Source organism: Mastomys coucha, unplaced genomic scaffold (assembly GCF_008632895.1).
Source record: "Mastomys coucha isolate ucsf_1 unplaced genomic scaffold, UCSF_Mcou_1 pScaffold5, whole genome shotgun sequence".
Lineage (NCBI taxonomy): Eukaryota > Metazoa > Chordata > Mammalia > Rodentia > Muridae > Mastomys > Mastomys coucha.
Genome location: NW_022196911.1, coordinates 23381078 through 23447902, shown reverse-complemented (window position 1 = coordinate 23447902; position 66825 = coordinate 23381078). Strand labels below are relative to the sequence as shown.

Sequence of the window (66825 nt, the reverse complement as noted above, 5' to 3'; positions counted from 1 at the left end):
AAGGTAACTGTGGCCCCTGCTGCTAGCTGACGAGAGGCATCTGACTTTTAGGGTTTTAGTTAGTCATTAGGGATTGGACCTAGTTATGTCTGAAAGGCACTGGGTAACTTCAAATATTGCAGGGCTTCTTGCCAAGCCCTGAACAACTGTGACCACCAGGGCCACGTGTCAGAGCAAGCAAGGGGCGTGCCATAGTCACCCCTGCTCTGAGAACTGAGGGAGGAGAGGTGGAAAGAATAACCACAAACTTTACATGTATTTATATGATGAGTACACTGTAGCTGTGTTCAGAAACACCAGTAGAGGGCATCGGATCCCATTACAGATGGTTGTGAGCCACCATGTGGTTGCTGGGAGTTGAACTCAGGATCTTTGAAAGAGCAGTCAGTGCTTTTAACCACTGAGCCATCTCTCCAGCCCCCAACCACAAACTTTAGATTCTTGATGTCCTCCTGTTCACATCGATCTAACCTGGAAACAGTTTTCTTCACAGACTTGTATTGAGTGAGAGGTTGGCATTACAAAATGAGTGCATTAAAGCCTATGTCATCAGGCAAAGAAAATGATACAAGACTGGGCATGGTGGCACAGCCATAGCCTTAGCACTTGGAGGTAGAGAGAGGAGGATCAGGCACTCAGGACTAGCCACAGCTAATTAATGCATTTGATGCCAGCCTGGGCAGATCTCCTTGTGTTCCAGGCCAGCCTGATCTATATAGTGAGACCTGGTCTCAAAACAAGTAAGGAAATAATAATCCTAAGCAAACAAGTGCTGGCGTCTCAGCAGGTAAAGTCTTGCTGCCCAGCTGAGGGCCTGCTTGGGTAACCAGACTCTGTCTGGTCATAAAGAGTTGGCTGAGGCATATCCTTTGACTCCGTCACACGGAACGCATACACACATAGACAATAAATACAAGGTCATTTATAGTTAGTGGTTTTTTGGTTTTTGTTTTTTGTTTTTTAACTGCAATGGGGTTGGAGACATGGCTCGGATGGTAATGCTCCTCCCATACAAACATGAGGACAAGGGTTTGCATCCTAGCATTCACAAAGACCAGATGTGGTATCAAGCATCTGTAACCCCAGCCCTGGTGGGACAGGAGGCAGGGAAAGCTCAGGACTCTTCATATACACAAGCTAGCCTGGCATGTCCTTCACAGTAGCAAGAGATGCTTCCTTCAAACGAGGTGAAGACAAGCACTGACTCCACATGCACACCATGATGTACTTGCCCACACTTACATTCAAGCAAACGTGTGTACATTCACATACATACAAAGACACAAAGGTAAATAAAACAAAACCCAAATATGGGACTATATAGAGAATACCCACATCCCCATCAACACGAATGTCAACATCTTATACTTTTTACCTGACTTTTATTTTTATTGTGTTTGTGTAATGGGAGAGAGGGTCTCATGCCATGACACTTGCGTGGAGCCCACTAGGAACTGTTTCAGTGTCTATGTGCTGGCCTGCTCTGTTTGTTTATATGAACAAATCCAGAGAGACTGATTTTTCTTTTCCTCTCCCATCCCCTGAGAGAGGATTTCTCTGTGTAGTACCCCTGGCTGTTTTTGAACTTGCTTTATAGATCAGGTTGGCTTCAAACTTTTAGAGATCTGCCTACCTCTGCCTGAGATCAAAGGTATGGGCCACCACTGCCCAGTGACTGAGTCTTTCTTACTGGCTTCAGTCACTGAGGGTATTAAAGAAGCCAAGTATGGTGTTGCATGCCTTTAATCCCAGCACTAGGGAGGCAGAAGCAGGAGGATCTCTGTGAATTTGAGGCTAGCTGGTTTATATAGGAGTTCCAAGGCAGGCTATTGAAAAACCCTGTCTCCAAAAAACAGGGGGGCATTGTGTTTTGGGGATGGAGCCAGGGTCTCACACCTGGAGAACAAGTACTCAAACACTAAGTTCAATCCCCCAGCTCCTTCAGAACTGTGAAATTCTCCCTCAGGGAGACATAACCAGTTGTTCAGAAATCTGCCGTAGATAAATCTGGCTTCCCCAAGATGTGAGGGAAATGGAACATGACAGGTGGATCTTGTACTTGTGGTGAAACATGGCATCAAATTTACCACTAAACCCGTTGTTAGTGGTCTTTCATTGGCATATGTGCATCATGCAACCCCTGTCCCAGTTAAACACTTACTTCCTGCTCGCCCTCCTTAGCGCCCCTTGGTGCCCTCAGACCCCACCTGTCCTATATGCCACACTCATGCCTATTTATACTGTTTTTTCTTTTTTGTTTTTTCCAGACAGGTGTTCTCTGTGTAGCCCTGGCTGTCCCAGAACTTGCTCTGTAGACCAGGCTGGCCTTGAATTCACAGAGATCCGCCTGCCTCTGCCTCCTCAGTGCTGGAGTGTATGCCACCACCTAGCCCTTTGCTTTCTCTTAACTTTTTTGTTTTTGATTTTTGTTGTTGATGTTGTTTGTCCTTTACACGTGAAGGTGGGATTTATTGTTTATGTATGATGGCACTCTAGAGTTTTAGTGTATGCTAGGGTTAGTCACCATATCTAGTTGCTTAAATACCTGAGTGGAGGAACTTGGGATCATAACACAGGCTGGAACCCCAAGCCCTTTAAAGGGTGAAAGTGGGCATAGTCCCTCAAATCTAGATCTAGTCGATTGCAGAGACTAGCCTTTTCATCGTGCTGGAATCTTTCTATTTTATGGGAACTTCTTTGAATCTTTTGGGATGGTAAGTCTTGGAAGCATGATAAGCAGAAGCTTTGTTGAGAGGTGCATACAGCCTGCTCTCAGATTCAGGGAACAGCCCTCAGAGAATGCGGGCTTCTCCTGTCCCACACCAGCCTTGACTGAGGAGGCAGAGGGACCCACAGGATCTGGCTTGCAGCGAGTCATGCCAGCACAGGTGTCTGCAAGGCTTCTGTGGAGGTGGCAGTCAGGGAGCCTGGCCCTGGTGGGTGGGCTTTCTTGAGTTTAGAGGCAAAGATACAAGGCAGAGTGCAAATGAGTCTTGGATACTCACCTCCCAAGGGAAGGGTGAAGTCAGTTGATTCCTGGGCCTAAGCAACATGGGAACTGAAGGGTGGTATGTACATCTGGTAGGCAAAGCCGCAAAAATACCTAAGGGGTCTTTGCATAGGTCCCAGGTCCTTAGCATCCCATGGGAAGGGCAAGCATTGGCGTCTCTGGGACTGGACTGGGCTCCTGATTGGCCACTGTTATGCTGGGTCTGACCAACAGGCAACACCACCTGGAAGAGGCTATTGGGGATCCAGTGCTCTTCCAGCCTTAGGCCACAGTTGTCTTGTTGGGTAGTAGAGATGCCTTTGGAAAGCTGATTCAGGCTCCTAGACCAGGGATCCATGAGGCAGAAATAGGGGACCAGGAGGCAATGGACCCAGATAACTTGTGGGTACCAGTCAAGAAGGTAACATGGGTCTGGAGGGATGGGGGGGGTGCTCAGAGGGGCTAAGAGAGCAGATCCAAAGGCGCACATACATACACATACAAGTAAAATGGGCCTGGAGGAATGCAGAGGGATGGTCAGCGGGACAGAGAGCTCACTGTTCTTGCAAAGGATCCAAAAGTGCACATACATACACATATATGTAAAATGAATGAATAATGGCTGGAGATGACTTGGTGGTTAAGAGCATTGAAATGCTCTTTCAGAATACAGAAGTCTGATTTCCTACACCCATATCAGTGGATCACAACCACCTGTAACTAGAGTTCCAGGGAATCTGACCACACACACACACACACACACACACACACACACACACACACACACACACAAATTATCTGCTGGGCATAGTGGCATAGCCTTTAATACTAATACTAGGGAGGTAGAGGCAAGGCTAATCTTGAGTTCAAGGCCAGCTTGATCTGCATAGTGCCATGACAGCCAGAAATACGTAGTGAGACCTGTCTCAAAAACAAAAACAAAAGTCCCCCAGTAACTAATAAAAATAAATCTTTAATTTTTCTTTTAAACAGGGTATCACTATGTAGTCTTGGCTAGCCTGGAACTCAGAAATTTGAATGCCTCTGCCTCCTGAATGCTGGAATTAAAGGTGTGTACCACTAAGTGTTTTTTTAAAAAAAAAAAAAAATTAGAGACTCTAAAATGTGTGGAGTGCTGCAGTCTTGTTTAGTGGTTCTTACTGAAAGGGGAGACGCCTTGCTAACTCTTTACTACTCATTTGTTTCCGAGATACAAGAAGGTCAGCCCACCCTGGGCTGCTACTCCAGATCTGACCGTCTTTGTCCAGACTGGAGGCCTGGAACCCTGCCCCTGGCCAGCCAGGGCAATACCAAGAACAGCAATTGCAAGGTCACTCGAGGCTGAGCTGAGGCCTCCAGAGTAGGTCAAAGATAAGCTGTGAGAGCCCAGAGGGTCACATTTCCCTGGGGCTAGCTAGACTTTGACCTTCTGACATGCAAAGAACTAGTACTCACTGTCTTTGAGACAGGTGCCCAGCATTGAGGTAAAGGGCATAAGGCCAAAGGCAGCCCAGGTAGGCACCCAGGCATCTGAGCAGGTACAGTGGGATTTTGGCCTCTTCATTCTCAGGCACATCAAGTTTCAGTTCCTCTCTCCTATTAGATGGTCACTTTCCAATACTGATGCTGGAAGGGGTCTGTGCTAGACATTGATGAGGCTTCTAAGGTAAAAACTCAGTAACTTAGCAGTTAGTCACTGTGCAGTAAGTTTACTAATAATGTACAGGGAGGTTTGGATGGGGCTGTCAGGAAAGGTACTGATAGTGCATTGGCTCAGGGCTCCTGCTTATATCAGGTCCCTTTCCACCCCAACCTCTCAATCCCATGGCACCAAGCAAGTTCCATATCCCCCAAGCTCTACCCCTGGTCCATTCATTAGAGCCCCAGGCCCAGGGCCTCCTCCACTGACTGCCTTGCTCTTGTCTTAGGACGGAGGCTCTGGACTCCCACATTCTGGCCTAGGAAGAGGAGTGGAAGAGAGACCCATCTTCCAGAGGACTGAAGGTGGCCTTGAGGGCCATGCTCTGGGTCCCAGGATGCCCCTGCCTGAGCCCAGTGAGCAGGACTGTGAGAGTGTGAGAGCTGGCCAGGGGCCATCTCTTGGAGCTAGGAAGCCTCAAGAGTCCTCCAATCTGGTCCCGCCTAGGGATAAAGAGAGACCCAAGCTGACAGATGTCACGTCTCAGGAGACATCTGGCACTGCCACCCTACCTAACAATATCCCCCAGGTCGCACCGGCCAAGAAGCAAGGACGGATAATTCACCGGAAACGTAGTAGAGTAGATGCAGGTGAGATTCCCTAGCCCTGCTATCCTGGCTCTGCCAAATCTGTCGACCTACATACCCGTTTGCATCCACATCCAAGGGTGCTTCTGGATACCCCACTCTTCCTCCCACATGAGCCTCTTAGACTGTAAGCACATTCAGTGTCCTGGGACCAGGCCTGTTCTCCCAGGCCGATGAGAACTGCAGCTATACGCAGAATTCTCTAAACTTACATCCCTTCCCTTACCACAAAAGCATCTTTTAGAACCTGGGCTTGCCTGGCAGTGAGGAGCCCAATAAAGCATTCTGCTCACGGGACCCTGACCTTGATCTTTGAGCCTCTAGAGAAGCTAATCCAGACTTTTCCTGTCCCCAGTGCCCCCCCAGCCCCTGGAGTTCCTGAAGACCCCATTTGGGGGCCGCCTTCTGGTGCACAAGTCATTCCTGTACAAGCAAGAGAAGGCTGTGGGGGACAAGGTGTACTGGAAATGCCGCCAGCACTCAGAGCTAAGCTGCCGGGGACGGGCCATCACCCGTGGCTTTCGAGTCACAGAGATGCGGGACCACTGTCACCCACCTGAGAAGGAGGGCCTGGAAAGGAAAAGGCGCCAGAAGACAAAGCTGCCCCCCTCAGCCCTGCCTGAGGGCGCTGAGGGCCACGAAGACGGGGTGAGCCTATGGCTGTACCCTGTGGAGCCAGAACCCACCCCTCAGCCCAGCACCGAAACCCCAGAGGAGGAGCAGGAGCAGGGGTACCGATCCCTGGCACTGCAGAGCCTGCCTCCGAAGAAGCGCCCCACACCAGGAGTGGGTGAGTACACGTCCTCCCCTCACTTGGGGTAGGAAAGAGCCCTCAGAAAAGAGCCTTCATGCCCAAAGAAAAATGTGGGGTTTCCAATGGGTTCTCAAAATGTGCTCAGAGTCAAAAAAGTATAAATGCATCCATGTCACTATTCGTCCATAGGCCAGACGGCTCTGTGGTCTGGGGATCCATTGCAGCAGAGCCTGTTGTGGGGCCCAGAACTCTGCATACCAATAGGCAGGCTTTTGTGATTCTGGAATAAAGTTTGGACAGGGTTCCTGGGAGCAAGGTTTGGCTTTGAGTCCCAGGTTCAAATTCAGCCCCACAGGTAAAGAGCTTCAGAATTCACATGAGGTCTGGGATCTCTGGAGCTTGTTGTGGATTCTGGAACCTGAAGCAGGTTGTGGGTTGCTAGTAATGGTGTTGTATGCTGCACTGCCTAGCTAGGTGAGAGGTGGCGTGCGTATGCTCGTAGAGTAAGTAGGTGTGGCTTCAGGAAACTCAGTGTCTCCTGACCCACAAGGATCTGAGGGTCTGACGGCTGCACTGGTGGGAGGGGAGCTTCTTTTCAGTGAGTGTCTGTTAAGATTATTTGAAGCTGTGCCTTCATTATTCAAAAGGAGAGGCTAGGGATGTTGCTTAGTGGTAGAGCACTTGCCCTGCATACTGGAAGCCATAGGCCTAATTCTATGCCCTGTAAAACATAAAACTAGACAAAAATTTTTAGACAAAGCCTAGAAAAATATGGACAAGAGTGACCCAGAATATAAGCTGAGCCAGAGCCCTGCTTGGCTCCTCCCATTGTGATGTGAACTGTGAACTGAGTCTCATTGACTTGGAGAGGGAACCCTTATTCCTCTTGGGTGGCTTGGTGGGAATGGCCTGGGCTTCACACATGCCCAGCTCAGGGAAATATGTCAACATCTGGGAGGGAAGTACATGGCGGTTCCTCCTGGGACCCCGGACTCTTGCCCTTCGTGTGGTGACTTTCCTGGGTCCTTCCTCCAGTGCGGTATCGGCCTCTTGAGTTCCTGAAGACATGCTATGGGGGTACCTTCCTGGTGCACCAGTCCTTTCTCTACAAGCGGGAGAAGACAGTAGGAAGCAAGGTGTACTGGACCTGTCGGGAACATGCAGTCCATGGCTGTCGTAGCCGAGCCATCACACAGGGCCAGCGTGTGACAGTGATGCGCAGCCATTGCCACTCACCTGACATGGAAGGCTTGCAGGCCCGGCGACAGCAGGAGAAGACCATAAAGAAAATACAGGCAAGGCGAATTGGGGCTGGGGACTTGGAGGATTGCGATGACATCGAGGACTCTCTGCTGCAAGGAGTGGACAGCTTGTTCTATCGCAGAGGGCAGGGCACACTGACTCTCAGTAGGTCCAGGTCCAAGTCCAAGTCCAAGTCCAAGTCCAAGTCCAAGTCCAAGTCCAAGTCCAAGTCCAGGTCCAGGTCCAGGTCCAGAAAACGAGCAAAGAAGCAGCAGGAATCCTTGCAGGAATCCCCCGAGGAGGACCAGGATGTGGACCCCAGTGAGTCTTCTGTCTAGGGGCTTGCTGGCCAGAGTTGGTTGCCTCAGTTTGGGAGGGGGATGGCCAGCCTTCTTCTTAATGTGAGTCCTCTGCTCCCAGCCCTTACTGCCTGTCCTGTTCCCTGCAGGAGGCCCAGAGTTCCTAAAGACCCCCCTAGGGGGCAACTTCCTGGTGTATGAGTCCTTCCTCTACAGACGGGAGAAAGTGGCCGGTGAGAAGGTGTACTGGACCTGCCGGGACCAGGCACGCATGGGCTGCCGAAGCCGAGCCATCACTCAGGGCAGGCAGGTGACTGTGATGCGAGGGCACTGTCATCCACCTGACCTGTTAGGACTGGAGACTCTGAGGCAGCGGGAGAAACGCCCAGGCCCTGCTCAGTGGGATGGCCCAGGTACCTGGGGGGACCCTTTAGCTTTTTCTTTTGTTACACATGTCCTGTCCTTCCTTCTGTAGATATTCTGGAAGTCACCATCCTCTCTTCTGTACTCCTCCCACTCCTTGGGCCCCAAACTCAGTCCATCTGGGTATGGCTCTCGTAGGTCCCTCCTCACCTGCCTACTTAGTCTTCCAGGCTGAAACCTGATAAACCTAGTCTGCCATCCTCTGACACTTTAGGAGTTATCAGTAGGGACTGCCAAGTGTGGAAAGCCAGGTCCGCATTCCTGCAGTGCAAACAGGGCCGTGGTCAGCGTCACGGTCTGGGAGCTGAGAGATCTGAGCCTCTCTCTGCCTTGGTCTGCATGCTGGAGTCCTAGCTCTGCTCACTCAGCTATCCATCAGAGCTTGGTGTCTGCCTACAGAAAATGACTGTAGCCTTCACAGTAGGCCAGCACGCAACTCCTCAGTCTGTGCTCGCCAGCCTTCCAAGCCTATAGTGTTTAGAGTCCTGAGTTACTTCCTAAACTTATTGTAAGTGTCAGAGGAGCCTCATCATCCTTACTACCTTTTTGTTCCATTTCTATGGTACTGGACACACTCCCAGCCTAAACCTTCTACTCCAAGCATCTCTACCACCACTAATCCATTTAAGCCATTTTTCAATTTCCTGGTTACCTGCTGACTTACAACCAGAGGAAGTGATTTAGCCTTGCTGTATTTTTTGAGTAGGTTTTAGACTTTTTGTTGATCTTTTGGTTGTTGTTTGCGGGTTTTTGTTGTTGTTGTTTTTAGATTTATTTGTTATGTATACATCGTTCCACCTGCATGTATGCCTGAATGCCAGAAGAGGGCACCAGATCTCATTATAGATGATTGTGAGCCACCATATGGTTGCTGGGAATTGACCTCAGGACCTCTGGATAAGCAGCCAGTGCTCTTAATCTCTGAGCCATCTCTCCAGCCCTTTGTTTTGTATTTTGAAACAGGGTCTCAACTCTGTAGCTCTGGATGGCCTCCAGCTCACAGCGATCTGCTTGCCAGTGTGTATGCGCGTGCGCACATGCATATGTACATGCACACTATGGCATGCGTGTATTGGTTTAAGGATAACATGTAGGAGTCAGTTCTCCCTTCTCTCTGGGGAGTGAACTGACAGGCTTAGAGCAGGTGCTGTTATTTTCTGAACTGTCTCAATATCATAACTACTGTTTGTTCTTCCCAAGCTCTGCCCCCTGCTGAGCTGGCTCCCTCCATGTCTCCCCTCCCTGTGTGCTGCCCTCGCTGTCCTGCAGCTGTTGTGTTTGCCTCTTCTTCTAGGAGCCCATCACTGTCTTCATCCCTCTCTGCTGTGTGTCATGCATCGTGTCAACAGGCAGCTCCAAAGCTTGTTGGGCCCTGCTGCAGCCTTGCCTGGGGATGACACCAGACCTGGCAATCCCCTGGACCCCCTTGGCCCGATGTCCTGTCTCTGGGATTTTATTTATTTATTTATTTATTTTGATCCCCTCCTCTCTTTTGGTTTGGGAGGTCTTTGAGCCTTTCATCTTGGAGAAACCATTTGAGACCCTGCTCATTTGAAGCTGTTGGTAATTTCCCTGCATACTTGCTAGGCAGTGCGGCTTTGTGAGAGCGCCAGGCTACACCTTGCTACATCCTTAACATTTTGCAGTTCTCTGCCTCTGCCTATTCTGCTGGTGTACCATACCATTTTTTTTTTCCTGAAAACCATTTTTTTTTTTACTTTTAATGTTTATGTGTATAGCTGTTTTGTCTGTCTGTCTGTCTATGTATCATCTGTGTGTCTGGTGTCTACAGAGTCTGTGCCTGGTATCTGTGGAAGCCAGAAGAGGGCACCGGATCCCCTTGAACTGAAATTACAGATGGTTGTGAGTGTGGGTGCTGGGATTCCCCAAGTCCTCCAGACCTGTGCTCTTAACTGTTTCATTTCCATCTCTCCAGCCCTTCCTTGAGAAACATTCTCAAATGGCTTTTCCACTGTGGGAGGAGGTCGACCATCCCCATAGCCACAGAGCTTAGTCTCCTTAGTGTGATGTCTGCTTTCCTCTTGGCATTTCTTTGGGATGCTTAGCTCTGCAGGTGGCCCTTCCTTCCTGGCCTCCTTTCCCACCTTTCTAGAAGCTCCAGAGTCAGATGCCTCTACTCAAGGCCTCAGTCTCTCAGGGTTGTCCCTCAGCTTCTGTCATCCAATGACTCCCTCGTCTGTCACTGTCTTCCATGTTTCCATGCTTAATGCATTCAACTGCTTTCCTAATGCAAAGCCCCAGAGTCCACCTCCCGACACCAAGCAGCACGGTCAGGATTGTCAGTGCAATGCCCAAGCCCGTGGTGCCAGCTCTGCAATGCCCGAGCCCGTGGTGCCAGCTCTGAAATACCTGAGCCCATGGTGCCAGCTCTGCAATACTCGAGCCCATGGTGCCAGCTCTGCCTTAGTCAGGGCTCTGTTGCCATGAACAGATGCTATGACCATGTCAACTCTTTTTTTTTTTTTTCCAAGACAGGGTTTCTCTGTGTAGCCCTGGTGGCTGTCCTGGAACTCACTCTGTAGACCAGGCCTCGAACTCAGAAATCCGCCTGCCTCTGCCTCCCAAGTGCTAGGATTAAAGGCGTGTGTCACCACCGCCCAGCCCCATGACAACTCTTATAAAAGAAATATGTATGAAAAAAAAATATGTATGCCTGCAGGCCAGAAGAGGGCACCAGATCTCATCATAGATGATTGTGAGCCACCATGTGGTTGCTGGGAATTGGTGCTTGCTTATATATATAAGTGCACATATATATGACTGAGCAGTTTTAGAGATTTAGTTCATTTTTGTCCTGGCTAGGAACATGGGGCTACACAGGCAGGCATGGTGCTGGATAAGTAGTTGAAAGTTGTACGTTTAGATCTACAGACAACAGGCAACAGTGTCTCTTTCTCTAAAGAGACACTGGGGCTAGCTCGGGCTTCTGAAACCTCAAAACCCACCCCAACAAGGCCATACCCCCCAATCCTTTCAAATAGTGACACTCTCTGGTGACCAAACATTCAAATCTATGAGCCTATGGGAGCCATTTTTATTAAAACCACCACAGCAACCCTTGTGCCTAATCAAAATAAGGACAAGAGAGGCAGGGGTAAGAGGGGTGTGTGGGCAAGGCCATGCTGTCCTTCAGGTTCCTGTACAGCTCAAGCCTAAGCCCAGCTTACACATACATACACAGTCCTTGAGTCATGAGTCAAAGCTCGCCTCTTCATCTCTGAGCTGCTTTTACCTTAACTCACTCTTGAGTCTATGGAGACCTGCCTGCTGGTCTGGAGGGCACCTGGTATAAAAGAGCAAACAAATACCCCCCTCCCTCCTTCCTCAGTTATCATAGAACACTTCACCTGCAGGGCCTGGCCTAGCCAGTCTTAGCCTCAGGACAAGCATACCTTGGCCCCTGAGGACATTGTGGGGTTGAAAATGGGGCTATTTCATTGTGAGCAGGAAGAAGGCATAAAGTGGGTGGTAGGGTCTCTCCAAGGTATATGGTGTTCTTGACTATGAAAATGGGGATGTTCCCACCAAGGCCAGGTTCCGCTCCTCTGTCCCTTCCCTGATTATCCTTTTGTTTCTTTACAGAAGGGCCTGAGTTCCTAAAGACCCCTCTAGGGGGCAGCTTCCTGGTGTATGAGTCCTTCCTCTACAGGCGGGAAAAAGCGACCGGTGATAAGGTGTACTGGACCTGCCGGGACCAGGCACGCATGGGCTGTCGCAGCCGAGCTATCACACAGGGCCAGCGGGTGATGGTCATGCGCAGGCACTGCCACCCACCGGATATGGGTGGCCTGGAAGCCCTTCGGCAGAGGGAGAACTTCCCTAACCTGACCCACTGGGAAGGCCCAGGTATGTGGAGGGAGTGTGGCTTCTCATTGCCCTGCAGCACCTCGGCCCCTTTCCAGAAACTGTGCTTAAGGTACCAATTTTACCATGTGATTGATTGCTGTTGCTGAGAGAGAGAGACACTGGCTCTAGAAACAGTGTGGATGTGGGCCAGGGGTGGTCTGGCTGTCAGTCACCAGAAGTGCACATATATATGACTGAGCAGTACGCTTGAGCCCTAGAGACCCCGTCCCCACCATCCCATCTGGACCTCTCTTCTTTTTCCTGTCTTCTCCCTGGGCCTGGCCTGCTCTAGCTGGTAGACAGGGGGATGACAGGCTCCCAGCACAAATACCAGATGAACCTCTGGTTGTCTAGCCAGGCTCCACCTCTATCTGGGAGACCCCCAGCGAGCATGGCTTGGTGAGGCTTCCAGCAGAGCAGAGCTCCAGGGATAGCCCAGGCAGGAAAGGAAGGCAAGTACATACTAGAGCCTGTCAGGACCATGTCTGAGCTTTAGTCCCCAGAACCCTGAGGAGTAGGCAAAGGGATGGAAGCAGGGACCAAAGTGGATCTCCTGGGATTACAGTGGGCAAAGAGAGGATCAGGCCCTGCTGCTGAGGGCTGGGGCTGCAGTGGTCCCCTCAGAGTATGACTCTGCCTTACAGAGCCCTTGCAGCCACTGGAGTTCCTGCGGACATCCCTTGGAGGCCGCTTCCTGGTGTATGAGTCCTTCTTGTACAGGAAGGAGAAGGCCGCTGGTGAGAAGGTGTACTGGATGTGTCGAGACCAGGCTCGGCTGGGCTGCCGCAGCCGTGCCATCACCCAGGGCCGGCGGGTCATGGTGATGCGGAGCCACTGCCACCCACCTGACTTGGCTGGCCTGGAGGCCCTGCGGCAGCGGGAGAAGGCCCCCAGTGCAGCCAAGAAGAAAAAGAAGAAGAAGAAGAAGAAAGGTACACACTGAGTGGCCAGGGCTTTTGCCTAACTTGTGCATTTTTAGAACCTTTGCCTCTCATTTCCTCTGGTTCCTTCCCACTGACATGAAACTGTACCTGCTTCTTCCTGGGCCTTTGCCCAGCAGTCTTTCCAAACCCATATTCCTCTCTTATTCTGAGATAGCTCAATACTTAGAGGTTGTCTCTTGAAAAATCTGATGAAAAATACAGACTACTACAGAAGAATGCAAATAATGTTGTGTGTTCGAATACAGGTACCACACACATAAAGTTTGTAAATAATTTTATTTCATCGAAAATGAGTTGGTACTAAGTGGTGGTGGCTCATGCCATTAATCCCAGCATGCGGGAGGCAGATTTCTGAGTTAAAGGCCAGCCTGGTCTACAGAGCAAGTTCCAGGAAAGTGAAGGCTCCCCTTCTCTTTCAAAAAACTAAAGAGGGACTGGAGAGATGGCTCAGCGGTTAAGAGCACCAGTTGCTCTTCCAGAGGTCCTGAGTTCAATTCCCAGCAACCACATGGTGGCTCATAACCATCTGTAATGGGATCTGATGCCCTCTTCTGGTGTGTCTGAAGAGAGCAATGGTGTACTCATATACATAAAATAAATAAATAAATCTTTCTTAAAAATTAAATTAAAATAATAAACTAGGTGTAGTGGCATATGCTTTTAATCCCATCACCACAGAGGGAGAAGCAGGCAGATTTCTGAGTTCAAGGCCAGACTGGTCTAAGTAGAAAGACCTTGTCTCAATAAATACATAAAATGATGAATAAAACAGCCATAGGCTATTACAGATAACATTTATTGGTATGAAAACAACTTCAGTGCTTTATTTAATGAATTACTAGTGAGAGGAACTGGAAGTACGGCTTAGTGCTAGAACACTTGTCTAAGATGTACGAGACCCTGCATTTAATACCCAGAACCACAAAACTATTCCAAGACTGATACAAGGTACAGAAACTGATTGAAGAAGGGATTAGAGCAGGAACTGTCTTGAGAGTGGCCCCTCCCTTAAATGACTGTGGTCCTGGTGATGTCGCTCTTCAGAATCACAGCGAGTCAGACTTACCCAACCCAGCTGCTTTTATCATTTTTGACCCCAAAGGCTGTTTAGTGATTTGTGACCATGTATTAGATAACTAAGACCACCTACAGGCCTTCTGGCCCTCAGGACAGCTTCCAGGCAATGAGCTGCCTTTGTCTTTGCTGAGGAAAAGAGCTAGCCGTGCCTGCAGACCCAGCACCTCAGAGGCTGAGACAGGAAGGCCTCCCTGGACCAGCAGCATGGTCAGTTCCAAGCCTGCCTCGGCTGTCTAGTGAGATGCAGTCAGCAAGCAAACACAAACGAAAAGCCCTGAATAACTCACACGCAGGCCATAAATACACCTTTAGTATTTGGGTTGTTTATTTTTTGAGACAGGGTTTCTCTGTATAGCCCTGGCTGTCCTAGAGTGTCCTCACTCTGTAGACCAGGCTAACACATAAACACACAGAGATCCGCCTGCCTGTGCCTCCTGAGTGCTGGGATTAAAGGCGTGCACCACCATGCCTGGCTCAAATAACCCTTTGTAATGATGCATATTCTTCTGCCATCAGGAAAATCAAAGAGCAAGAACTGAGCAGCAAGTCCTGCTGAAGTGCGTCTTCTCTGGAACCACAGAGGAGCGGCTGGCACCCCAAATGCTTCCCATTCACACAGGCATTGCCCATCATTCAGACGCGCTTGACGACAACTCTTGGAAAGCACCTAGGACCGTCACATTTCCTCAGAGGTCTCCCAGGAGGAGCACTTGGACTTTGGGTGGTAACCAAGCTGGATGGGTGGCCTGCAGGCCTGTCCCATGCTGCTCTCACTGTTATGACCTTAGCCAGCTGTGGAGAAGTGTGTCTGGATGATATACCTCTGCCCTGCTCTGCTGTCCAGGCCTCAGCACCGTCTGCTTTCTGAGCACGCTGCCTTGCAGGGAGCTTTCCAGTGGGGCGTGACCCTGTGTGCGCTCCATGAAGTCCAGCAAAATGCAGTCACCTGGGATATGTGTGGGGACTTTTTGCCACCCCCTGAAGACAGTGCAAGTCACAGCGGGCTTTTGTTTTGCTTTGTGGCACCTTTTAGGGACAGGTGTGAGGCCTGCCTGGTCTTTAGGCACTTGCTGCTTGCTAAGGCACATCCAGCCCTGACCGTGACGAGGCAGGTCAGGCTAAAGGCTTTTCTCTACCTTCCTGGCAGACTTTGCACCCTGGGTTCTTTCCCAACTTAAACCTGTGTCCACAGTTCTTGGGAACCAGCCCAAATGTCAGGAGGAGGTGACACCAGGTGCTCTAGTGGCAGCGGCACCACCGAGAGTTGCCCACCTGGTGTCGCATGATGCACAAGGTCAGTTAGATGGCATCAAAGCCCATCTCCTGGAGAAGAGTTTACAGAATTCAGGAGCCATGCCAGCAGTGGCACTCTAATGTCCCCAGGAACGGCAGAGTTTCCTGCGTGCTGCACCCTGGCCAGAGCTGTCCTTACCCTGTCATAGAGCTGCATGCTCCTCTCCCTTAGCAAGAAAGCCATGGAGCAGCCACCGCTGTGGGATAGTAATGGCCTGGTGCCTACCACTGGCTTTTGCTCATCTGCTTCCCTCAATAAACCCTATGTAGTCTCATGGTACATTGCTGCTGTGTGTCAGTAATCATCTGCGCTGCCATAAACCACATGGCATCCCTGCCAAGTGCTGGGGATGTTACAGGTATGGTTGGTAATTGTTGGGCAGTGGTGTTTACTTGGCCTGGATCAGAACTTGGAGGGGACCTGCTGAGGATCTATTTCCAGCCCTGGGGAAGGTTGAAGAGTGGGCCATGTGACTGAGTTAGAGTGAGCCCCAAATGGAAGTGGTACCCCAGGCAAAGGCCAGGTTTGCTTCTTGAGTCTCTGGACACCTCCTGGGCAGGTAACTCCCTACTTTTCATCTTAGCCATTAACTATCTCTGATTACCAGCCAATCCTGGACCTCCACCTGAGATTGTCTCCAGTCAAAAGAGACAGTCTGAGGGCTGGGGAAACGGCTCAGTTAGTAAAGTGCTTGCTGCCCAACTATAAGGACCCAAGTCAGAATCCCAGCGCCCTGGGAGAAGCTGGGCCTGTGCATGTGTCTGTAATCTCAGCACCAGGTAGGCAGAGAGAAGAGGATTTCAAGCTAAAACTCAACAGTGAGGTTTGGTTTGGTTTTATGAGATGTGTAGTCCTACCTCTAGGTAGCTGTCCTGAAACTTACTCTGTAGACCAGCCTGGCTTAAAACTGAGATCCACCTGCCTCTGCCTCATGAGAGCTGGTGTTAAAGACATGCCATCCCTGGCCAGCAACAGTGAGATTTAACATACATCCCCATCCCTCTGCTTCCAACTCACCTGGAGACCAGCTACTCATGCTGTGACAGGAGGACAGGAGCAGCTTCTACTCCCACTCGTGCTTCTGGGCATCTCCTCAACCTGCCAATGCAGACTCCACAGTACCTGCCATGGAGTCCTCTCCCTGCCTGTGTGTGTCAGGTATGATTACTTGATTTAAGGACCAGACACCACATAAGGATGAACTTAAGGATGTCTCCAGGGCCCACTTAGGATACCACAGGCTTTAGACCTTCCTCCATTTGCCTCAGCCTACAGCCTCTGGAAGACCAAAAGATAGCCAGTACTCTGGGGAGACCAATCTTCTGTTCTTATTCTGGAGGGTTATAATAGACTCAGTGTGACCTACCTGACCATAGCAGAGGCCCCTGCCGAAAAGGAGGGTATTAGTGGCTTGACAGGCTCCCCTGAAGCCCTAGACACTTGCCCTATCCACACTTGTCTCACTTCTCTCTGCCCTCAAGCCCACCAGCCTGTCCTGTCCAACACACACTACTGCTTTGGAACAGATTATCAAGATCAGCTGCCAAAACCTCCCTTTTATTAGGTCATGCTTTTGGTGAAGCAGGTCTCTAGGAGACCTTCGCCTGGGGTCACACACAACTTCGATCAAGGTGGCAGCCCCTAAGGCGAGGGGGGGGGAACTAAGGTCTCAAATTCTTTTTTTTTTTTTTTTTTTTTTTTTTTTTTTTTTTTTTTTTTTTTTGGTTTTTCGAGACTGGGTTTCTCTGTGTAGCTCTGGCTGTCCTGGAACTCACTGTGTAGACCAGGCTGGCCTCGAACTAAGAAATCCGCCTGCCTCAGCCTCCCAAGTGCTGGGATCAAAGGCGTGCGCCACCACTGCCCGGCCAAATTCTATAGTCCCTATAGTCCAAATACTCAGGGAATCAAGATATGAGGAACTCAAATGAGGCCAGCTGGGGCTACATAACAAATTCCAGACCAGTCTGAGCTACATAGCAAACCCCACTGAGTTAAGGCAGGGCTGTGTTTTGTTATCCAGGCTGACCTTGATGTCCTGGACTCAAGTCATCCTGCTGCCTCAACCTGCCACATTTAGTTTAGACCACAGACATGCATCAGTGTTCCTGGCCCCACCTTTTACTTAACTCAGAGATGATTTAATTAATTAGAGACTATAATTAATCTGCATCAATCTCTCCACTGTCTCCACACAGTGCAGCCTAGTCAGAGAAGAATGTTGGTGCATGCAGGGTTACATCTACAGTACTCCAGAGAACTGGCTGGTGAGCCTGTGCATCTCCAGGGGCAGGAATCACTTTCAGATTCTACTCGCCATAGCCTAACTAACCTGCCATTACTAATTCACCCTCCCTGACCCAGAAGAAGCCCAGGAAAAAAAAATAATCAAGTGGTTCTGGGTGATCTGAGGAGTTCAGGTCATAGTGGGCACAGGGGGCCTGTAGAAGTGTCCTGACACAGAAGGTGCTCAGCAGCCAGGGACCCCTGATATGCTTCAGTAGGCCCCAACTTCTCTGGTGCCTGAGCTGAGCCAAGAGAACTCAGGGGCTCCAAAGGGTGAAGGTGCAGTGGCCTTGCTGTGGTCCCAGGAAGGAACTATCCTGAGCAGAGAGCACTGAGCTAGCCAGGAGTGGAGAGCGCTGATTGGGCAATGACAGATTTTGGGAATGGAGGTCACACATAGCTTCCCTCTGCCTGCTGAGCCATTCTGAAGGGCCCTGGGCTTTTTTCCTTCTAGCCCATGGCTCCCCTTTGGATCATGGTATTACCCTCAGGGGAATAGACTACTGCTAAGACAGAGTAACTGAAACCCTGGCTTCTTGAGGGTGACTTTGGGCAGAGAAAGCTTTGATGCCAAAAAACAAGAGAAGATCAACACTTCTAGTATCTCCCTTCCCTCCTGCCTGACAGCTGTGGGACAAGGACCCAGCCCTCACCCCACATTACCCTCCTCCCATGAGTTCAATCCTTCATCCACATTAACAGTTATTACAAGTGCAGGGTGCTTAGCAGAGACCACAACCTCCTTTGAAACATGAGGGAAGTCTTGCAGAGCTGTCCTGGTGCCATTAGGGCCTTCAGAGGGACAGTGGGGAAGGCAGTAGGGAGCCATGGGGCTCTGAAGAGAGGGTCCCCAGCTGGCCCTGATCCGGGTTGTGGATGAAGACACGCTGTAGGCTCTTTCCAGTTTGGGGACACCTCCAGCCCTCATGGCAAAACCTCCATCTGGACTTCCAGGCCTGGGTACAGAGAGAGTGGTGAGAAAGAGGAGCAGGTTCTAAGGAGATGGCTGTGAGCAGAGGCATGGAGTCAGGAGAAGGAAGGTACCTCTTTGAGACAATGATAAGCCAACGCCAAGAGGGCCAGAAGGGCTAGGACTCCAGCAGCGACTGGGACCCCCAGGGGCATTTGTAGCTCCCAACTGGTGCCATAATTTTCCTGAGGAAAGAGGAGGCAGAGTCAAGGGTCTGGGGGAGCAGGGAAGGAGGTTGGGCAGGATGCAGTTCCTACCTTTCTGCTCCAGACCAGTGGACTCTGAAACCAAGTCATGGTTGGTTCCTCACCGACCACTGTTGGCTCTCCAGGCCCTCAAGCCTTCTCCCCAGAGGCCCCCACACCCCTGACACCCCTCAAGTCAGTCACTGTAGCCACCACCAGGCGAAGTCTGACTGCAAGTGACCAAACAGGGCCTTTTAAAGTTTAGCCATCTCATCCCTCGAAAGTGAAACCTTTCCTTCCCAGGCCTCCTGTGAGGGAGGGGCAACGAAGAACCAGCATAACCCATAGCTCCAGGTCCAGTAGCCGCCCTTCCCGAGAGGCCCCTCCAGAAGAATTTCATGGGCGGAGCAGACGAACTGACTCCACCTCTCAGAATCACCAGCCTAGTCCACAATGGCAAATTCCAATAAATCACAAGAAACAGTTCTCTAGCGCCCCCTAGAGGCTAAATGCAGATGTAACTAGCAAAGATTGCTACCCTCCGGGCCTCCCAGAGGACTAACCAGCTGCAAGACTGCTGGACACATTTCCCCAACTGTGGCATCTCAGTAGGGAAATTAAGGCAGAGGAAGGTCAAGAAATTTGTTGATCTCACAGCAGATGGACAAAGCTAACTGATTGTCCACGGCTGAGTGTCTCCCAGCCCTGTGAGTGCTTATGACAAGCCAGCAGAGGCTTATGTTACGATGAAAGTAAGTGTGGTCTGTGAAATGATCACACATGTTCCCAGTACACTGAGGCAAGTGCTAAGCCCTGCCCTCTCACAGTGGCCAGGTGGTGAGGCAGACAGAGGACTGAGGCTCAGGAAACTGTGACATGGGGCAGCAGTAGGCTTTTGAGATCCAAAGTATCAAATGCCATCTACACAAGGTCTTACTTATGACCTATGACCAAGGAAGGAAGATTCTGGGAAGGTGTGATTCAGAGAGCAAGGCGCAGTTACCCGGAAGGGAAAAAGACAGGCACTGACTCTGGGGTGGGGTGAGGGGAAGTGTGAAGGCAGGCATGCACACAGAACACCATGTGCCAACACTGAGAGCTTGGAGTGGGGCTTTTACAGGCAGTACCACTGCTGAGAGACCTGGATGTCTGATTGGGAACTGTGGAGTTCCTTTTGCACTGGGATCTACCCTCACTCTGATGGACTCCCAAGAAGATGAGATGGGCTCAAATGCACCCTGGGAAATGTCCTGGGAAAATGCCACCCAATGTCTCCACCCTTACACACATACACACACACACACACATACATTGGATTGGGCGGGGCAAACCTGATATCATGTGCTTCCAAGGAAAGATAAGCAAGGGCCTCCCACCCTCATGTCCAAGTTTTCTGTTCTTTTCTCTCTGTTGCCCCCACATGACAAGTCTGTGCATGCAGATCTATTCAGGAAATGACAGGCCAGGAAACTTCTATGTCTACCAGGGTCAGGGCTTAGGCACTGTGACCCTACACTACCTTTCAGTACTTTGGTTTCCCAAGCTGTGAAAAAGCTCCACCAGGGAGCCTGCAGTGGGGTCGCAGCTCTCATTGGAGGTGTGGGGAAAGTAATAGGACTTGTGGTCTAGGACAAAGAGAACTGGAAGGTGGGCAGGGTGGTATCTCTATGAGTTCCAGCCCAACTTGGTCCATTATGGCAAGCTCTAGTCCAGCCAGGGCTACAAGTGAGACCCTGTCTAAAAAATGTGTATTTTTTTTCCTAAAGAGAGAGCTACCTGGTATCCCTCCATAGCCACATGGTTCTGTAGAGTTAGAGAACCCCAAAGATGTGGTTAGGAGCAATGGTGTCAGTGCCCAGCACCTAGATCAGACTCTGCTTGAACCCAGGCTCCAGCACTGAATAGCTAGTGAGCCCATAGTTGCCAAGGGCCTCTGAGCCCCAGTTCGTGGATCTGCAAAATGGGGAGGTGCAAATGTTCCCCTAGGGCCTTGGGAATGCTGACAGGCTGCTGCCTGCACGGAGCTGAGTGTGGAATGCTGGGCAAGTGTGTGTGTTGAGGGGTGCAGGGTGTGAGGCCTGTCCCACTCTTCAAAGGTTCCACAAGCCACCTCGGACTGGAGCTGTGGCAGGGACACTCTTCCTCTTTCCACTCAGTGTCCCCAGCCTGGTAACTGAATACCATCTCTCTCCTTTGCAGGAGACAGGACTGGGCAGAGCCATCCTAATCTCTGGAGGGTTGTTTTAAAGGCCCACTGTTCCTAGGCCAACTCTGCCATGCATGAGATCCTGGACATTTACTTGTGTTCTTCACTTCACATAGGACTGACCCTGCAAGTGGACAACTACAAAACCTCGACCTTCTTTTTTGCTCTCAGGTGGAAAGCGAAGGACAAACGGGTCTTCTTGGGGTGTTCTGGTAGGGTCAGCACAAGGGAGGCACTTCTGGCCGAAAGCTCAGCTTAGTTGCTGAGCTAGTTGCCAGAGGCGCCACTCACTAGCCTACAACCTAAGTTGTAGTCCATCTCCTTGGAATACTCCACCCTTATCGCACTCCCTTCACCCCTTCGAGACTTGTGCTGGCCCCAAGAACCTTCGCATGGGGCGCCAGCTACACAACTGTAGGACTCCCACAGCCAGTCTCTGCCACGTACACTTTGACCTCTCAGGGTGCTCCCTGTGAATCTTGCTTCTCCATCTGCTTCAGGACACGTTGTTAGGTGGCAAAAGCTCTCAGGACTGTCAGAGATGGGACGGGTCAGCCTGGGTTCAAGGTATATAGAGGTTAGTAAAGGGTGGGCAGGCTGGTCTGATGGGCAAGGGGTCTGGACCGGGTAGGGCTGCCTAGAGTCTCCCCACCCCCTCATCTCCCTTCCCGGGTCCCCGCCCCCGCCCTCCCACGCACCTGCGCTGGCCTCCCCCCAAGCCCTGGGGCAGCACTGGGAGATCAGAGGACTCGGAGGAGTTGGGCTCAGGGGGAGGGGGCGGGGAATTTCCCCCCACGCTTGCCTGGGCCTGCTCCCCTCCCCCTCCCCTGCCAAGTGGGGGGCACCGCTTGGGGAATTCCGCCAAGGCAAGGCTCTGGAGAGCCTGGGCTGGGGTCCTAGGGAGTGGAAGAAATGGAAGCGGGAGAGGGGGCGGGCTGGAACCGGGGGCGCAGCTGCCTTCCTCCCCAGACACCAGCTGCCCCTGCCTGTCGTGGACTGAGCGTCCACGATTCCTGTCTGTCTCCAGCGATCAGGGTCAGGGAGTGGCGTTTTCTTATTCAAGCCAGCCGCGGCGGGACCTGAGGAGACAGAAGCGTGAGGATCCCGGGAAGATGTATGTGTGAGCATCTTACAATGAATGAATGGATTGAATGGGAGCGCGCGCGCACTTAAATCAGGGTGCTTGTGTCCTTTTCACTGGGTGCAGCCGCGGGAGGGAGCCCTGTAACTCTCTCCCTTTAGGGTCCTCTAGAGGTCTGCTAACCTGGTCGGTGTTCCTCCATACCCTCCCAATAGAACCCACACCGACCATGGAAAAGAAAGAAGAAAGGGTGGGGAGGCATGTGTTGGGACGGTGGGGGTCCCGGAGGGACAGGCGTGGGAGGCGTCTGGACCTGCTGCCTGCGCTCCAGTGGCGGGCGGAGTTTCCAGTCTTCCTTAGGGGTGTGGGACAAGAGGGGAGGGACCTGTAGGGACACAAGGGGGGCAGGAGGCAGTGCTTTAGAGACCTGGGTGAGGGAGTCTCAAGGTGCAAGGCACAGTTCGATGGGGTGAGTGTGGGGGGCCCAGGCACGAGCCAGAGCTGGAAAGCCGAGCCTGAAGTCGTCCTCCGGCCAGATACTTTCCCTAGAGACCCCTGAAGAACGACAGCCTGGTAGAGATCCCGGGAAGATATTTCCTAGTCCCAGACCAGCAGCGCCTACAAAAGTAAGATCAAGACAGACGATCAAAGGACAACGCCCCCCCCCGCCCCGCTCCTCAGGTCACCTGGGAGACCCTAGACCCTGTGGGCGTCCCAGGCCGTGTTCCGTCCAAGGCACTATCTCTTTGGTTAGGGAAGATGGGGACACCAGACCTGCAGGGTCTCTTCCTCCTCTTCCCGTTGCTGCTGCCGCAGCACGGGGCCTCAGCAGGGAGCCTGCACAGTCCAGGTGAGTTAAGCAAGGCGGCCAGGCCAAAGTCACTGCTTGCCCCCGGGCCCCAGGGAAGGGGTCCCAAAGCTGGAGAGGCGGGACAGCAGGCAGGTGGAGCAGTTGAGCAGCCCGAAGGCCCCCTGGGGGATGGGAACTGGCTGGGACCAGGCAGGAGTTGGGTGAGGCGCGAGGAGGCCCAGTGGGTGTCCAGACTTCTCCAGATCCCGCGTTTGCCGGGCAGGCCTGTCCGAATGTTTCCAGGTGAACGGCGCTGACTACCGCGGCCACCAGAACTACACAGGCCCGCGCGGAGCTGGACGCCCTTGTCTTTTCTGGGATCAGACGCAGCAGCACAGCTACAGCAGCGCCAGCGATCCCCAGGGCCGCTGGGGGCTGGGTGCGCACAACTTCTGTAGGTGAGGAGCTGGGGTGTATGGTTGGGATGGGGGCTGTGGGGTGGATGCGCTTCAGCAAGGCTGCACCAGTGGTGGTAGGAGGCGGGACAGAGAGGCGTCTGCTCTAGCCTGGTACAGTACCCTCAGGAAGGTTTAGAGGCCAGCCCTATCTCAAAGGAGGTTCGAAAGGTTTGCAAAAACCCGGCTTTAAAGATATGTGACCTTTTTTCCTGCAAAGCCATTAAGAGCCAGTACAAAAGGCTTACTTACACTGTCAAGAGGCCCTGGATGCTGGGTCTGGTTGGACCCGCACCGACCTCCCCCGCCCCCATGATTTGACTGGCTTAGCCCTACTTGCTTGAGCAGCATCTACAATTTGTCATATGAAGGGTTCAAAGCCACAGCTTTCTTTTGGAGCACCATCAGTCAGGGACTGAAAAGGGGGCCACTTTTCTGCCCAGCAGCAAAGCTTAGGGCTTACCATTTGCACCAGTTTTATGCAAGAGAGGAGTAGTGAGGACCCACTGAAGCCAGGGGAAGTTCTCACAAGAGGTCGAGTCTAACAACCAGAAAAAACAAACAAAAACCTTCAGGCTCCCCAGCACTTGGGAGGCAGAGGCAGGTGGATTTCTTAGGTCGAGGCCAGCCTGGTCTACAGAGTGAATTCCAGGACAGCCAGGGCTACACAGAGAAACCCTGTCTCGACAAAACAAAAAACAAAAAAACCAACCAACTAAACAAACAAACAAATAAAACAAAACAACAACAACAACAAAAAAAAACCCAAACCAACTCTTCAGGCTCTTATAGCGCCCAGGAGTCCAGGAGCCTGGGGAGAATGTACTGACCGAGAGGAGCATGGCCTCTAAAACACAGACTCTTGGCCACACTGCATAGATCATAGGCCAGATGGTGTGCTCTCACCATCTCCCTCCCAACCTCAGGAACCCAGATGGTGATGTGCAGCCCTGGTGCTATGTGGCAGAGACGGAAGAGGGCATCTACTGGCGCTACTGTGATATCCCCACATGCCACAGTGAGTAAACTCAAGAGCCCAGCCACCCAGAGGCTCACTTTCAGAGGTGAGATGCTGACTTTGCTCCCCCCACAGTGCCTGGGTACTTGGGCTGCTTCGTGGACTCTGGGGCACCCCCTGCTCTCAGCGGTCCCAGTGGCACCTCCACAAAGCTCACAGTCCAGGTGTGCCTTCGATTCTGCCGCATGAAGGGCTACCAGGTACTGTCCTAGAGCTCAGACCAGTGACCCCGACCTTGACCTCAGGACCCTACCCAGCTCCCAACACAGATGCCAAACTTGACACTAACTTCTGAACCTCACCAATTCCCTACTCCCTCCCCCACCCCCACTACTCACCCATATCCACCATCCCTGCCTTTGGGGTCACCCAGTCTGTGCTCCCAGCTGGCTGGCGTGGAGGCTGGTTATGCCTGCTTCTGTGGCTCTGAAAGTGACCTGGCCCGGGGACGTCCAGCCCCTGCCACCGACTGTGACCAGATCTGTTTTGGCCACCCAGGCCAGCTGTGTGGAGGCGATGGACGACTAGGTATCTATGAAGGTGAGACATAGACCAGAATGAAGGGTGGAGTCATCCCACCACTAGGAGTGGAATTGGGGAAGTCTTCTGTGGGGCATGATAGAGAGACAAAGATTGAAGGCAGGATCTGTAATGGGCATGAGGCTGAACCTGCTGGTGAAGTCAGCACTAGATTAGGAATTGGTCCGAAGGCGGGGCCTAATTAAAGAAACTGGGCAGTGCTAGCACCGGGGCGGGAATGAGGCCTAGCTAGAAAGGGGGAGTCTTTCCACCGGGATCTCTGCACTGGAAAGAAAGCCAGGCTGGCCTCTGTTTCTTGACCGCTTGCTCTGCCCGCAGTGTCCGTAGGCTCCTGCCAGGGAAACTGGACGGCTCCTCAGGGTGTCATCTACTCCCCGGATTTTCCGGATGAGTATGGGCCAGATCGGAACTGCAGCTGGGTACTGGGCCAACTGGGCGCTGTGCTAGAGCTCACTTTCCGCCTCTTCGAGTTGGCTGATTCTCGAGACCGGCTGGAACTACGAGACGCCTCGTCGGGCAACCTACTCCGTGCCTTCGACGGCGTCCATCCGCCGCCCCCGGGGCCTCTGCGCCTGCGCACTGCTGCACTGAGGCTCACCTTCCGCAGCGACGCACGAGGCCATGCTCAAGGCTTCGCGCTCACCTACCGCGGTGAGCCAGGGGCCGGTCCTCCTGCCGCCGCCCACACAACCGCACTCCTGGCCACCTCTTCTCACACCTCTCTCCGCAGGGTTGCAGGATACAGTGGAGGACAGAGCATCACCAGAGGATTCAGCTGAGACTCCCGCAGGGGACCCCGATGGGGCTAACGTGAGCTGCAGCCCCAAGCCCGGAGCGGCACAGGCTTCAATAGGTGGTGAGGCTGACTTACAAGGTGGGAGTTAAACAAGGAGTGGCCTCTCGGAGGCCTGTCCTCATCGCACCCCTGTGCCCGCAGCCCGAGTCTTCTCCACCGTGACGGCCGTCTCTGTGCTGCTGCTGTTGCTCCTGTCGCTACTGCGTTTGCTGCGTCGACGGTGCGGGTGCTGGGGCAGGGCCTGAGGGCAGAGCCCGCACTGGGCGCCTGATGCCTCGTGCCTCGGGTGTGGGGGTCTCTGGTGGGAAGCCTGGGCTAGGGAACAAAGCTAGGAAGGTCCTGGGTTCTTGAGCGGGCGAGGCCGTGGGAGAATTGGTTCGCAGGCAGGACTGGGTATGGGTCCAGCTGACGTCTGCTCCCTCTCTAGGAGCTGTCTGCTGGCTCCAGGAAAAGGGTCTCTGGCCATGGGACCTTCCCGGGGCCCCGGGAGAAGCTGGGCTGTGTGGTACCGCCGGCCCCGAGGGGTGGCTCTGCCCTGTCCCCCAGGGGACTCTCAGGCTGAGGGTCTTGCTGCGGGGTACCGGCCCCTGAGTGCCTCCAGCCAGAGCTCCTTGCGCTCGCTCGTCTCTGCTCTCTGACCCCAGACGTACGTGAGTCCATCGCCACTTCTGCCAGCGAGATGGACACCTGAGAAATTATGCAGCACCCTACCTCGACCTTGTGCCCCTTTAAAAGCAGCTCGGTCTCTGGTCATCTCGAGAAGACCAGAAAATCGGACGGGAAGCATCCGGGAACTTGGCCTGACCCTGGGGGTCCAAACGACTGAAGCCGAACGACAAAGGGAACCCAACACCCTAATTCATGGACCTTGATGTGATGGGTGGTGTTTGGTTTCAGGGTTCTTTGTGCCTTTTGTGGGGTCGGGGGGGTGGGAATGGCCCTAGACTGCTGCCCTCGATGAAAGGCTAAGGGCCAACAAAAGTGATCTAAAGACTCAGTATAGACTTACAATAAAAGGCCTATTTTGGTAGAGGCTTCAGCAAGTTCTCTGCGTGAGGGAGAACCTATGTTAATAAGGGTGTGGGCAGGGGCGGGGGCTGCAGATAAGATACTGGGTGAGCTTTCTTGTGAGAGGATGTGGAAGTTGGTCGTGGATAGTTTTATCAGGAAGAAGCGCCTTCCTTGTTTCTGCCGTAGTAGAAGGGAACCGACCTTGCTTCCCTGATCTCCTGCTTTTGCCTGTCCCTTGCCCATATTGGGCAGGGCTAAGGGTGTGCTTTGTGGGCGATAAAAGGGAGTGGATTGGGTGGAACCCAAGCTCGAAGCAGCCTGGCCGGAAGGGCTGGGCCTCGCCAAGGGCTCCAGGTGCACCACACATCTTAGACGCTTGGGTTCCCCGCCAATGCGAATATACCCCAAAATGGGTAAGCGCCGGCGCTACTCCGGACTCATCTGAAGGGGGCCTCAGCCAGCAGCACCTTGGACAGAGTCTGACTGTGGGCTTAGAGCTGGGTAGCCAGGTTGTGTACTTGAGGTAGGTGCCCGAAGGTGCGACAACCTGAAGGCCACTAAGAAAGCTGTTGGTAGACCCAAGGCACTAGGCCACTCTAGTGGAAGAGCCCGACACAGAACGTCGCGTCCCAAGCCAACAGCCACTCCATGCAAAGAAGGCTGGAACTGCATATGTTAAAAGGTGAAGGCCTGGGCGGTCTCGGGGCGGAGCATCCCTGTCCGCAGCGCCCATTGGTCCCTGCAACGTGAACGTCAGGAATCCAGCGCGCGAAACACAGGCAGGGTGGCGGGGGCGAGGAGCCGGGGTGGAGCTTGCTGTCCCCTCCGGCGTCCGGCCGCGCCCGTCCTCCGGGCTGCGGCGAGACTCCGGGCTGCTGTTGCGGCCAACCGGAGCTCTCCCTCCACCGGTCAGCCACGGTGGAGCTGAATGCACCGAGCTCCGACAGTGGGGCTGCCAGCTTCCTTTCCCTTGCGGGGGCGTCGAATTCGCGCGTGCGCAGAGCGTGAGGGAAGGGGGCCGGGACCCCCAGGCTGACCCCGGCAGAGCTACCTCACAGCCGGAGGCGAATCGGGATGAGCTTCCCAGCGCTGCAGCTCCACTGAGAAGGAAGCCCAGGGGCAGAGGGTTGCCAGTCGGCCGCAGTGCATGAGGCCAATGGCGTTCCTGACCGGGCCGCGTCTTCTGGACTGGGCTAGCTCGCCGCCGCACCTGCAGTTCAATAAGTTCGTATTGACCGGCTACCGGCCGGCCAGCAGCGGCTCGGGCTGCCTGCGCAGCCTTTTCTACCTACACAACGAACTGGGCAACATCTACACACACGGTAGGTGAGCCGCGCCCCGATTCATGCTTCTTGCACTCGCGGCCGCCTTGCCTGTGAGCACAGCAGCCCCCCAAGCCCAAGTGCGGGACTGTCCCTGCCCTGGTTGGGTCAGGCGCCGCGGTGACAAAGCTGCTATTGTCCCAAGCTTCGTTGCCAGCTTCTGCTTTCCCAGTAGTGCCCCAAGGTAGGAGAGGGGAGCAGAGTGGGAGCCAGCTTAATCCGGCTGAGCTCTAGGGGTAAGAATCCTGGTATCCCCTTGGTAATCCTGCGCCTTGGGCACCCTCCCCCTCCAGCGCTCATCCTGGAGGTGGGCGTTCACTGGCTAGGAGGAGTCGGAGAGAAGAAGACCGCCCCTGCCTGACCCAAGCCCCTCCTCGCGGTAGCCTTGAGTCCCTGCGACCATAGCAGTACCGTGGGGCTCCGCCTAGCGGCTCATTCCCCCACCCCGCCCCCCAACACACTTGCGGGGGCCCCTAGAGCTCTGCTGACACAGCCCTGGCCTGTCCTTGAGCCGCCCCGGCTGGGACAGGGAACTAGAGCCAGCTAGGTTTAGACTTGGGCTTTTCTCCAGGGGAAGGGCGCTATTATTTAGTCAGACCCCCACCAAGAGTGGGGCAGATGCCTGCATTTGTCCTCTATTAAGGCAATGCCAACTGCCTGTGGGGAAGGGAGGAATGGCCAAGAAAGGCCAGCACTGGAAGGAACAGAGCTCTTGAAAGCCCCCAGTGGAGATAGGATAGGCTTCTTCCAGTCCTTTCCCCTCGTCCTGAGCCTTTCCTGGCTTGCTTCCTTTATGGAAAACAAAAAGACCCAAAGCCTCCATCTGCCTGGACATTTGAGAATGTTAAGTAGCCCCGAGGCTGGTTTGTCCCTCCTGTCCTAGTCAGAACTCAGGCTGAGGTCATGCTTCTCCAGACATTCCAGGACAGACAGACAGACAGACAGACCTGGTCTGGCCTCCTGTGTGGCAGGGAGGAGCTGTGGCTTTAGCCAGGAATTAGTCTGCCCTGGCTCACCTTCCTCTATCCTTGGCCCCCTCGCTGGGCTCAGCTGGGACAGATTACTCCAAGCTTGTTTCTGCACCTGCAAAGTAGGGTTTATTGGCTCTGCTTCTTAGATCTTCGGGATCCTGACAGCAACCCTTCTGAAAGTTTGTAGCTCACAAGACCTGCCTCTGTGTGGGCAGGCAGCAAGGCTCTGACTTTGCCTTGCTCTGACTTTCTTTTGTTTTTCCATAGTCAGGCCACTTTGGTTTTTTTTATTTTTGAACATATATAGTGTATGAGTGGGTGGGTGGGTGTACCTCTGCCCCCAGGAATGTAGAGGTTAGAAGACAATTTGTGAGGAATGGTTCTCTCCTGCCATGTGGAGTCCAGGATCAAGCTCAGGTTGTCAGGCTTATCAGCTTTTACCGACTAAGCTATTTTTCCTGGCTCCAACTGGTACCTTTTATGATGTGATTCTCCTCTTATGCTGAATGTGTCTGATGTATAACTCTCCCTCCCTTCTAGGGCTAGCCCTGCTGGGCTTCCTGGTGCTGGTGCCAATGACCATGCCCTGGAGTCAGCTGGGCAAGGATGGCTGGCTAGGAGGTACACATTGTGTGGCTTGCCTGGTCCCCCCTGCAGCCTCTGTGCTGTATCACCTCTTCATGTGCCACCACGGAGGCAGTCCTGTGTACACCCGGCTCCTTGCCTTGGATATGTGTGGAGTCTGCCTTGTTAACACCCTTGGTGAGCCAGGACCCCAGGAATGTGGAGGCTAGGGCCACTGGTAGGAGCCCTGGGTTTGGAAGATTAGCTAATTTGGACTTAACTCCTCTCTCTGCTCTTTCTCTCTGTCTCTGCAGGGGCCCTGCCCATCATCCACTGCACTCTGGTTTGCAGACCCTGGCTTCGCCCAGCTGCTCTGATGGGTTACACTGCATTGTCAGGTGTAGCTGGCTGGAGAGCCCTCACTGCCCCCTCCACCAGTGCCCGGCTTCGAGCCTTTGGTTGGCAAGCTGGGGCCCGCCTGCTGGTGTTTGGGGCCCGTGGAGTAGGGCTGGGCTCAGGGGCTCCAGGCTCCCTGCCCTGCTACCTGCGCATGGATGCACTGGCTCTGCTTGGAGGGCTGGTAAATGTGGCACGCCTGCCAGAGCGGTGGGGGCCTGGTCGCTTCGACTACTGGGGCAACTCCCACCAGATCATGCACTTGCTGAGTGTGGGTTCCATCCTCCAGCTCCATGCTGGGGTTGTGCCTGACCTGCTCTGGGCTGCACACCACGCCTGTCCCCCAGACTGAGCTGCCTCCTAGCTGCCAAACTGGCCTGCTCACAGCTTTCTGGAACAAATTATACCACCTTTCCTCCTGCTGGTCTGCAAGGGGCTGGCTCCTTGGAAGAACCAGCACATGGGACTTCCTAGCTGGGAGACCACTCTTCATTCTTCCCCATGGATTCACCTCTTCTTGTACCCAGGCCTTCAAATCCCAGCTTCTCCTCTCCTTGACATCTTCCCTCCTGGGCACTGTTTTGCTGTCATTAGAAGGAAACCATTTTTTTTTTCCAATTTACTGTTTAACCTGTGAGAGTCTCCGACAGTTGAGTCCTGCCAACTTACCAAGCCTCCAGCCCAGCACCACTCCCCCTGTGTTGCTGCTCCCATACTATACCTTCTGGACTTTTGAACTAGCCTCTCTGATCCTGCTTCCTGACCTCCATCTTCCTGCTCTGCATGCCAAACCTCTCAGCAGCCAGAAGGTTGCTCTTCCTGTCATTCCTGCAGTGAGGATGCAGAGGAGTGGGACCAGGCTTTTCTCAGAACCAAGTGGACATTAGTCCACTTGTGTCATCTGGCCAGGAGACATGAGGAGAGCTGCCACTTTCCCTGGGCAGCAGGCACAGGTGTGGAATGGAGGCTTTGGAATCAGCTCTTCAGTGCCATGGTCTGACTGACCTGCCCACCAGAGACTTGTCTGCTCAGGAAATCTCTATACAGTGGGTGGCTCCAGCCTGCTGGCCCAAGGGCACTCTATAGCAGGGTACCGACTCACAGCCAGATCATCCCAAAGGCCCAAGACCCTAGGCAACATCAATAAAGAGACAAGAGCTATGTTGCCACATGAGCAACCTTGGGTGTTCCCAAGACGCATTACTTTTTATTAGATACAGAAATTTCATGGGGAGAGGTAGGCAAGAAGATCAGAGATTTAAAAGCAGCAAGGCTGGCTGGGCCTGTGGCTCAGGCTGGGTCCAGGGAGTCCTCAAACAGGCTGAGGAGGTTCCTTGGCTCAAAGGTGGGGCAGGGGCCTCTTGGAGGTTCTGAGTCCATATCAGTTAGGTCCAGGGCATTCCTTGGGGGAGGGAAAAAAAAAAAGGATTAATACACTGGATCCTAAAGACAAACTGTGCCCAACCCTAGACCCTGTGCTTGATCACCTCCTCACCTTGGTATGTACCTGCCCCGAGGGGTAGAGGTTCTCCTAGTGATCCGGGACAGGATGGTCTCTGGGGAGAGTGAGGGACTACAAGAAAGAGGACAAGCAGGGTGTTGAGGGTTGGGCAAAGTAGGATATAAACAGCTGTGCTCCTTTTTGGTTCCAGGCCTCTGCTTGGTGAAGGTACAAGGCCACAATTGAAATAAGCACTGGCAGCTGACAAGTTCTCCCACCTGACAACATTCATGGGTTAACTCTGTCCCTTTTCAGGTTCAACTGAGCTGGGTGTTGAGTAAATGAAGCCTTTCTAGCATTTTGCTATGTTAGAAAGAGCCTTCAGAGTGAGGGGATGGTTCTATAAAGGGAGGGGTCCCGAGAGTGTATGGTTCCTCCTTGCAGTTGTTTCTTAATTACTCTTTCCCTTGGCTAGCAGACAACTGGGAGCAAGGGAATCCTTTCAGGACAGGGACTTACCAGGTGCTGGGAGGCATCCACTCAGGGGACGACAGCACTTTATCTCTGAACAGGGGCAGCCTCTACAGAGGTGGGGACTACAGTCCTGCACTGAATGCCACAGCTGCCCACACAGACCACCAGCTACCTCTACACTGGCAGTCTTTGTCCCCTGAGTGTGACAGGGGACCTGAGACCCCTTGCATTGGACATAGTAATGTACACACATACCACTCCTATGTCCTGGATTCTCACTGCCCACAGTGACGTACACACATATCACCCCTATGTCCTGGATTCTCACTGCCCACGGTGACGTACACACACCACCCCACGTCCTGGATTCTCTCACCCACAGTGACGTACACACACACCACCCCACATCCTGGATTCTCTCACCCACCCTATGCTGTCATCATCCCAGCTGCTGGAGAGGGTGCTGTCCAGGAGGGGGCTGCACGGTGGAGAGCCAGGTGGCGTGGCTGGTGGGCCCGGAGGCTGCAGCCAACTGGCAGGATGAACCAGCCCATGCCAGAGCCAGCAGAGCAGAGTGACCAGGGCCTAAGGAAAAAATGAGCCTTAGAAACCAAGCTTTGTGACAAATCACAGCACTTGAGAGGCTGAGGTAGGAAGATGATGAGTTCAAGGACAGCCTGATCTATACAGTAAGTTCAGAAGTGAGCCTCAGGAGACCAGGAAGGGCCCCTGGGAAGGAATGGGTAGGATAGCCCAGCACCATAAAGGCCTACCTGCCACAGGGCCCAACCTCGACTCAGGGCTTCTGCAGCCATATACCACAGAACATTCCAGGGACGTGGCTGCCTCAGCATGGGTAAGGCCAGCAGGGCTTCAGCTGTGGCTCGAAGCTGGGGGTCAGGCTCCAGCATCATGGTGAGGACAGAACGCAGCTCAGAAGACAGACCTGCCGATGAGGCAGGGCCATGTCAGGCCAGGGTACTGACTGGGCCCTTAGTCCAACGGTGCCCCCTACTACTCGCCACCCCTTGCCAGCAGCTGGTGATAGCCGGCCGGCTCTTCTGCTGAACTCCCACTCACCAGCAGTGAACTCAGGGGGCAAGTATCCCTGACGCAGCTGCTGCCAGCCCTCCCCACCGTGGGGCAGTTCCATGTTGCAGGCCACTTCCAAGATGGTGAGACCCAGACTAGGAAGGACAGGACGTGACGACAGAGGCAGAGTGAGCTTTGTGACTTTGTGACACAGACCCCAGTCCTGCCAGCACCCTGGGGGAAAGGTCTGTTCTCCTCTGCCATAGACCAGAAAGTTAAGGAGAGGGGTAAGGAGCTTTGCGGAGAGCCCCGGAGGGCCAGTGAGCACCGGTGAGCATGGGCTCCACACTCAAGCAGTTAACCCAGTGGAGTGGAGGCCCATCAGAACCACGGTGACATGCAAATTGGTTTCCATGGTTATTAGGGCTGGCATCATCATTCTGTAGAGATAAGCAGAATACACTGAAGCGGGGCAGTGGTAGCCAGTATGGCCTCACAACCCTGGGCCTGGCTATCGTCCCAGATGTTAGCTGTGGACTTGACAAGTCCCTCCACCTCATTCCTCTCCCTGTCCTGGAGCACAGCCATGGAGCTTCGAGAAGATGGCTAGCCTACAATGTAAGGAGCCTCTGGCAGGCTTATTGCTTACTCTGGAAATTTCTCAGCTAGCTGGGAGGGGCAGCACCTCCCAGGCCGAAATGCCCTCCTACCCTTGTGCCAGGAAAGAGCTCCTCTACTGGGCAGTCCCTTCCTTTTTGCTGATCAGCCACCAATAAAGGGCTCTTACAGTCCTCATCCCAGCCTCACCTGAACACATCTGCTGCTGTCCCATAGGAGCCCTGCAGCAGCTCTGGGGCCATGTAGCGAGGATCTCCCTCCTGGGCCTCACCAGCACCGGTTGAACCCAGCTCCACCAGTAGTCCAAAGTCGCCCAGCTTGCAACGGCCCCGGGGGCCCAAGAAGATGTTGGCAGGCTTGACATCAAGGTGAACTAGGCCTTGACTATGTAGATGGTCCAGAGCCAGAAGAATGTCCCGCAAGTAGCCCCAGACCTGGGCCTCTGGCAGGCTGGCCCCCCAGGCTTCACAGTGTTGCTGCAGGCTGGGCCCACAGAGCTCCGTCTGCAGGTACAGGATGCCACCCTCCTCCCAGGCCCGCTCCAGTCTCACACAGTGTGGGTGCTGCCCCACCTTCTCATGGCCGCCTACCTCAGCCAGCTTACGAGTTCGGTCTTTGGGGCCTCGGAATGGTGACATGGAGCGCTTAACAGCATAGAGTCGCCCATCTTCCTTGGAGCGCACCTGGAAGGGAGGTGTTGCCCAGAAGCAGGATGGGGGGCAGGGAGCAGGGCAATCAAATTTTGCTGTTCCGATTTCACAATGTAGGGGAATACATGTCAGCTTTAGACCTTTGCATGCAATGATAACTAACTGGACACATGTCCACTGCAGAACGGTGCACCAGAGACCCAGCAACAGAGAAGATGGGACAGACCTATGACCAGGGTCCAGTGATAAAAGAAAATGGTAGTCCCCAAAAACACAGGCAGTGTGCTCTGCTGTGTCCAAGCTTTCCTGTGGTGAGGAATGCTGATTCAAGGGCCTGTGCTGCTTTCATTTTAAATAAAATTGCTTTTAAATAATGCTTACATAAAGGAAAGCTGCTATTTTAGGAGAAATATAACTGGAAAACTAAAACCATATTTAAAAAAATGATGGGCTGGAGAGATGGCTCAGTGGTTAAGAGCACTGACTATTCTTACAAAGGTCATGAGTTCAATTCCCAGCATCCAATTGGTGACTCACAACCATCTGTAATGGGATCTGATGCCCTCTACTGGTATGTCTGAAGACAGCTCTGTGTGTGTGTGTGTGTGTGTGTGTGTGTGTAAATTTTTAAAAAAATAGAAAAGAAAAGAGCTGGGCGGTGGTGTCACATGCCTTTAATCCCAGCACTTGGGAGGCAGAGGCAGGTTGATTTCTGAGTTCGAGGCCAGTCTGGTCTACATAGTGAGTTCCAGGACAGCCAGGGCTACACAGAGAAACCCTGTCTTGAAAAACCAAAAAAAAAAAAAAAAAAAAAAAAAAAAAAAAAAAAAAAAAAAAAAAAAGAAAGAAAGAAAGAAAGAAAGAAAAGAAAAGAAAAGAAAAAATGATGATGAGCCAGGGAGAGCCTGCTAGCCTAAGGAATACACTGTGGGACAAGCTCCAGGTCAGACAGAGCCAGTCATGCACCCCAGCACAGCCATCTCCAGGCAGAGAGTGAAGAATTGCTGTGGGCTGTGCTAGGCCTGGACAAGAGACCAGTGTGCATGAGGCAGCTCTTGAAGGCACGTGATCTCGGGATGGAGACGTGGCTGTAAGCCCTAGAGAGGAGAAAGGGCAGCAGGATGCCCAGGACACTGTCCCACTCAAGGAGGGCACCCAAGGTAAGAGGCTCCCAGAGAAGCCTGGGGAAACACCCTCCATTTACCTTGAAGACTTCTCCATAGGAGCCATGACCCAGGCGGCTGAGCCTCTGGAAGTTCTGCTGAAAGAAGGACTCTGGCCGGCTCGGGTCATACCCAGGACTCTGCAGGGTCTCTGAGGTTTCACACAGGAAAGACACCCTCCGGGGCTGGGGCTGGTGCCAGCCTGGGGTCCGAGGGGGGAATAGACGGCTGATAGGGATGCTGCCCTTGGCAGGGGGCCGAGGTGGAAGGCTCCGGCTGAGGCCCCCAGGCCTTTTGAGGGAGAAACCAGGCTCTGCATGTCGGAAGTAAGCTGGAACTGGGACGGGGGTACCACTTAGGGGTGCTGGGGTCCCCTCAGTGGGCATGGACATGGCCAATGCTAGAGGATCCGAGCACAAATCAATGTGTCCACTCAAACAGTGCTTGATCCTGTGGCCCACAAGAGAGCCACTTCTTTGCCACACACACGTACTATCCACATGAAGGTTGTGTGGGCCACAAGTACCTGCAGAGAAGGAAAAGAACAGGCCATCACATACCTGCATGCTGTGCCATCTGAGGCTTGGAGGTGGCAATTACACAAAGTCAGGACCATATCCTGCATCCCTGTATCCCTGAGGGCCTCATAAGCAGCAGGGAAATTCTAAGCCCAGCAGCCCCACAGCTGTCACTCAGCCTTCCTCCCTGTAGCCACTTCCGAGCTCCCTTATCACCACTTTAACAGTAAAAACAACTTCTGAGTTCCAAAACTTCCTTTTTCTATTTTCAGAGTTATTGTACTAGAATGGATTCTCTTATATAATATCCCTATAAAATATGAGACCTGGGGACTTCTCAGAAATAGACAGAATAGAGGGGAACTATTCACAACCATCTTAAGTCTCTGAATGTAGTACTAAAGACAGAGAAATGAAGTGTTTACAGAAGAAAATCTAGCAAATCTTGGTAAGAATGTGGAGAACGGTAGGATCTGCAAGTCTCTGGCCATGGGCAGGGGTCTGGAGGTGAGGCCCTGCTGCCTCAGCTCCCTGACAAGCTTGGTGTTTGCCTAGGGGAGCAGGTTCTCAGCACTCCTTAGTCTCCCACCAGCTCCACAGGGCAGAGGCTGGTTTTCAGTTGAGTGGTAGATTAGCCAAGATCTTTCTTCTCTCTCCTGCCCCACTGAAAGACAAGATGGAAGTTCTACACTGGGCCTAGCAGGCTGAGAAGCCCATGGTTCAAGCCCCAGCTCATTCATAGGAAGAGAGTTCCACACTGGAAGAGGCAAGCAGGAAATGCAGAGGCCTCTGTCCTGTCTCAGCATCATGCTTCTAAGGCAACAGGGCCAGCCAGGGAAAGTGCACCACTGTCCCCCAGCACAGCTTAGATATATTGCCCAGGGGTAGAAGCAATCTGTAACACAGAGTTCTGAGGCTGTGCCCCGGAAAACTTGACTTTGGAATATTAAGACATTCATATCTGACAATACTATCAAAAAAGTAAAGAGGACAGGTAAATGAAGCTGGGCACTGTCACTTATACTCTCAGCACTTGGGAGGCAGAGGCAAAAGGATAAGGAGTTCAAGGCTATCCTTGGCCACATATAGAATTCAAGGGGGGCTGGAGAGATGGCTCAGCAGGTAAAGATCACTGACTGCTCTTCCAGAGGTCCTGAGTTCAATTTCCAGCAATCACATGGTGGCTCACAACCATCTGTAATGAGATCTGATGCCCTTTTCTGGTGTGTCTGAAGACAGCTACAGTATACTTACATATAATAATAAATCTTAAAAAAAAAAAAAAGAATTCAAAGTCAACATGGGTTATATGAGACCTTGCTCAAAACAAAACAAAACAATAACAACAGCAACAACAACAACAAAAAAACCCTGACAACCAGCCACATCCATGTGATAGCACACCCCACCCTGATAATAATAATTTTTTTTTAGTGAATGAAAGCTTTAGGTCTTAGTGGTGGGGCTGGGCATGGTGTGTATCCCTGTAATTCCAGTAGGGACACTGAAACATAAAGTTCACAGATTTGAGGTCAGTCTGGGCCACATATCCAGATTTTGTCTCAAAAAGAAAGAAGAAGGGGCTAAGAGGTAGCTGAGCAGGTAAGAGGAGTGACCGCTCTTCTGGGATTTTCAGTACCCACGTAGCTCTATGGGAATCTGGCACCCTCTTTTGGCCTCCACCCACACTATCCACTTATAAAACATAGGCATACATTTAGGCAAAACACCCATACACATAAAATAAATAAATAAACAAACAAGCAACTAGGAAGAAATACTGTGCATGATGACTTTAATCCCAGCATTCAGTAGGCATAGAATCTTTATGAGGTTGAGACCAACTTAGTCTACACAGTGAGATCCAGGCTAGCCAGGGCTACATACATAGTGAGAGCCTGTCTAGAACCAAAGGTAGGGAAAAAGGAAAGGGGGCGGGGAGAGGGAGGGAAGAAAGGAAAGAGAAGAGGAGGAAGTAGGAGGAAGAGGAAATGTAGCTCACTGGCTCAGTGGCAGAACACTTCCCTGGCATGTAATAGGCCCTGGTTTGATCCCTATTACCAAAACCAAAATGAATGGAGGCACAAATGTCCTTGCACTCACAGTTAGCTTTTTGTTTTGTTTTGTTTTGGAGACAGGGTTTCTCTGTTTAGCCCTGGCTGTCCTGGAACTCACTCTGTAGATCAGGCTGGCCTCGAACTCAGAAATCCACCTGCCTCTGCCTCTCAAGTGCTGGGATTAAAGGTGTGCGGCCACCATTGCCTGACTGGAAACCAGGAATGTTAACCACACACAGTGGTCTTTTCAAATAAAAAGACCTCTTTTACCCAGAAGGCTGGGACTAGAAGTGGCTAATAACCTAACCCCTGTGCCAGAGAGCCAGGCCATACCTGGCTCCCCCAGGCTGTCCCAAGCAGAACCGGAGGTGAGTAACAGCCCAGATGACTGTTGACCAGATCCTTCCGAGGCCTTAAAGATAACACATGTAGCCTATCTATAGAATGGTGAGAGTTTTGATCTAATTATGCTTCCTTGTACAGAGGGGATTCTGTTACACCAGGAAACCTTTTACCAAATCATACTGTACTTACATGTACCTATAATCAACTACCCAGTGTCAAATTCTACAAGCTTGAACCAATTCCAGCTACTAAGTCGCATTGAGCTGGATTGTCTTCTTGCCTCACAGAGATCAACCCTTTGCAGGTCCTAATGGTTGCAGAGACACCGCTCCCCACCCCCCACATCCACACACAAAGAACTAAAGGCCTAAGTAAAAGGGGAAACCTGTTCATGGCAATGGTGTTGAAGTTGTGGACTGGTGTATAGTTATGTTACAGTGTTACCAGACTTTTCTCAAAACAAAGTAAAGGCCTTCAGTTCAAATTGTACAATCCCTGTACAATTCTAGCTGGCTTCATTATTGAAAATAATGAGCATCTTGGGCTGAGGTGGCCCACGCCTTTAATTCCAGCACTTGGGAACCAGAGGCAGGTGGATCTCTGTCAGTTTAAGGCCAGCCTGGTCTACAGAGCAAGTTCCAGAACTGCCAGGGTTACTAAGAGAAACCTTGTCTCAGAAGAACAAGATGCTTCTATAATTCATATGTATGTTCAGGAGGACTCCACCTCTTGTCAAATTCATAAAAGGCTAAATTTAGAAGATTAATAATTCCAAATTTTCAAACTTTCTACAAAGCCACAGTAATGGAAAAAGTTTATTCATATAAGGATGAAGGGGATACAACTAAGGGTTCTAAAATTCATGGTTAAAACAATTTTTCTTTGAAGCTGAGCACAGTGGCACACACCTTTAACCCCAGCACTTGGAAGGCTGAAGCAGGCTGATCTCTGTAAATTCAGGCCAGCATAGTCTATAGAGCAAGTTCCAGGACAGCCAGGGCTACATGGAGTGACCCAGTCTCAAAACAATTTTATTTTGTGTTTTCCCCCCCCCTCAAGACAGGACTCATTATGTAGTTCAAGCCAGCTTTGAATAGCCTCTTGCCTCAGCTTCCAGAGAGCTAGAATTACTTATTTTCAAAAAGGATGTCACACAACCCAACAGGAAAGAAGAATCTTTTCAACAAATGACAGACAACTGGGTAGCTACATCAAAAAATTACTAAGGGAAAAAAATTAACTTTATCTGTTTTTCTCACTCAGTATACTTATGGTTTTACTTTGTTTTGAGAAAAGTCTATGTAGCCTGGACTGATCTTGAACTTGAAGCAATCCTCCTGCCTCAGCTTTCTAAGTGCTAGGTGTATTAGAGGCATGAGCTATCACTAGCTGACATTCATTAACAGAAATATTAATGTTTGATCTTAGAATGGATGCCCCAGATTCACTAGTGGTCTTATACATATCTGCTTTCTTAGGATGCCTTTTCAAAAGCTATTATTCACTTATGGATCAAACCACTATTTAAAAGCTACTAGTCATTATGCTAACATGTCAGGAAAGCATTCTACCAGAGCTACATCCTCAGCCCTACATCAGTGCTTTCTAAATCTGAGACCATAATAGCTTTCTAAATCTGAGATTTATTTTATTTTATTTTGAGACAGGGTTTCTAGTTTAGGCTATCTTCAAGCTCCCTTGCTGTGTAGCCAAGGAGAACTGTGAGGTTTTGATCCTCCTGACACAACCTCCAGGGAGCTAGGATCACAAACATGTCCTATTACATCTAGCTTATGCACTGCTGTGTATCAAACCCAGGGCATGATTCATGTTAGACAAATGCTAAACCAATTGACTTATTACTATAACTCCAGGCACTAAGTCTGGGATATTTTGAATTATGAAGAGCACCTGGCACCAGGAGTTTGTGGAGTTGCAACTCTGCACCGACATACAAGAAGCTGAAGGGCTTAAGACTGGGGTCTAGCATAAATGCTAACTGCTGTCTTAATCAGTGCTTTAGATAGTAGTTGAAATGACTCAAGTATAGTAGTGTCCTGGTGTAACTAACTGTGTGCTCCTTGGGGCAAAAGGGGTTGCTACAATGTTGTAATTCAAACAAAGGCAAAAAAGCAATAGAAAGAGTCGATTTTAGGGGAAGCCACAATGTATCAAAAAATGCCACACTTAGCCTCAGGTAGTACAAATTACTACTTAGGCTAGGTACTTAAATTAAGAGGCTTGGCTGGAAGGCTCTCCTGTTATGGCTCTATTTACTTCAAGAATCCCATCCCAGAGGTGGCCTTTAGCTTAGAGACATAGTACCCGCCTAGCACTGTCAGGGTCCTGCATTTGATGCCCACCCTAGAAAAAAAGAAAAAACGAATCCTATCCCAGGTTTTCTTGAAGGAATCAGACTGTCAGGATGCACGATCATGGTGGTTATAAACCCACGGGGGAGGGGTAGAGGCGTGGGGGGTCCGTAAGAGTACTTGTTGCCCTTCCAAAGGACCAGGTTTGATTCCCTGACACACTGACACACAAGCGTCTGTAATTCCAATTCCAAGGGGATCCGACACCCTTTTCTGACCTATGTGGGCACTAGGCACAAACGTAGTGCATAGACACACAATCAGACAAAATTACACATGCATTTAAAAAATAACAAAATAATTATTTTTTCAAAAAAAAAAAAGGAAGAAGGAATATAGTCTCCATGCCTAGCACCTGGGAGTCCACCACCTGTCTTCAGTCAGAAAGACTGTTCCCTCTCAATGTCACTTTCGTTTCAACAGCACTGGTTATTTACATTCTAATACCTCTGGCCTGGTCAAACAGCCTTTATGGGGTGAGAAGGGTTGGTGGCGGAGTCCCGGCTGAGTCCAGAGTGACCCTGGGCCACCTGGTTTCCAGGGGCCTCACCCTCGTACTGAGCTGGACACATCTGTTGACCACCATCAACAGATGTTAGACTGTGAGTTCCTCCCATGCAGGGTCGTTGCCGAATTCGCTCGGTGGGCGAGGGAGGGAACTCTGACAAACAATTGCGTAGTCAGGCTGTCACCCCGGGAGTGGAGGGGCTCTTCCCAGAGAGCGGCGGGGCGGAAAAAGAGAGGCAGTGCTGGCAAAGGAGCTGCCAGTGGGAGGGGGCAGGGGGCCCGCGGGAGTAGGCGGGGCGTGGGCGACAGCGCTGACCTGGAGTCATCCGAGGGCTAGCGGGGCCCGTGACACACAGGGAGGGGTGGGGCTGCTGCAGGGGGGCGACGGGACCCTGAGAGGAGGCCGCAGGGCCGTCACGGGGCGCAGCGCGGCAGGAGCGCGGGCCAGGGCGCCGGGCGGAAGAGCGGCGCGGCCGGGAGACCTCACCCGGGTGTGGGCTCACCTGGGGAGGCTGGGCGGGGCGCAGCGCGGCGCAGCGGCGAGGTCCCAGGTTCCGGGTCGGCGGAGGCCGCTGGGGACCTCGCAGAGGCCGGGCAGGCCGGGATCGGGCGGCGGGGCCTCTGGACACCGGGGCGAAGCACTCTCCAAGAAGGGGAACGGCCCGTGAACGCGCGCGGAGCCAGCTCGCGCCAAAAATTCCAAACCGGCCTCGAGGCCCCGCCCAGGCTCGCCCGTGGCCCCGCCCCCGCCTGGTGCAGCCGGTCAGGCGCCGGGGGCATTGGCTCCGCCTCGCGTCCTGCGTGCGCACCGAGGTCTCCCCGCCCCCGAAGTTTGGCGGAGCGGTCTCATTGCGCAGGCGCCCCTCTTCGAGGCGGATTGCAGTCTAGGTAGCTAAATTCTTAGTCGTAGACGCCAGGTCGGGGGGGACGATCCTTGGCCCCTCCCTCTCGGTATCCCCAGGACATTTGTCTGTCTTCAGACTATGGTCCCCACACCAGCTGCTCTCCATTGGCTTGCCTTGCTATTCGTGTCCATAAAAGGGGCAGGTAGGGCCCTGCAGCCAAGTGGCATTTATTTCCTCAGGGATTTGCCACTGGGGGCATCACGAGCAAATATAAACCGAGAAACCTGGGACGATTTCTTTAAAGAAGGTCTGCGCAGAACAAACGTGGGATGGAGCTTGCTTCTTGGAGAAAGGGACCTTTATCGATTTCAACTAGATGTGAGAAATCATGCTTTAGAGCCAGTCTCCCTAAAATGTTCCTGCAATCTCTTGGAACAACAGTGAGAAGGAAGGCCAGGCCCTACTTAGGCCTGAGATCAACAGCTGGGGTACAGCCCACCTCCAAGCCCTTCCCTTTGCATTAGCGTCTTTGAGAGCAGAACACTTGTGACTTGGGCTAGTCCTTGTTGAGGACCCTAGACAGGTCCCTCCTCAACTATTTAGAGCTACTTTCTGTCAGCCCTGTTTTCTGGACAGGCTTTCCCCTCTTCCATCTGTTCATTCCTCAAAGTCTAATTCATAGTGATTAAAACATACACACACACACACACACACACACACACACACACACACACATACACACACACAATACTGCACTGGTACATGCCTATACCCCAAGCATGGAGGCAGCTGAGGCAGAAAGATCACATGAGCCCAGGAATTGGAGGCCAGTTGGGCACTATAACAAGACTCCTGGGGCTGGAGAGATGGTTCAGCAGTTAAGAGCACTGACTGTTCTTTCAGAGGTCCTGAGTTCAATTCCCAGCAACCACATGGTGGCTCACAACCATCTGTAATGGGATCCCATGCCCTCTTCTGGAGTGTATGAAGATAGCTACAGTATACTCACATACATAAAATAAACACAATCCTAAAAAAAGAAAAAAGAAAATTCGATACAAAACAAGACTCCTGTCTTAAAATAATCAAATAAACCAGTAAGTAAAAGTTGGGTAAAGTGGTATATAGTTCTGTAATTCCAGCACTGAGGAACTGGGGAGGCTGAAGCAGGGGGAATCTCTGAGTTTGAGGCCACCCTGATATATATCACAAGTTCCAGGCCAGCCTGGGCTACATAGTGAGACCCTGTTTCAAAACCTGGGGCAGTTTCAGCAATTTGAACCGTGTCTCGTAAAGGAAATGGGAAAGGGAGTAAAGAGGCTAGGTTGTTAGTTCAGTGGTAGCTAGCGGGTGTGAAGCCCTCGGTTCAATCCCCAGCATTACAGGGAGAAATAAAAGCATTTTATTTCAGTGGCATGCATCAATAAACATCTCACTTTGCAGAGAAAGATTGTACTATACACACAATAAATATAAATTAGTAGCAGTTACAAGTATGTGTACAGATGTTGTGTCAGGGAACTAAAGGATGTAGTGTTGCTCTCTCTGCCAGTCTCCACATGTGTAAAATGAATAATAGCTCCTCCCTACTTGAAGAAACAAGCATCAAGTGAAAAAAAATATATGTGAAGTGCTTTTGTTAGAGGAGAGGCAGACCAAAGAGGTCTGCACTTTTCTGCCCAGGTTCATGGTCTCATTAGTTTAAAAAAAAAAAGTCATGAATAGAAACAGAAGGCCTGGCCTGGAAAGATGGCTCAGTGGTTAAGAGTACTGACTGCTCTTCCAAAGGTCCTGAGTTCAAATCTTAGCAACCATATGGTGGCTCACAACCATCCGTAAAGAGATCTGACGCCCTCTTCTGGTGTGTCTGAAGACAGCTACTTACATATAATAAATAAACAAACAAATAAATCAATAAATCTTTTTTTAAAAAAGAAAAAAAAAAAAGAAAGAAACAGAAGGCCAAAAAGCAAAAGTTTGATTTAGAAAGTGAAAGTTGACATGGAGGACCCCCTGGAGAAGGTTGATTTAGTGCTTTTTATCAGTAGAGGTGAGAGCCCCTAGAGTTCTCAACCTGTGGGTGGCAACCCACAGACCTTTCCACAGAGGTTGCCTAAGACCGTCAGACACAGACATTTACATTACCGTTCATAACAGTAGAAAATTACAGTTATGAAGTGGCAACAGTAACAATTTTATGGTTGGGGGTCACCACAACATGAGGACCTGTATTTTGAAGGGTTGCAGGGTTAGGATGATGGAGAACCACTGCTCTAGTGTAAAAGTCTTCTCTCTCTTTGATGCAATGGGCCCACAGGTTGCATTGGTCAAGACAAGAGCAGCTGCTGGTTAAGTCAGGAGCCACCTCTACCCATACTGCGGTGGCACAGACAGAGGCATGTTCCCAAAGGAATCAAAACCAGGACTCTTAGCTGGGCATGGTAGTGCATGCCTTTAATCCCAGTACTCAGAACCAGAAGCAGGCAGATCTCTCAGAGTTTGGGGTCAGCCTGGTTTCCATTGCAAGTCTAGGCCAGCCAAGACTATATGTAGAGACCTTGTCTCAACAACAACAACAAAAACAAAAAACAAAACACTAGGACTCTTGCACTGGAGACAGGTGCTCCATTCTACAAGCCCCACCCCTCGTCCAGGGGATCCCCCCCAAACACCCCCAGTGTGACGCTTTCCCATAACAGTACCACAGAGCACTACACACTTCCCAGACTCTTAGGAAGATTCTCTTGCTCAGATGGGATCACAAAAGGAGAGGAGTGAGAAGAAAGAGAGGCAAAGATGATGCTCAAATGGGACTATGGAGAACGGAAGGAAGCCGTGATGGAGCTTCTGAGGACTGGCTGTCTTCTATTTCTGTTGCATAGTGATTATGAGCATTTGTGACATTGTATATTTCTGTCTAGTGTATGCTTGCTTCTTTATGTATATCATATATCATGGTTGCAACAATTCTAATAATTGACGGGGGATGGGAGAGGTCAGCTTTGCCCATTTGTGGGTGCCTGGATAATGTCTGGGAAGGTGTCCCAAAGGCAGCCAAGAAAAATCGGAAGCTCAGATCTGGCCTAAAGAGCTGCCGACACAGGGTGGAGGGGGCAGCTGAGGGGCAGCAGTGCAGCTGCCGGTACAGGAGGCGTCTGCCCACAGGCGCCTGGCTGCGCCTCCAGCTGTCCTCCCAAATTCCCACTCTCACAGGTGCTGCTGGAGGTTCAGCAACTGTCAGGGAATCCTTTGATACAGACTGCCATTTTAGGTAACATGTGTCCTAGGCATCAGTCCTGCGTGTTCAGCAGCTACTATCTCCTTGCCCTTAATCCCTGCCAGACCCCTCTTCTGTTTAGATATTTGGATACTGGGCCATGTCCCCTGTCCCCTTCAGCTCAGGGTGCTCAGCAGCCTAGACTAGTGCTCTTGCAGGGGCTGTTTGAGCTCCCAACTCTGTTCTTAGACTACCTGGATGGAGCAGTATGGTGATTCCGCAGGGCTTGAGCAGACTTCAAGCTGGCCCAAGGACCCAGGCTGGCTGGTATTTTCCACATGCCTGTGCCAGCTCCCAAGCAGCCTGGCACAGCCAAGCATACCTCCCGTGTAGTCCCTTGGAATCTCTCCCTTTGCTTCCCTGGCACCCTGCAATGAGTACTGTGTGTCTGTATGTCTGATTCTGCTTAGGGGGCCCCCAGCTGTCTCTGCTCTGAAGCTTACTGACATAACTGGGCCTGGGCCTGCTCAGGAGAATGGGGAAGGTTAAGAGCAGGAGAGAAGCCCCTGGAGTGCTTGGCATCAGACTCTAGCCCAACTGCCAAATGCCTCTTCTTCTCTGCCTCTGTTTCCCCATCTACAAAACAAGACGTCCCAGTAGCTCTGGCCCCTGGCTTTTACTGCCATCACTTTGGAGGAAAGTACTCAGCCTCAGAAAGGCCAGATGCCTGCCCAAGGTCCAAGGTCAACTCACCTACCTGCCTAGGAGCCACTCAGTGGCCTTTCAGGGAAACCAATCAGGAAAACAGGGAACTGATGCCCATGACCTTGAGGCAAAGCAGTGTAGCATGAAAGTTCATTCTGTCCAGTTGTTCTGGACTCAAAGGGAGTGGTTGGGGCTGGAGCACCCCTGTGTTCTTCTCAGTGACTAGTGGAAGATGCAGTCCACTTGACTCCCAGAAGGATGGATATGGGCAAGCAGGATGCTGCTGTACTGAGGAGCTGGGCTAAGGGACCCTGGTTTTTTCACAAAAGGTGAATCTTTTGGGGGAAGGTAGAGAGATACCAGGGGACTGGTCATATGCACCCATGTCTGTAGGAGTCCAGAGTTGGGAGGGATTATCAGTGGGGTGTAGCCCTGAGTTCAGGGTTTCCAAGAGTGGAGTGATCTATAGTGCTAGCCTGGTGCTGGGGTTGACCTATGACTAAAGGGTGCTGGGCACTAGTCTGCTTGCTGGCTGCAAAAACTGAGCTTCCAAGTGTGGTGGGCTCAGAGGCCCCCATCGTCTTCAGACCTCCACCCTGTCTGGAAGCCAGCACTGGAAAAGTGGTCTCCTCAGCCAGCAGCTCCAGGAGGGCCTGAGGGTTGAGAACAGCCAACAGACAGGATGTGGGGCTTTCTGGACTTGAGTCCAGGGTCCAGGTTCTGAGTCAATGCTGTCCTCGGCCAGCTCAGTGGGGTCCACAGATTCACTTTGCTATGAGTGGGGGCATTTCCTGGCAAGATCCCACCCTAGTGTATCCCAGGCTTGCCTCTCCTAAGCCCAACCTGCCAGGCCCCCTGCAGCAAACCCAGCTCCACGTTCAACTGTCCAGGCCCCAGGAATGAAAGGTGTGCCAGTCCCCAAGCACCCTGCACAGCCTGCCCCATCCATCCTAAGCAACAGATCCTGAGTTTACCCCTAAAGTCAATTCGGATAAAGAAGAGAAGACAGCAGAAAATGGAGTAATCTATCCCTATGTGCCACTGCCCCACCCCCAAGGGAATGAGGAAGAGCACAGGATGAGGACTGGATGTTGGGGTACTCCTCTAGCAAGCCAGTCCTGGATTGGGGGCAAAAAGGTGCGTTTCTAGTGATTCATGGAGGAATCAGACAGGAAAAGAGCTAGTCTCTTGTGACCACTATCTGAGAGTTCCATAGCTTCTGATACACTGTTGCATTTTCCTCTTGCCTTTCTAGTAACACTATTAACTTTCCTAGGGCTCTGGGCCAGCTGTGAGCAGATCTCTTGCCTTGCCCCGACCTTTTCCACAGCTGTGTTTAGGCTGAGCCTAGAGTGCCAGCCTGCTCCTCCCCAGTGGCTGGGGGAACATCTGAACCCCTTCTAGCCTGGTGCCAGGGCCATAGTCACTGACAGGGTGGAGGAGCCCCAGGGAGGCTTATCCCAGCTGTCAGCACCAATGATGGATGAGGGGGTACATTATAGGGAGTCCCAGAGACCAGGCGCCTGTTCTGCTCCAGGGGGGAAACCCCTGGACTGGCCTCCTGGGGTCTACAAGCAGAGCCTCTGCCCCCTCACAGCTGGGGACCTGAAGAAGGACTATCCCAGTAAGGCTGCTTAAAGGCCCAAAGGCTGCTGAGCCTTCGCACTCCCTGGACATCATGGGCATCAGGGTCTTTCCCGTTGCTCTCTTCCTGCTCTGCCTGATTTCTGAGAGCTTGCAAGGCGGTGAGGGTTGGCTTCTAGAGAGGGTCTGGGCTGTGACTGGGGCTGAGATTTGACTAGAACATGAGTTAGACAGCTAGGTTCTGGGGGTGGGGATGGAATGAATGCAGTTGGTAGTGTTTCCAGTACAATCAGGAGTTCACGATCATTCTTGGCTTCATGGCTATATGATTACACAGCAAGTTTGAGGCTAGACTGGGGTACATAAGCCCCCTCCCAAAGTCTGAGTTCCAGAATGATCAGGTTTGGGTGGGCATTGGGGTTAGGGGAGCCTGGGCAAGCAGAGAATTCAAATGAGGAAGATTTTAGGTGCATTGCACTAGAGGTAGATGTATGTCTGGGTCTAGCCTTCGTTCAGTTTCTGAGATCACAGCCCTGAATTGTAAGTACTCTTTGCTTCCCTAGGACTTCCCCGACTCCCTCCCAACCTAGGGAAAGGTAAGTGGCCCTCTGGATACTTTTGATCTTAGGGACCATAGGAGCTTTCTAGATATTCCCTAGATATTCCCCAGCTCTGAGATTCCAGATACAAAGGCCAGGAGAGCATGGAGTCTCTTCCCCGCAGGCAGTATTAGCAATGTCTGCTGGAGGATTCGAAGCTCAGAAACTCATCTTCTTGGAAGAGTTGGGAGGTTTGTCCCTGAGAATATAGGGTCCCTGGAGGAGGAGCCTGGAGAGTGGGGTGTGACAGCAGGAGGAAGGTGGCTGTGGCAGCATCTAAGGGCAGAGTGCTACAATGGGACAGGAGCAGAGGACCAGTGAGCGGAGAGGCTTCAAGGCTTTGGGACTGAGCATCATGAGTGGGGCCTATGGAGTTCTAAGGGTAGGAGGAGGGATCCCTGGCACTAGATGAAGAGGAGGAGAAGGAGGAACAGGAAGGGTCCAAAGATGAGGCTGTGGGGAGGGGGGGGTATAACACAGTGAATAGGAGAGCAAAGTGCGCTCTGCCCCGCAAATATCCAGGGGTATACCTTTCGCACCCCCATCTATGCCAGGAACCAATCTTCAGGTCCCTCAATCCCAGACTAGCCCCTGGTTCTGTCCTTATACCTCCTGTGACCAGAAGGGACACTGAGATTCAGAAACAGAGATTTAGTGTCTTGGTTCCCTTCTCTCTCTCTCTCTCTCTCTCTCTCTCTCTCTCTCTCTCCACTTTAATTTATTTATACTGTATCTGTCTTCAGACACACCAGAAGAAGGCATCAAATCCCATTATAGATGGTTGTGAGCCACCATGCGGTTGCTGGGACATGAACTCAGGACTTTTGGCCTGGTTCCCTTCTCAGTCCTCTCCAACTCAACAGGCTTTGGCAGCCCAGATATGAAGCTGAGTCTTCAGAGGTGTAAGCAGAGTGGCCCAGAGGCTCCCACCCTACTGTACCTCCCTAAACTAAACCCCTCATTTCCCCTCCAGGCTACAGCCCCTCCAGTGGACTGGGAACAGGGGAGGGGAGGGGAGAATCGGGGCCAGGGCCAGGACACTCTGGTCTCTCTCCCTAACAAAGGAAAGTAAGACAGCACAGGGAGAGAGGACACAGGCAGGATTGTGGGGAGCTGGGTGTGGTGGTTCATACCAGTAAACCCCAAACTCTGAACTTGAGGCAGAAATATTTCTGAGAACTCAAGTCAGCCTGGACTGCACAGTGAGTCCCAGGCCTGCTTGGGTTGTGGAGTAAGGCTGTATTCTACCCCCATGCCCCATCCTCCGAGGAAGGTAGGGATGTAGAGATGAACACTGGGTACTTGGTAGATGCCCATTCTTCTTCTCATGGTTTGATCTGAGCGTAGTCCCAGAAGGTGGGGAGACCCACTGATGAGAATGACTATGTAAGTAATGGGTAATTCTGGGGAGACCTTCAGCCTGGTGCCCCTAGGTACTCACCTGCTTTCTTTCTCCCCCAGCCTTTGGAAGAGATGCTAAACCTCAAAAGTCAGGTGAGTTCTACCAACCTAGCTCTCTGTCTTTCTGTCTCTCTTTCTCACACCCTCCCCTCTCTAACCAGGATTCAGGAACCCCCAGCAAGGTGAGCATCACCTGGTGGGAGGATGTCAGCATCTGGGGCCTTCTCTTGCCTCTGAGGCAAACTGGTGAATGATAGTGGTTGAGGAGACGTTGGGATATTTTGTTTCTCGTTCCATCTCAGGGAAGACTTTCAAGGATCCTATACCCCCACTTCAGCTGGGACCCCACACTTCCCCAACTCAGCTCTTTCTATCCTCACAGGCTCTCCAACCCAAAATGGCTACGGAACAGGTAGAGGTGGGGCTGCCATGGGGAGAAAGGAATCAAGGGTTGTCCCTAGGGAATCCTGTGACCTTCAGATGACCTTCACCTCTTTCTCAGGTGTTGGAGGAGGCATGAAACCTCCAAAGCCAGGTGATCCCTCCTCAGATGCTTCCTGGTTTCCCCACCTCTGCAACCTCCCTGTATCTTCCTGACACCTTCCGCACCTCTACAGCCACCCCACCATGTGCCTCCCTGACAACCCTACCCTGTCTCCATGGTGTTTGGTCTAGAATCAGGGCCTTTCCCAAGTATAATATCCTATTTCTAAGGTGTAGGAAAATGGGGGTGTTCCTGTTTGAGGGTGTGGTCCTACTAGGATAATTCCTCTGAGCCTCAAGGATAGTAAGGAAGGCAGGAGGCATGGCAACCTCTGGCATCAGGTGTGGGGAGGGGAGAACAGGGCACCTTGTCCCACCACTACTTTATTTAAGATTTATTTATTTTATTTATATGAGTAACTGTCTTCAGACACACCAGAAGAGGGCATCAGATCCCATTACAGATGTTTGTGAGCCACCATGTGGTTGCTGGGAATTGAACTTAGGACCTCTAGAATAGCAGTCAGTGCTCTTAACCACGGAGCCATCTCTCCAGCCATCTCACCACCACTTTAGCTGGGCCTCAGACACCAACTTAGGCCCCTTAGTTCACAATGGATATGGAACAGAGAACCCGGAAGGAGGCTCGGCCCCAGGGGTGCCATCATCTGCCTTGTTTCTCTCCTCAGGCTTTGGAGGGGTGGTGAAGCACAAGAAATCAGGTGAGAGCTCTCTCCATACCTGTTCCTCCGAAGCCTGATGCCCCCAACCCTCTCTTTATTCTTTTTTCTGGCTCTTTCAACCCAGGCTATGGACCTGGAGCATTTCCAGGAGCGGGCGGGACTCAGCCAGGTAAGGACCACTGGATACAAAAGGAGAGAGGTTGGTTCTGGATGAAGGTAGGGCTCAGCTTTCCATCTGACCCAGGCCTGGGAAGAGAGAATCCAAGCTGGGGGCTTGAAGATCCTGCCCTGCCCATGTCTTAGCTACATCTCTTCCCATGGCTCCCTGCATCCCTCCAACATGCCCACCCATGCCCTACCACTTTCTCCCCAGGATTTAATGGCAGAAATGGCTTGGGCATCAGTACATCCCCTAAGGCAGGAAGCCTGCCAGGTGAGAGGAACTGGGCAGTGACTGTGGGGGTGCAGGTGGTGAAGAGGGGTCAGGGCACAGTTTTATTCTAAGGACAGGAATGTCAATCTTGTTATATTTCTCTCTGGCCCGGAAGGGGGCATGGGACCTCAGAAACCAGGAGGCAAAGGTAGGTGGACCTCTTTCTCCTGCACTGGTTTTGTTTACTGTTTGTTTTCTCTGTGATGTTCTATCCCCAGTTCAGAGCTGTCATCTCTAGGTTCCAGCTTTCCTTGTCCCAAGCTCTGCCTCTGCATTTCGTCTTAAGAACAGCTCCCTTCACTGGCCTGCCAGGCCTACTGCTTGAGAAGTGTGTCCAGTCTAGGGATGGTTTTCTGGGCTGATCTTTGGGCATGTTCCCTAAGAGAACTGCTGGGGGCTTGGGCCACAAATGTCTGGGATAGGGATACCATGAGAGAGGTCCAGACAAGCTCAGTTTAGCCTTATTCTGGCCAGGCTGTAGCCTCTGCCTCTCTTTACCCACAGCCCCTGCACCTGTACCATGGGCCAGGTACAGAGGGATGGAAGGAGTTGGGGTATGTGCTAAGGTTGGGGTTCTGGGGAGCTCTTGCTTCCTCACCTGTTTCTATGTCTTTCTCAGGTACCACAGAGGGCATGAAACCTCCAAAGCCAGGTGAGGCCTGCCCTGTGCCAGTGTCCCTGGGCAGCACACTCACCCCGCACAGCCTGGCCTCGCTTACTCCTTTCTGCTGTCTCCCAGGGTTCAGCAATGGGAATGGAATAGGAGCTGGGGCCTTCCCAGGAGCTGGAGCCCAGCCAGGTGAGGGCACCAGGGTCAAACTGGAGGTCTGGAGATAAGGGTAAAAGATAATCTAGGAGAAGTCAGAAAGTCATGGACTGGGAGAACAAAGGCTGATTTCTGGTACATGGCTTTAATCCCGTGCCTAGGAGGCAAAGGTAGGTGAACCTCTATGATCTCTGGGTCAGCCTAATATATGTTTATAGAGAGAATTTCAGTGCAGGTAAGACTGTATAGTGAGACTTTCTCAGTAAGTAAATAATAGTAAATTGGTGGTATACACCTTAATCCCAGCCCTCGAGAGGCAGAGGCAGGCAGATCTCTGAGTCCAAGGCCAGCCTGGTCTACAGGACAGTCAAGGCTACACAGAGAAACCCTGTCCCAAACATTGTGGGAAGATAGTGGGAAGGGGATAAAAGAAGGCAATGATGTTTCTATGTGCAGGCATGCTTGTGTGTGTGTGTGTGTGTGTGTGTGTGTGTGTGTGTGAGAGAGAGAGAGAGAGAGAGAGAGAGAGAGAGAGAGAGAGAAAGAGAGAGAATAATCAAATTAATCAAATGCATGAATAAAATTGTCACAAAGGGCCCGGCAGTGGTGGCGCATGCCTCTAATCCCAGCACTTGGGAGGCAGAGGCAGGTGGAAAAACAAAAAACAAAAAATGAAACAAAACAAAAATTGTCACAAAGAATTTTAAAATAGATTAAAATAAATAAAGTTATGGAATATAGTTTAGTGGGATGGGCGCTTCCTCAGTGTTCACAGAGCCTCAAAAAAAAATTTTTTTTTTGAGACAGGGTTTCTCTGTGTAGCCCTGGCTGTCCTGGAACTCACTCTTGTAGACCAGGCTGGCCTCGGACTCAGAATTCCACTTCCCAAGTGCTGGGATTAAAGGCATGCGCCACCACTGCCTGGCACAGAGCCTCAAATTTAACCTCTAGTGCTGAAAAAAAAAAAAAAGAAAGAAAGAAAAGAAAGGAAGAAAGAGAGAAACAAGAATGTCAATTTCTTGGGTGATAGGAGTAGTGATGGGATCTGCACATGACTCAGTTTCCCTGGGTCTTCCCCCAGGCTTGGGAGCTGGCATGAAGCCTCAGAAGCCAGGTGAGCAGGCACCTGTTCATCCCATTGCCCTCTTAGCTCTGTCCTCACCTACCTGAGACCTTTTACTCCCAAGCCCTCCTCAGACCAGCTGCTCACACCCACTTTTCTCCTTAGGGTTTGGCAATGGAAACACCCTGGGGTTCCAGTCAGGTAAGCACATGGATGGTGGCAGGTCCAGTGCCCACCTGGGCACCTGAGGCAGGGGTTCTAGAGCTTACTCACGTGACCAATCTCCCAAGTTCACCCCTCAGCCAGACCTGGTGGACACCATGGAGCTCAAATTCAACTTATATAAAGGCTGGTGAGCTCACTTTATGGGACAAGAACCAAAGCTCCTGCAGGACATGGTGGCTTACCCCGGTGATCTCCATGCTCAGGGGCCAGGGCAGGAGAATCAAGAGTTCCAGGGCAGTTTGGGAGATATGGTGAATTCCGGGCTAGTGTGAGGAACAAAGCATAGCCTGGTGGTCTAAGTCTGCAATCCTAGCTCTAGGGATGTATCTAACAGCCAGCTAGAGACCCAGGCTCAGCTATAAGAAACATTGTCTCGAAAGCAAAACGAAGCTAAACAGAGATGAAGTTTTTTCTTTTTCTTTTTCTTTTTTTTCAAGACAGGGTTTCTCTGTGTAGCCTTGGCTGTCCTGGAACTCACTCTGTAAACCTGGTTGGCCTCGAACTCAGAAATCTGCCTGCCTCGGCCTCCCAAGTGCTGGGATTAAAGGTGTGTGCCACCACTGCCTGGCAGTGATAGGTCTTTAATCCCAGCACTCAAAAGGTAGAAACATGCACATATGTGAGTTCAAGGACAGCCTATTCTATAGAGAGGGTCCCAGACCACTTAAGGCTACATATAGTGAGAACCTGTCTCAAAACAAACAAACAACAACAAAACATTCAACTGGGAAGGAATTTAAAGGGGGAGGAACAGGTCCACAGGCAAGGCAGGCCACACCGAGAGCTGAGCAGCAGCTTCACACCCCTTGAGGTGCATCCACTGTTTCTACATCAACTCCCTCTTCTCCCAATCAGGTCCTGCAGTCCAGAATGGTTTTGGAGCAGGTAAGGGGGCGGGGGAAGGGCAGAGACAGATGCAGGGTGTCCTGGGCTGAGTTTCTAGAAAGAAGCTGGCCCAGAGATGGGGCACCCACCTGTACATCTCTTCCGGGCTTTGGAGGAGTTGGAAAAGCCCAGAAGCTAGGTGAGACTCTTACTGCATCCATCCTTGTTATATACAACTGCATTTCTCCCGGACTCCAATCTCATTCCTTTTACTCCCCAGGACTTGGGAACGGAAATGGGCAGGGAGCTGGGGCCTTTCTGGGAACTGGAGCCCAGCCAGGTGAAGCCCTGTAATTTTTCAAGCCCCCTGGATAGGAGTGCTAATGTGGAGGCCTAAAAGTCTCTCTTCTTCCCCAGGCCTTGGAGGAGGACTAAGACCCCAGAAGCCAGGTGAGAACCAGCCACTTGATTTCCAGCTTAACCCCACACAGCAAACACTCGGTGGACATACCACACCCATTCTCAGCTAGCCAGGTGTAGAAGCCCAAGGTATGCTGGGAAGGCAGACAGGACAACAGCACAGTACTACGGCTGTCACAAGAGCCACCCTGAGCATTCTAGAACAGAAGTAGAAGCTGGGAGTAGGCAGTGGTCCACCAAAAATTGGTGAAGGCTTGAGGAACATTGGCGAGAGACCCACAGAAAGAAGTTGTGGGCTATAGAAATGGCCGAGGGACCAACAAGGCAGGAGATAGTATTGATGAAGGAGGAGGAAGTTTTTCTGGCTGGCTGTGATACCTGAAGATGGACCCAGGCAACTGGATATGGCCTCCAGAGCTTTAGAGAGGCAAGACCCAAGAAGAAGGTTAAAAGCCCATCATAACAGACGATAGAACCATCACCTTCTAGAACATGATCAGAAGAAAGAAACCCAAGAAGAGACCGAGAAGCAGCAGAGGACAGAACAGGGACAGAAAGTGAGGGACTGCCAGAGCTGGACCCGGGGGTTAAAAGCTCTGGCAGGGCCACTATATGCAATGTAGGTCTTAATACCCAGAAGCCACTAGGGGCATGGTGAGAACATGCAAGGACTCAGTGCTTCAGGATGGGGCAAGGAAAGCAAGAAAGGTATAGGGAGCCAGCACACATATGACTGCCGCTGCCCCAAGACCCATGCACAGCTGTCTGTGGGTGGCTGGCGATGGAGCGTCAAGACTTGGGCAGAGAGATGCCTGACATTCAGAGACTCTTGTTTTTCCCCAACTAGGCCCTGCACCTCAGAATGGCTATGGACCAGGCAGGAGCAGGGCTGGGCTCCTTAGGAGGCCCCCAAATAGGAATCCAGGTCCCTCACCTTGATCTGTCTTTCCTCCAGGCTACGAAGGTGTGAAGCCCCAGAAACCAGGTAAACCCTGTTCTGACCTGTTTCTCTCCTGGAGACCCGAGCTTCCCTCCATTCAGTCACACCCTTCTGTGCCCCCAGGATTTGGGAACAGAAATGGATTTGGCCTGAAAGTCCAGCCTGGTGATAGTGGTGGGCTCTTGGGTGGAGTCCACATGCCTATAAACCTGCTTTCCCCTCCCAGGCTTTGAAGGACAGGGCCAGTCAGTGGGGCGGGGAGGGAGAGGGGTTAGGAAAGTACTCAGGTTCTGTAGATTGCCACCCGGCCATAAAGTTGGGACTCAACTTTTGTCTTTTGTCCCTTGTTAATCCTTCTCATTCCCACAGGGCCTCAAGCTCAGAATGGCCATGGGCCAGGTACAGAGGGATGGAAGGAGTTGGGGTATGTGCTAAGGTTGGGGTTCTGGAGAGCTCTTACTTCCTCACCTGTCTCTATGTCTTTCTCAGGTACCACAGAGGGCATGAAACCTCCAAAGCCAGGTGAGGCCTGCCCTGTGCCAGTGTCCCTGGGCAGCACACTCACCCCGCACAGCCTGGCCTCGCTTACTCCTTTCTGCTGTCTCCCAGGGTTCAGCAATGGGAATGGAATAGGAGCTGGGGCCTTCCCAGGAGCTGGAGCCCAGCCAGGTGAGGGCACCAGGAAACTGGGAGAGGTCAGAGCCAGGGTGCTAAGGTTCTGAAGGAGACTTTCCTGAGTCTTTACCTGTTCCCCATTTCTCTCTCTTGCTTTGGAGCGCAAGCAGAGCCCCCGAAGGCAGGTGAGATCACTTCTGCCAATGACTCTGTCCTCTCCCAAGTTTAGTGCTGGCTCCCCTGTTGTTCCCCAGGGTTTGCTAATGGGACTGGTGAGACAGGGACCTGAGGGACCCACATCTGGTCCTGTGCTCCCCTTCCAGGCCGCAGAAAGGGGCTGCTGAGAGCAGGCCTCCAGAATTCTAGGTTCCTTGTTTTGTACAAAGAGACCTTCCCCTTCCCCTCCGCTGAGCCCCAAATCCTACTTTCCCCTTCACATAGGCCTGACAGACTAGTATGGAATTGGAGGAGGGAGAGGCAGGGGCCAGGGCGACTGGAAGACTTTTATATGTGTATGAGGGTGGGGTGGGGATGAGCAAGCAAGGGGTCACCAGTGCATGTCTCCTACAGGTTTTGGAGAGGGCAGGAAACCCCAGAAGGCAGGTAAGTCTTGTCTACTTTGGGTCTGTCTCTGTCTTAGTTTGGGTTTCTATTACTGTGATAAAACACCATGACCAAAGCAACTTGGGGAGAGAAGGCTTTATTTAGCCTTAAATGTCCTGATTACTGTCTTTCACAAAGGGAAGACAGGGTAAGACAGGGGCAGGCACTGAAGCAGAGCCCATGGAGGAGTGCTGCTTACTGGCTCGCTCCTCCTGGCCTCCCTAGCTTACTTTCTTATACACAGGACCACAGCACTGTCCACAGTGAGCTGGACCCTTCAACACCAATCTCCTATCAAGAAAATGGCCCACGAGCCAATTTGATGCAGGCATTTTCTCAGTTCAGGGGCCCTCTTCCCAGAAGCTCTTGGCTTGTATCAAGTTGACAAAAACCAACCAGCGCAGTACACTGACCGTGCAGTCCCGCATCCATAAACACCACACCACACCTCCACTCCCATCTCTCTTTAACACAATGGGCTGACAGCTGGGGGTCTTTCCTAGAACAGGATCCCAGCCAGGTGAAGACCCTAAGACAAAGACAGGCCTCTTAGAGGTCTGGAGCTGGGACCACAAAGGTCTGGATTGAGTGGTGGACAGATGGGTGTGGTCTATCCTGAGGCTTGGGGTCTGTGTCTTCCTTCGTAGACCTGGATGGGGAATGAAGCCTCCTAGCTGGGCACCGAGGAGTCTGGGGAGAGGAAAGTCCCCTGCCTGCCTTGGAGATTGCCTTCTCTCGAGGGCCCTATCTCACCCCACTCTCTTCTCTCTCCAGGATATGGGAACGGAAATGGACTGGATGCCCTGCCAGGTGTGGGTGGCAAACCAGGCAGGGGCTAGGGGTAGGTGTCAGGAGGAAAGGGGTTGAGGGGGTTTCCTGATACAACTGTCTCTTGACAGATGTAGGAGTAGGTGGGCAGCTTCAGAAGCCAGGTGAGAAGAGCCTATGTCCTTTCTATCTGTCTCTGCCCTCACCATCCTTGGTCCTTAAGCTCATGGTGGGAGAGGTTTTCCTGTGCTTGACTCCAAGGAGAAGCCAGCCTGAGTCCCTAAATGGAAGGAAGTATGTAAATCAGTAGAACCAGTGGGGATCCTGGCGCTGGGACTCTAAGGGACCCCTCCTGGCCTCTGCATCTGTGGTCCACTGATAGCATCCTCCTCTCCTCCCACAGCCCATGCTGCTCAAAACAGCTATGGACAAGGTAGGAGCAGGGCCAGGCTTATCAGGTGGAGAGGCTGAGAATCCAGCAGCTCTCACCCATACCCTGTGTTTCTTTCAGGTTATGGACTGGACTCGAAGGTTCATAAACCAGGTGAGCCCAGCTGTAGCCTGCCTGTCTTTCTGCATGGCCACCAGCCCTACACTCTCCTTTTTAATGTCTCCTCCCTCTGTATTCCCAGGATTATGGAATGACCATGGGCTTGGAATCCAGCTGGGTAAGGGAGCTTGTGTCTGGCTCCTCTGACACTGACACTGTCCCCTTTCAGGTCTGCAGGGGCAGGCCCAAAGGAGTCTCTAGTTTCTAGCCTGAGTCTTTAGGGTCTCTAGGGAGGCTAAAGCCCCTTCCTCCCTAGTCTGAGGGACCCCACGGCATCTGCAAGCCAGAAGAAGATGCCTCTGCCCTTTATCTCCCTCTGCCTGATAGACATAGCAGTTCCCATAGACATAGCAGTTCCCATCACCTATGGACCAGGAAGGGGAGCGAGAGCTGTAGGCGAGGCTCGATAGAGATGAGAAGAGAGGTCTTTACAGAAGGTGTAACCCACTTTTCTCCATAGGGTACAGAAGAGGGCTGGAACCTAGAGCCTTCCAAGGCCAGGGACCACGGTCAGGTAAGAGGAACAAGCCATCTTGGGCACAGATGGTCCTGGGAAGGGTCAGGAACAAGGTGGGGTCCCCATACACTGTTCATCTCACCTCAGGACTGGGAGAGGCTGGGAGACTTCTGAAGCCAGGTGGAGCCCTTCTGTCTGTCTCCCTGCCCTCCTTGGTATTCCCACCCCTAATGTCAGCCCCACCCTCATAGCCTCCCTCCCTCCTAGGTTACATGCCAGGGAACAGGCTGGGGATCCCACCAGGTGAGTGGTGGGGGCAGAGGCAGGGCACAAGTTTCACTCCTAGGGAAGGGTGTATCTGTGATCAATTCTTTGTCTCCCCCAGGCCTTGGAGCAGGAATGAAACCTCCAAAGACAGGCAAGTCTGCCTCCTGTCTCCAGTCTCTCCCGCATGCCCACCCCATCCTGCCCCTCCCTCACCCTCTTTCTTCTCCAGGATACAACCATGGAAATGGCATGGCACCTCAGCCAGGTGAGTGCTCCTGCCAAGTTGAGAGGGGTCAGACAGCATGGCCAGGGGGTAGAGGGGTTGGGTGGCTGGCAGACAAAAAGCAAGAGCCTTTGCCTATGTGAGCTACCTTATCCCCCTGAGCAGTAACGGCCTACAGAAGCTGGGCTGTCTCTCACATAGTAGACGCCTCCTGAAGATGCTGGGGATGTCCTGGGAGCCACTGCAAACCATGTCATGTTCTGGCACAGGTGTCCCGAGAGGTACAGGGTGAACAGCCACCTGCAGCCAGTTCCTCATGGTCTCCCTCCCTGATCTAGGTCCCTGCAACGGTGGGATTGCTCCAGCACAGCTCCTCCCCAGGCCTCCCACCCCAGTCCCTTCAGATAAAGGAGGTGGCTGGGGCCTGAAATCCCAGCTCCCACCCCCAGTGCGGAATGGTAAAATCCCAGGTCAGTGTGGAGCTTGGGGGTAGGATGGCACCAGGAGGTACGTGGCTTTGGGAGGGTCTGGGTCTGGCTACATGTTCTGGTGTCATATCACTTGAACTGAAGCTCAGAGAGGCCCTGTTCTGGGCTCATTTCTGTGCCCCTCATTGTAGCACCAACCCCGGCCATGCAGTGGGGACCACCGAAGTCTCAAAAAGCTGGTACGTAAGTCTCCAACTCCTGTGTCTCAGAGGAACAAACCCTCAACTTCTCTCTGCCTGTCTCTGGGTATCAGGGCATCCGTCGCCCTGTTCTCAAGCTGCCTCAGGTACTCTAAGGCCAGGAAGGCCCTCCCACAGTCTACCCTCAAAGTCTCTCATTGCTAAGGTCTTCCTGTGTTTTTATTCTATGTAAACGGGGCCAGTCCCTGCCTCTTCCTCAAGGTTCCCTAGGTCAATATGTGGCCCCTAAGGAGATCACAAGGTCTTTACCCTCCATCTTTGACCTCCACCTTTTTCACAGGTTACCAGCCCTTCAATGGTTATGGAGCTGGAGCAGAACTGGGTGAGAAGGCTCTTTCCTCTCCCCTCCCCTTTCTGCATCTCTTTCTCATTGTTCCACTTCCAGAAGAGGGGAGCGAAAGGCCAGGGTCATGTCTGACCCACAGTCTTCTCTCCCCTCAGGCTTCCGTGGTGGCCTCAACCTGCAGAAAGTTGGTGAGCCCTCCAAAATGGCCTTCTGGACTCAAGCAAATCTTTCTTATGGGCAGATCCTTTCTATTTATTCCAGCCTCTCCCATCTCTGTTGCCACTGCCGCCACCTTCTTCTCCTCCTCTTCCTCTTCATCCTCTTCCTCCTCTTTCCCTCCTCCTCTTCTTCCTCCTCTGGTTCCTCTTCCTCTTCTTCTTCCCCCTCTCCCTCTTCTTCCTCCTCTCTTCTTCTTCCTCCTTTCCTCCTCCTCCTCTTCTTCCTCCTCCTTCTCCTTCTTTGGTTTGCTTAGACAGAATCTCACTATGTAGCCTTAGCTGGCCTGGAACTCACTATGTAGACAAGGCTGGCCTGAAATTCATAGAGATCTGCTTACCTCTGCCCCTCTGCCTCCAGAGCACCTAGGTTACAGGCATGCACCACCACTGTTCTATTCCTTATTCCCCCAACACCACTCCTCCACGGTGGTGGCCAGTGCCAGTGTGGCCCTGCCTGAGCTGAAGGCACAGTGACACTCAGAAGGAAGCTAGGAAGAAAGCAGCTTTAGAAGTTGCCCAGACACTTGGGAGGCAGAGGCAGGCAGATTTCTGAGTTCGAGGCCAGCCTGGTCTACAGAGTGAGTTCCAGGACAGCCAGGGCTACACAGAGAAACCCTGTCTCAAAAAATCAAAAAACAAAAAACAGAAGAAGAAGAAGGAGAAGAAGAAGAAGAAGAAGAAGAAGAGGAGGAGGAGGAGGAGGAGTTGCCTAGAGGGAAAGTCAGAGAGGGCTTTTAGAGGTGACGGTGTGATAGTTGAACTGGGGTTAGTTGGATGAGGAGGTACAAGAGTGGTCAGGGTGGATGTAGCCAACACTACACCAGCCTTCTTTTTACTTTTGTTTTTGATATCATCATCAGGTTTTGCTTTCGGTCCTTTGAGACAGGGTCTCTCTACATAGCCCTGGTTGTTCTGGATCTCCCTCTGTAGATCAGGCTGGCCTGGAACTCAGAGATGTGTCCCAAGTGCTGGGATTAAAGTCGTGCACCACCATGCAAGGCCTTTTTACTATTTTCAAAAATGTATCATTATGAGAGAGTGGTGAATGTACTATGGCATACATCTTTATGGGGTCATCTCTCTCCACCTTTACGTGACTTCTAGAAATCACACACTCAGGCTTACCCATCTCATCAGCATCAGCCTCCCAAGTATTTTGTGCCTGCACCACCAGGGGGCGCTCTGCCTCTGTAATCTGAGTTCCTCTTTCTGGATTGCCTTGCTGAGAGCTGGCTATCTGGCTGCCCTGCCTTGGCCCTCCCTGCTTCAGTCTCTCTCACGCAGGTTTCCATTATGGGAATGGAGCTCTGGAAGCTGGAATTTTGCCAGAGACCCTGCAGCCAGGTACCTGGGGAGGGGACGGGACTGAGACTGAGATAGGGGACAGGAAGGTAGACTGAGCACGATCCCCTCTAAACATTCTCTTTCATCTTCCAGGGTTCCCCTCAGCCAATGGCTTTAGGAATGGTGAGTTGGACCCAGGGTACCAGAAACAATGAGGAAGAGGATGGGCCATAGTCAACAGCTGGCTAGGAATAACGAACTGATCCTTTGCAGGACTCAAGGAGGAGACTCTTCTCTATCCTAGAGCAACAGTTCCAACCCTCGAGAGACATGGTAAAATAGAAGTAGTAGTAGTAGTGATGATAATAACAATAACAACAACTACCACCACCCAGCAAACGAGGTCAAGAGGGCTCCAAAATGCAGAGGACTGGGGCCTCTCCAGTGCCCAGTTCTGGGGGGGTACTGCACCAATTCTAGTTCTCCTCCTGCAGGTCAGGCTGGGGCCTTCAAGCTCTGGGGGGCTGGAATGAAGCCAGGATATGGATATGCAGGCCTTGGGATTCAGGAAGGTAAATGGGCAGTGTGAATGAGGGTGGGTAGGCAGTATCAGGGCCCTGAGCCCAGGCCTAACGCACAGCTTGTGGGATAGTGGAGAGAGGGCACTGCATGAGGGCAATGGCTGAGGAAATTGCATGAGGGCACAGGAGAGACCGAAAAGGAAAGCATAAGGCTGAGGGGTGGGGCTGAGCCCAGCCTGAATTCAGTACTGACACTTGGAAGAAAAGAAGGGGTTATGTAGTTTATCAACCCTAACCCCTCTCTCTCAGGGCCCTATGGACAGCTGAGGCCAGAGCATCTGGAGCACTTGGGTGAGTGAGCATCTTTATGAGCCTGGGGTGAAGGAGCTGGGAAGGCAGAAGTCCCCTGGTGTCTCACATGTCCGTTTTGTGGTCTGTGTTGATCCTGAAGTGAAGACAGATACCAACAGCCAGCTGGGAAATGGTTACAGAGGTAAGAGGAGTCATGGTGGCCCATATGCTCCTCTCAGGTGTCCCCAGACCTTGTCAGGGATAGTAGGCTCCAAGGCCTTAGACTGCTGAGTAGTGATCCCAAGAGACATCACTGGTTCTCCAACCTTGTTCTGCCTCTCCTCAGGACACTGTCCTTCTGGGAAATGCTGAATGGAACCTATCCCCCGCCTACCCTGAGGGCCTCTGCATTAGAGCCTGGTCAGAGGAGGAACTCAAGACTTTCCCAAGGCACTGCCCTGCCCTGGGTCTCCTTTGGGCTGAAGTATTAATAAAAGCCATATGATTCCCTGTTGGCATCTGCTCACCATGGAGGGATGATGATTTTGGGGAGGGTGGCACATGGCACTCGTTTCGTCTTGATCCAATCATCAAGTGACAAGGTGGCTCTTTGCCGAGTGGACTCCAAATGGCAGACAGCGAAACAGACTTAAAACCTGTCCCTAGGGAGGGGTGTCATTTGGTCACAGTCTAGTGGAGAGAAAAAAAAAAATCACGCCCAGTCTTTTGACTGGGTATGTACTTCAGGACTGCCTGGAATGCTCAAGACCCTGGGTTTGAACTGAAAAAGAAAGACCTACCTCTAAATAGAGTCATATTCTGAGGTCCTGAGGGTCTAGGATGTAGGGAGTTTTCTTTTTTACCACGCAAAAAAAAAAATGTTTTATAACTTGTTTCAATTTGTAATCCATTTACCACCGTTGTTAAAGAGGCCAGGAATGACGGCTGCTTTCTAACCTTGAAGGGGTGAGGCAGGAGGCCTGAAGAGCTGAGGCATGAGGATTCAGAGTTCAAGGCTACACAGTGTGACCCTATCTCAAAAAAACAAAAACAAAACAAAATTTCTAGAGGATGACCCAAGTTCAATTCCCAGCACTCACACGGTAACTCTCAACTGTCTGTAACCTCAAGGGATCCGACCCCCTCTCTGACTTCCAAGGGCACTGCATGCACATAGTATACAGACAGACATGCAAGCAAAACCCATGCACATAAAATAATAATTAAAGTAAAAAGGTTTTCTAGTTTAATTGCCTTATTATTTTGAGTGTGTGTAGCTTGTGTGTGATGATGGGAGCATGAATGTCACTGTTCATAAGCAGAAGTCAGAGGACAACTTTTGGGTGTGTGTCAGTTCTACCTTCTACTGTGGGTTCCAAGCCTCAAAGTCAGGTTGCAATCAGGCTCCTATGCCAAGCCCATTCACCAGCCTGTCTCTGTTTTTTTTGTTTTGTTTTGTTTTGTTTGTTTGTTTTGTTTGAGACAGGATCTTACAGTTACATAAGTTAAAGGCTGGCTTTAACTTGCTATATAGCCGAGGCTTGTTTTGAACTCCTGATCTATAGTGGCATTTAGTTAACCACTTTGCCACAGGTTGCTTGTTCTTGCAGTTGCTTACTCTTGTTGAACCCACCCAGGAGCTATCTGGATTCACAAATGAAAGACACACACACAAACGTGTGTGTGCAGTCATGCTAGTTAATTTTAATATGCCTTTGGTAGCTCAAGGGCTGGGCAGTTCTAATCCTTCTGGTAGCTAGCACACATTTCCCTCTGGTACTCCTGGTTTAATGCCCTCTAAGTCTATATTTTATCTTTGCTGCCCTGGCTCCTTCTGGGCAGCCCTTCCGGGGACCACATTCCTTCTCACCTACATTTCAGGTGACTTTCCTTCTGCAGCTCTAAATCTGATCCCTTTCCCTCCAAATCATGGTGACTCTCTGTCTTCCTATCTCCTAGTCCCTAGCCCAGATAAATCTAAAGGTCCTGCCTCAGTCTACCTGCCCAACCATTGGCCTTTGGCTCCTTATTGATTGATCAAAAACTAATTGGGAACAAAGACCAGACATGCAGATTCCTGATTTGGGGGGTGGGATTAACTCAAAGCATTAGAACCAATCCCCAACACTGATCTTCCTGCTTCCATTTTCCAAGTGGTGGGATTAGAGGCACGAGCCACTACACCAGGCTCAAAAATACTTTTCCTTAAGATTTACAGTTATATCAGATATCACTGAATAAATAATTTTGATACAGAATTTACTTTCACATTCTTTGATTAAGGCTCAGCTAAACTACAGATTAGATGTTTAGAATGGCCTACAAACCTGATGAACTAAACTAGCTATCTCAATTACAAACACCAGGGATCAGGATGTAACTCAGCCACAGAGCACAGGTCTGTGGATTCAGGCTCCAGAACCAAAACCCAACTAAATAAAAAAAAAATCCCCTGAATAAAATGCTCTCTACTTGATCTCTAAATGGTGAAGTGCACAGATCCAACAAACGATACCTACATAAACAGTTAAGGCTTCTTGGAAATTCTATAGAATATATATATATATACACACAGCTCTAAATCTGATCCCTCTCCCTCCAAATCATGGTGACTCTCTGTCTTCCTATCTCCTAGTTCCTAGCCCAGACAAATCTGTGTATATATGTGTATGTATATATATATATATATATATGTATATATATATATATATATATATATCGCACGCACATTAGAGCCAGTTGCTCATCCTCATCCCATGTTAGCTTATGCTACTGGATGTCTTCATTTCTTCCTCTTGGAGCTGCACTGCAAGGCCTCCAGGGAAGGCTTCAAAATTCAGGTTATGAAATTAAGCTCTGACTTCAAAAAATTATCTCCCTGTTCCTGCTTGTGTCACTATGGGTTCCACTTCACAAGGCTTCTCCTTACTGGGGAATAGAATTGTGAGCCCAAACCACCTACTCCCAGGAAGGTCAATGGAGACGGAGCCCAGGGCTTCAGACATGCTAAGAAGTACGCCAGAGCCACATTCCCAGGCCCACCTGTGTCATTAACCCTAGAATCATTCTGTTATTACTAATTATTATTTTTTTTTTGAGACAAGCTTTCTCTTATAGCCCTGGCTGTTCTGTAACTCTCTCTGTAGAGCAGGCTGGCCTCAAACCCTGCCTCTGCCTCCCAAGTGCTGGGATTAAAAGCATGCACCACCACTACCCCATGCTATTCATTATTCTAATAAAAGTTCCTATATTCCAATTCCAAATTTCTCTTAATTTTTAAAACCTTGTTTTATATGTGCTGAATATTTTGCCTGAATGTATATGTATGTACACCGTGTGAATGTCTGGTACCCAAGGAGGCTGGAAGAGGGCACTTGACCCCCTAGAACTGAAGTTACAGGTGAGACATTGAGACACCCAGTGGGTGCTGGGATTCGAACCTGGGTCCTCTGCAGGAGCAACAAGTGCTCTTAACCATGAAGCTATCTATCCAGTGTTCTCCAATTCTGACTTTGAAGAGATTGGTCCCTTTTTCTTTTTTCTCCTTTTGTTGTTTCAACACATTTTGAGTCAGATCCCTGGGCAGTTTAAGACAGCCTCAAACAAGCTGAGCAGATGAGACTGGCCTTGGTTTCCTGATCCTCCTGTCTCTGCCTCCCAATGATGACAGCCTTGAGTCTCATTTATTTATTTATTCTCTCTCTCTCTCTCTCTCTCTCTCTCTCTCTCTCTCTCTCTCTCTCTCTTTGGTTTTTCGAGACAGGGTTTCTCTGTGTAGCCCTGGCTATCCTGGAACTCACTCTGTAGACCAGGCTAGCCTCAAACTCAGAAATTCGCCTGCCTCTGCCTCCCAAGTGCTGGGATTAAAGGCATACGCCACCACCACTCCGCTATTTATTCTCTTTCTTTACCAGAATCCCACCCATTTCGTCATTCAGATGTATTGGGAACTTTAACACATATTCTGCATAGTGCCACCAATCTCCCCCATTCCTTCCCAGGATCTCATCTAGCTCAAACTAGCCTCGATTTTGGCTATGTGGCTGAGGATAGCCTTGGGCTTCTTCTGATCTTCCTCCCTCCATTTCCCCTGAGTTCTAGTATTACAGACATTACATCTGATTTGTGCGGGGCTGAGGACTGGACTCAGAGCCTCATATAGCTAGGGAAGCACTTCATCAACAGAGCTGCATACTCAACCCAAAACATTGCATTCGAATACTTTTATTTACATTTTGTTTATTTATTTTGTGTATGTGTGCATGTCTTCGTGCCACGGGTTTAGGGATCAGAGGACAACGAATAGGAATTTGTTCTCTTCTTCCACCATGTAGGTCTCTGGATTGAACTCAGTTCTAAGCTTGGAGATAAGCAACTTTACCTACCTAGTGGTCTGAAATCCTTGACTCAATAAGTGGAAGTAGGAGGACCTCGAGAGGGACGGCATCCTGAGCTGCGCCCCGAATTGATATCAGCCTGGGACCCCTTGTCTCAAAACAGAAAATGGAATGAAAATATGCATCACTTCAGAGTCACCATTGATAAACAGCAACAACTGCAGAACTGTGACACAGTTGGGGCACAGCCTGGAGACTGCAACGTCTGAGAGCACCGTCGTACCAGGAGAGGGCGCCCGGGGAGCGTATGCGCCAGTAGCGTGGCGGGACACGATGATTGGTTGGAGGGCCGAGGCAGCAAGCGCACCGGCTTGTGTTTGGTTGGAACGCGTTGCGGGCGACTCCAATTGGCCGGGCGCACCTAGCGGCCGGTGGCCCACGCTCTTAGGCTGCGGCGGGCAGCGCGTCCCGGGTCCTGGGGTGGCAGCGTCGGCCAAGCTGGCGGCGCGGTGGCCCCGCTCCCGCTCGCACCCGCGGCGCGACCGCGGCCGCTTGCACTCTCGGCTGAGCCGATCTCGCGCGTCCCTG

At 51.6% G+C, this 66825-nt stretch overlaps 6 protein-coding genes and 1 long non-coding RNA gene across 10 annotated transcripts in view; 5 read left to right on the top strand and 2 right to left on the bottom strand.

Moving 5' to 3' along the window:
- The window catches only part of LOC116077519 (FLYWCH-type zinc finger-containing protein 1), a 31807-nt gene extending 16353 nt beyond the window's left edge, over positions 1–15454 (top strand). Inside the window, exons 2-8 of the mRNA XM_031352106.1 lie at positions 4918–5278; positions 5631–6065; positions 7065–7592; positions 7720–7983; positions 11597–11860; positions 12505–12792; positions 14398–15454. Coding sequence (XP_031207966.1) covers positions 5026–5278; positions 5631–6065; positions 7065–7592; positions 7720–7983; positions 11597–11860; positions 12505–12792; positions 14398–14420 — 2055 coding nt within the window. The 5' untranslated portion in view covers positions 4918–5025 and the 3' untranslated portion in view covers positions 14421–15454. The remainder of the gene's footprint in view (positions 1–4917; positions 5279–5630; positions 6066–7064; positions 7593–7719; positions 7984–11596; positions 11861–12504; positions 12793–14397) is intronic.
- Positions 15455–16958: 1504 nt separating this feature from the next.
- LOC116077769 lies at positions 16959–18948 on the bottom strand. The gene is made up of 3 exons (XR_004113326.1): positions 18686–18948; positions 18503–18613; positions 16959–18414 (listed from the first exon to the last, which is right to left on the bottom strand). It is a non-coding gene; the product is annotated as an uncharacterized LOC116077769 (long non-coding RNA).
- A 3280-nt stretch (positions 18949–22228) lies between these two features.
- On the top strand, positions 22229–26531 carry Kremen2 (kringle containing transmembrane protein 2). 3 transcript variants are annotated; one of them, XM_031352276.1, is made up of 10 exons: positions 22230–22526; positions 22655–22750; positions 22974–23148; positions 24072–24163; positions 24239–24363; positions 24550–24703; positions 25022–25354; positions 25434–25559; positions 25641–25719; positions 25927–26531. In XM_031352276.1, the coding sequence occupies exons 2-10, from the start codon at positions 22660–22662 to the stop codon at positions 26135–26137; spliced, it is 1386 nt and encodes a 461-aa protein (XP_031208136.1). In that variant the 5' UTR covers positions 22230–22526; positions 22655–22659; the 3' UTR covers positions 26138–26531. The 3 variants fall into 3 exon arrangements, with proteins under 3 accessions (XP_031208137.1, XP_031208136.1, XP_031208135.1); XM_031352277.1 differs by having other exon boundaries at positions 22229–22750; positions 25434–25556; XM_031352275.1 differs by having other exon boundaries at positions 22231–22750.
- Positions 26532–27271: 740 nt separating this feature from the next.
- On the top strand, positions 27272–30941 carry Paqr4 (progestin and adipoQ receptor family member 4). Its single transcript, XM_031352278.1, has 3 exons — positions 27272–27832; positions 29344–29565; positions 29682–30941. The coding sequence occupies exons 1-3, from the start codon at positions 27658–27660 to the stop codon at positions 30113–30115; spliced, it is 831 nt and encodes a 276-aa protein (XP_031208138.1). The 5' UTR covers positions 27272–27657; the 3' UTR covers positions 30116–30941.
- On the bottom strand, positions 30927–41732 carry Pkmyt1 (protein kinase, membrane associated tyrosine/threonine 1). The gene is made up of 8 exons (XM_031352274.1): positions 41444–41732; positions 35183–35667; positions 33518–34011; positions 32759–32865; positions 32452–32624; positions 32106–32263; positions 31259–31336; positions 30927–31165 (listed from the first exon to the last, which is right to left on the bottom strand). Exons 1-8 carry the CDS (start codon positions 41718–41720, stop codon positions 31054–31056), a joined length of 1884 nt encoding a protein of 627 aa, XP_031208134.1. The 5' UTR covers positions 41721–41732; the 3' UTR covers positions 30927–31053.
- Positions 41733–54722: 12990 nt separating this feature from the next.
- Positions 54723–57866, top strand: LOC116077453 (fibroin heavy chain-like). Its single transcript, XM_031352012.1, has 11 exons — positions 54723–54746; positions 55145–55174; positions 55499–55528; positions 55619–55651; positions 55739–55798; positions 56315–56347; positions 57122–57157; positions 57519–57548; positions 57627–57659; positions 57748–57783; positions 57835–57866. The coding sequence occupies exons 4-11, from the start codon at positions 55633–55635 to the stop codon at positions 57864–57866; spliced, it is 279 nt and encodes a 92-aa protein (XP_031207872.1). The 5' UTR covers positions 54723–54746; positions 55145–55174; positions 55499–55528; positions 55619–55632.
- A 757-nt stretch (positions 57867–58623) lies between these two features.
- Positions 58624–62410, top strand: LOC116078297. 2 transcript variants are annotated; one of them, XM_031353385.1, is made up of 12 exons: positions 58624–58654; positions 58951–59082; positions 59232–59279; positions 59581–59622; positions 59742–59774; positions 61110–61148; positions 61242–61271; positions 61362–61421; positions 61583–61660; positions 61919–61960; positions 62061–62102; positions 62247–62410. In XM_031353385.1, exons 1-12 carry the CDS (start codon positions 58639–58641, stop codon positions 62270–62272), a joined length of 588 nt encoding a protein of 195 aa, XP_031209245.1. In that variant the 5' UTR covers positions 58624–58638; the 3' UTR covers positions 62273–62410. The 2 variants fall into 2 exon arrangements, with proteins under 2 accessions (XP_031209245.1, XP_031209244.1); XM_031353384.1 differs by having other exon boundaries at positions 61089–61148.
- Positions 62411–66825: the final 4415 nt, after the last annotated feature.

What these genes read in the sequence shown, in the direction of transcription:
- Pkmyt1 (XM_031352274.1), bottom strand. Translation starts at nt 41,720, where the DNA reads ATGCCCCCGGCGCCTGACCGGCTGCACCAGGCGGGGGCGGGGCCACGG. An exon ending in ACAGCAGCAGATGTGTTCAG is followed by an intron (nt 32,866 to 33,517) that starts GTGAGGCTGGGA and finishes TGTCCTTCCTAG; the next exon opens with TCTGGGTCTCACCATCTTGG. An exon ending in TGGGATGATGACAGCATAGG is followed by an intron (nt 31,337 to 32,105) that starts GTGGGTGAGAGA and finishes TCTTTCTTGTAG; the next exon opens with TCCCTCACTCTCCCCAGAGA.
- LOC116078297 (XM_031353384.1), top strand. An exon ending in TGGAGCTGGAGCAGAACTGG is followed by an intron (nt 59,623 to 59,741) that starts GTGAGAAGGCTC and finishes CTCTCCCCTCAG; the next exon opens with GCTTCCGTGGTGGCCTCAAC. An exon ending in TCCAACCCTCGAGAGACATG is followed by an intron (nt 61,422 to 61,582) that starts GTAAAATAGAAG and finishes CTCCTCCTGCAG; the next exon opens with GTCAGGCTGGGGCCTTCAAG.
- LOC116077453 (XM_031352012.1), top strand. An exon ending in CAGGAAACCCCAGAAGGCAG is followed by an intron (nt 56,348 to 57,121) that starts GTAAGTCTTGTC and finishes TTCTCTCTCCAG; the next exon opens with GATATGGGAACGGAAATGGA. An exon ending in CTCGAAGGTTCATAAACCAG is followed by an intron (nt 57,660 to 57,747) that starts GTGAGCCCAGCT and finishes CTGTATTCCCAG; the next exon opens with GATTATGGAATGACCATGGG.
- Kremen2 (XM_031352276.1), top strand. Translation starts at nt 22,660, where the DNA reads ATGGGGACACCAGACCTGCAGGGTCTCTTCCTCCTCTTCCCGTTGCTG. An exon ending in GGTGCGCACAACTTCTGTAG is followed by an intron (nt 23,149 to 24,071) that starts GTGAGGAGCTGG and finishes TCCCAACCTCAG; the next exon opens with GAACCCAGATGGTGATGTGC. An exon ending in ACGACTAGGTATCTATGAAG is followed by an intron (nt 24,704 to 25,021) that starts GTGAGACATAGA and finishes CTCTGCCCGCAG; the next exon opens with TGTCCGTAGGCTCCTGCCAG.
- Paqr4 (XM_031352278.1), top strand. Translation starts at nt 27,658, where the DNA reads ATGAGGCCAATGGCGTTCCTGACCGGGCCGCGTCTTCTGGACTGGGCT. An exon ending in GGGCAACATCTACACACACG is followed by an intron (nt 27,833 to 29,343) that starts GTAGGTGAGCCG and finishes CCTCCCTTCTAG; the next exon opens with GGCTAGCCCTGCTGGGCTTC. An exon ending in CTGCCTTGTTAACACCCTTG is followed by an intron (nt 29,566 to 29,681) that starts GTGAGCCAGGAC and finishes CTGTCTCTGCAG; the next exon opens with GGGCCCTGCCCATCATCCAC.